At 38.8% G+C, this 51,938-nt stretch overlaps 1 protein-coding gene across 1 annotated transcript; it reads right to left on the reverse strand.

Moving 5' to 3' along the window:
• Positions 1 to 11,788: 11,788 nt before the first annotated feature.
• Positions 11,789 to 32,679, reverse strand: LOC132027637 (olfactory receptor 2T27-like). Its single transcript, XM_059416410.1, has 2 exons — positions 32,496 to 32,679; positions 11,789 to 12,714 (listed from the first exon to the last, which is right to left on the reverse strand). The coding sequence occupies exons 1-2, from the start codon at positions 32,677 to 32,679 to the stop codon at positions 11,789 to 11,791; spliced, it is 1,110 nt and encodes a 369-aa protein (XP_059272393.1).
• Positions 32,680 to 51,938: the final 19,259 nt, after the last annotated feature.

The raw sequence follows: 51,938 nt of genomic DNA on the forward strand, positions 1-51,938 counted from the left end.
TGACTTTGTATCCTGCCACGTTGCTGCATTGCTGTATGAGTTCTAGTTTTGGGGGGTGGAGTGTTTTGGGTTTTCCATATAAAGAATCATGTCATCTGCGAAGAGAGAGAGTTTGACTTCTTCATTTCCAATTTGGATAGCTTTTATTTCTCTTTGTTGTCTGATTGCTGTTGCTAGGACTTCTAATACTATGTTGAACAAGAGTGGTGAAAGTGGGCATCCTTGTCTTGTTCCTGATCTCAACAGGAAGGCTTCAAGCTTTTTCCCATTGAGGATGATATTTGCTGTGTGTCTTTCATAGATTGATTCGATGTGGTTCAGGAATGTTCCTTCTATCCCTATACTTTGAAGCGTTTTAATCAGGAACGGATGCTGGATTTTGTCAAATGCTTTTTCTGCATCTATTGAGAGGACCATGTGGTTCTTCTCCCTTCTCATATTAATTTGTTCTGTCACATTGATTGATTTGTGAATGTTGAACCATCCTTGTAGCCCAGGGATGAATCCCACCTGGTCATGGTGGATAATCTTTTTAATGTGCTGTTGGATCCTGTTTGCTAGGATCTTGTTGAGAATCGTAGCATCCATATTCATCAGGGATATTGGTCTGAAATTCTCCTTTTTGGTATGGTCTTTGCCTGGTTTGGGCATCAGGGTAATGCTGGCTTCATCGAAAGAGTCTAGAAGTTTTCCTTCTGCTTCAATATTTGAAACAGTTTCAGGGAAATAGGCGTTATTTCTTCTTTGAAAGTTTGGTAGAATTCCCCAGGAATCCATCAGGTGCTGGGCTCTTGTTTTTTGGGAGTGTTTGATCACTGCTCCAATGTCGTTACTAGATATCAGTCTATTCAGGTTGTCTATTTCTTCCTGGTTCAATTTTGGGAGTTTATAGTTTTCCAGGAATGCATCCATTTCATCTAGGTTGCTAAGCTTATTGGCATATAACTGTTGATATTAACTTCTGATGATTGTTTCTCCTTCCTTGGTGTTAGTTGTGATCTCTTCCTTTTCATTCATAATTTTATGAATCTGAGCTTTCTCTCTTTTCTTTTGGATTAGTGTGGCCAATGTTTTATCAATCTTATTGATTCTTTCAAAAAACCAGCTTCTAGTTTCATTGATACATTCTACTGTATCTCTGGTTTATACCTCATTGAGTTCAGCTCTAATCTTGATGATTTCCCTTCTTATGTGTGGAGTTGGTTTGATATGTTGTTGATTATCCAGTTCTTTAATGTGTAGAGACAGCTGGTGAATTCTGGATTTTTCAATTTTTTTGAGAGAGGCTTGGATGGCTTTGTATTTCCCCCTTAGGACCGCCTTTGCTGTATCCAAAGGTTTTGGACTGAAGTGTCTTCATTCTCATTGGTTTCCATTAATTGATTCAGTTCTTCTTTGATTTCCTGGTTGATCCAAGCATTCTTAAGCTCGGTGGCCTTTAGCTTCCAGGTGTTTGAGTCCCTTCTGAACTTCTCTTTGTGATTGAGCTCCAGTTTCAAAGCATTGTGATCTGAGAATATGCAGAAAATCATCTCTGTCTTCTGGTATCGGTTGAGTCCTGATTCGTGACCAAGTATGTCGTCTATTCTTGAGAAGTTTCTGTGTGCACTTGAGACGAATGAGTATTCTGTTGTTTTAGGGTGGAATGTTCTGTATATATCTATGAGTTCCATCTGGTCCAATGTGTCATTCAATGCTCTTGTTTCTTTATTGATTTTCTGCTTCGATGATCTATTTCTGAGAGAGGCGTTTTAAGATCTCCTACGATTAGTGTATTCATATCAATATGACTCTTTTTCTTGATTAACAGTTTTCTTAAGTAATTGGCTGCTCCTATATTGGGGGCATAGATATTTACAATTGTTAGATCATCTTGATGGATAGTTCATTTAAGGATTATGTAGTGTCCTTCTGTATCTCTGACTACATTCTTTAGTTTAAAGTTAATTTATCTGATATGAGAATCACTACCCCAGTGTTCTTTTGAGACCCACTGGCATGAAAGATGCTTCTCCATACCTTCACTTTCAGTCTGTGTGTAACTTTAGGTTCAAAATGGGTTTCTTGTAGACAACATATGGATTCGTCTTGTGCCGTTTTATGGGTGCATTTAGGCTATGCATATTGAGAGTGATTATTGATAGATACGTTTTTATTGACACCGAGTTACCTTTGAAGTCTTTCTTTCTGTAGATTTTCTCTATATTTCTGTTAAATGATATTCTTAGGATTTTTCTTCTTTTATAGAACCCCCCGTAATATTTCCTGCAGTGCCAGCTTGGTGGTTGTTTAGTCTTTTAAGCCTTGCTGGTATTGGAAACTCTTTATCTCTCCATCCATTTTGAATGTCAGTCTTGCTGGATAAAGTATTCTTGGCTGCTTGTTCTTCGCATTCAGTGCCCTGAATATATCTTGCCAGCCTCTTCTGGCTTGTCAGATCTCTGTGGACAGGTCTCACGTTATTCTGATGGGCTTCCCTCTGTAAGTAAGGAGCCTTTTCGCCCTAGCGGCTTTCAAGAGATTATACCTACAATTATAATTCCTCAATTTGACTATCAGTTGTCATGATTTTTTTAAAAGATTTTATTTATTTATTTGACAGGTAGAGATCACAAGTACGTGGAGAGGCAGGCAGAGAGAGAGGAGGAAGCAGGCTCTCTGCTGAGCAGAGAGCCCGATGCAGTGCTCCATCCTAGGACCCTGGGATCATGACCTGAGCAGAAGGCAGAGGATTTAACCCACTGAGCCACCCAGGTGCCCCTGTCGTGATGTTTTTTTCGAATACATAATCTTGGGTGGAGACCGTTCAGCCTCTAGTACATGGTTCCATTTGCGAGATTGCGAAAATTTTCATGAAGGACTTGTTCCACTATATCTTCTAGACTTCTTTCTTTCTCCTCCAATTCTGGGATTCCAATAATTCTGACGTTGTAACACTTCATGGCATCATTTATTTCTCTGATTCTGTTGTTCATGGTTTCTAAGCTCTTTGTTCCCGGCTTCCTCCTGATCCTTTCTCTCTGTTTTTCCTCCAGATCACTAATTCTATCTTCTGTCTCAGTTACCCTAGCTTTGAGAGAGTTTAGATTAGATTGGAACTCATTAAGAGCATTGTGAACCCCCTCCCTGGTAGCTTTAGGCTCTGCCCTAATATTGTGAACATCCTGTCTGGTTGCTTTCAGTTCAGCCCTAATCAATTCCTTTTGGTCAGTCATGGCTTTCTCCAACCTAGCTATTGTCTAGATCATTGTTAGCCTGAATTCTCTTTCTGACATAATGTCTATGTTGATAGCTGTTAGCTCTGTTGCAGAAGGTCCATCCTCTGTATTTTTCTTCTGTTGGGCATTCCTCCTCCTAGTCATTTTGGTGGAGATGACTGAACAGATGTAGCTGGATGTATCATCAACTGTGGTGCTGTTAAGGTGTACCCTGGAACACTTCTGAGCAATCAGGATTCCCCACCCAAACGAGAGACAAAAGAAGAGAAAAAGAAAAAATAAAAGAAAAAAAGAGAGAGAGAGAGAGACAGGAAAGAAAGAAAGATGCAAGAGACGGTTCAGCCCAGATGGGCCCCAAGGTAAGATTTATGAAGTAGACAAACAAAAAGTCTGATACAAGTATATGACAAGAGAAAAAAAATGCAAATAAAGGAAGAACCTTGTCAAAAAGAACCCCAAGTGTAAGATTTATATGCTATCAGGAGAAACACAAAAACACAGAAACACTAGTGGAAGAAGAAGATAGGAGAGTGGTTATAAATTCTCAGTGTGTGCGAGGAAGTTTGTTTTGATTCTTCCTGGATGTATCTTGATATTTTTGTTAAAGGAGTCAATTTTCCTAAGATAAAGGGGATTAAAAATTGGTTTACCTATAGGGGTAGTATTGATTGGGGAATAGGGATTACTTTGAAGTTTAACTCTATATGAATATTAGAGGATAAAAATAAAAAGGAATAAACTAGACTAAACTAAACTAAAATTTAAAAAAAGGAAATAAAAAAATAGAAATGCAAAAGAAATACATAGGTGTATGTATCAAAAAGTTCAGGTTAGAAGGGTGTTATGGAATTTGATGTACTGTACAGCTCGCTGTGATAGTAAATAGGTTTAAAAAATTACCTATGTTTAAAAAAAAAATGCACCAGAATCGTGGTAACGAGTGAAAAATAAAAGTTTTCCTATGAAGTAGTGGTTGTTCTCTTGTAGTCCTTTTCTTTTCCTCTTTTTTTTTTTTTTTTTGTTTGTTTCTTGGTTTGTTTTCTGAGGGAGGGGCCTGCCACATGTGTTGTCAGTAAATGATGTTTTCTGAGTTAAGTCCTTCCGCCCCCCTCAAGGGGGTAGGCTCTGAAAAAAAAACAAACAAACTTTTTTTTTCCCAGGCTTTTGTTCTCTGGTGGTTTTTATGTTTGTTCACTTTTTTTTTCCTCTCACCTTGACTGCTTTTGATGGTTTTTGTAGTTTTAGTGGAAAACAAACCGCACCCTGATCTCCCTCTCAGAGAGAAGCCTCAGTCTGGGTGCAGAGCCTAAATAAGTTCCCTCTTGGCCACTGGCAGAGCAGGTTCCAAGTTGCGGTCCCTGGGGACACAGGATCTTTTGCTTGTACCCACAGCCAAGGCAGTGGCGGCTGTCTGGGAGCCCCCGACCGCCAGAAAGGTTCCAAGCAGCAATCACACACTGCAATTTTCCCGCTCACCGAGGCTGGGAGTGCCTGGTCTTTTTGGGTCTAAGAGAGCCCGGCTTGTGCGCACCTCTTTCAGGGGTGACTATGGGTCGCACGTGCATCTCAGGCACTGAGAATGGGGCACAGATCTGAAAGCACCAGGCTGGGCTTTTGCACACCTCTGTCAGGGGAGAGATTGGGATGCCTGTCTTAGGCTCTGAAAGAATGGCGCTGGTCAAAGAGCGCAGGCCTGGCCTTTGTAACTCTCTCAGGGGAGTATGAGGGACATGAGCGCATATCTCAGGCTTTGTGGCAGGGCTTGTGCATTCTGCCAAGCAGCGTGCCCCTCACAGGAGCTAGAACCCATGCATTCTCGGGTGCGCTGGTGGCTTCGGGACCAAGACCTGGTTTCTCCGCTGCATTTTCTCTGCCTCAGTGCCAGGGAGGCTGTCCTAGGACCGAGGACTTAAGCCCCTGTCCCAAGCCGCCCCGATTCCCACAATTTCCCCCCATGATCCTTTGCTCTTTTTGAGTGCTTTCAACCAGTCTCCATGTTAATGCTGGTCCCCAGACGCAGGGCACTCTCGCTGATATTGGGGTATTAGTTTCCAACCGGTCACCTCTGGTGGCTCCCTCCCCCTTTTGTTTATCTTCGGATATTAGTCCAAAGCCCCCCCCCCCCCGCTTTACCTGCCCACTGGCGTCTTCTGCCCCAGAAGAGATCCAGACGTGTATAATTCTGATCTCAGTCTGATTTCATGGGTTGTCGGAGTTCTTTGGTAGGTAATCAGCTCACTTTGGGGTACAGGCTGAAAAGGCGCCTCCTCCTACTTCCCCGCCATCTTGTCCCCAAGTCCCTTGGATAATTATTTAACCTATTTAACATCACAGTGAGATGTCCACTACATCAAATACCACAATAACGTTCTAACCTGAACTTTTTGATACATATACCTGTGTTTTTCTTTTGCATTTCTATTTTTTAATTTTTTTAAAATTTTACTTTAGTTTAGCCTAGTTTATTCCTTTTTTATTTTTATTTTTTAATATTAATATAGAGTAAAACTTCAAGATAATTCCCTTTCCCCAATCAATGCTACACCTATAGGTAAACCAATTTTTAAAAATTTTTTCAATTTATTTATTTTCAGAAAAACAGTATTCATTATTTTTTCACCATACCCAGTGCTCCATGCAATCTGTGCCCTCTATGATACCCACCACCTGGTACCCCAACTTCCCACAACCCTTCCACTTCAAACCCCTCAGACTGTTTTTCAGAGTCCATAGTCTCTCGTGATTCACTTCCCCTTCCAATTTACCCCAACTACCTTCTCCTCTCTAACTCCCCATGTCCTCCATGCTATTTGTTATGCTCCACAAATAAGTGAAACCATATGATAATTGACTCTCTCTGCTTGACTTATTTCACTCAGCATAATCTCTTCCAGTCCAATCCATGTTGCTACAAAAGCTGGGTATTCATCCTTTCTGATGGAGGTATAATACTCCATAGTGTATATGGACCACATCTTCTTTATCCATTTGTCCATTGAAGGGCATCTTGGTTCTTTCCATAGTTTGAGACCGTGGCCATTGCTGCTATAAACATTGGGGTACAGATGGCCCTTCTTTTCACGACATCTGTATCTTTGAGGTAAATACCCAGGAGTGCAATGGCAGAGTCATAGGGAAGTTCTATTTTTAATTTCTTGAGGAATCTCCACACTGTTCTCCAAAGAGGCTGCACCAACTTGCATTCCCACCAACAGTGGAAGAGGGTTCCCCTTTCTCCACATCCTCTCCAACACATGTTGTTTCCTGTTTTGTTAATTTTGGCCATTCTAACTGGTGTAAGGTAATATCTCAAATTTTAATTTGAATCTCCCTGAGGGCTAATGATGATAAACATTTTTGCATGTGTCTGATAGCCATTTATATGTCTTCATTGGGGAAGGGTCTGTTCATATCTTCTGCCCATTTTTTGATATGTTTGCCTGTTTCGTGTGTGTTGCGTTTGAGGAGTTCATTATAGATCCTGGATATCAACCTTTTGTCTGTACTGTCACTTGCAAATATCTTCTCCCATTCAGTGGGTTGCCTCTTTGTTTTCGTGACTGTTTCCTTTGCTGTGCAGAAGCTTTTGATTTCAATGAAGTCCCAAAAGTTTATTTTCGCTTTAGTTTCCTTTGCCTTTGGAGACATATCTTGAAAGAAGTTGCTGTGGCTGATATCGAAGAGATTACTGCCTATGTTCTCCTCTAGGATTCTGATGGATTCCTGTCTCACATTGAGTTTATCTTTGTGTACGGTGTAAGAGAGTGGTTGAATTTCATTCTTCTACATATAGGTGCCCACTTTTCCCAGCACCATTTATTGAAGAGACTTTATTTCCACTGTATATTTTTTCCCATTTTTTTGAAGATTAATTGACCATAGAGTTGAGGGTCCATATCTGGGGTCTCTACTCTGTTCCACTGGTCTATGTGTCTGTTTTTATGCCAGTACCATGCTGTCGTGGTGATCACAGCTTTGTAATAAAGCTTGAAATCAGGTAACGTGATACTCCCAGCTTTACTTTTGTTTTTCAACATTTCCTCAGCGATTTGGGGTCTCTTCTGATTCCATAAACATTTTTGGATTCTTTGCTCCAGCTCCTTGAAGAATACTGGTGGAATTTTGATTGGAATGGCATTAAAAGTATAGATTGCTCTAGGCAGTATAGACTTTTTAACAATGATTATTCTTCTGATCCAAGTGCATGGAATGGTCCTCCATGTTTTGTGTCTTCTTCAATTTTCTGTAGTTCCTCAAGTACAGATCCTTTACCTCTTTGGTTAGGTTTATTCCCAGGTATCTTATGGTTCTTGGTGCTATAGTAAATGGAATCAATTCTCTAATTTCCCTTTCTGTATTTTCATTGTTAGTGTATAAGAAAGCAACTGATTTCTGCACATTGACTTTGTATCCTGCCACGTTGCTGAATTGCTGTATGAGTTCTAGTAGTTTGGGGGTGGAGTCTTTTGTGTTTTCCATATAAAGAATCATGTCATCTGTGAAGAGAGAGAGTTTGACTTCTTCATTAACAATTTGGATACCTTTTATTACTCTTTGTTGTCTGATTGCTGTTGTTAGTACTTCTAATACTATGGGTAAACCAATTTTTAATCCCCCTTTATCTTAGGAAAGTTGAGCCCTTAACAAAGATATCGAGATACATATAGGAAGAATGAAAACAAACTTCCTCACCCACACTGAGAATGTATAACCACTCTCCCATCTTTTTCTTCCGCCAGTGTTTCTCTGTTTTTGTGTTGTCCTGATAGTATATAAATCTTATACTTCTGATTCTTTTTGATGAGGTTCTTTCTTTATTTGCATATATCTATATCTATATATATAGATATAGATATATATATATATCGTATATATATTTTTTTCTCTTGTCATATACATTTATCAGTCTTTTTGTTTGTCTGTGTCTGTTTGTATACTTCATAAATCTTACCTTGGGGACCATTTGGGCTGAACCTTCTCTTTTATCTTCCCTTTCTTTCCCCTCTCTCTCTCTCTCGCTCTCTTTTTTCTTTTTCTTTTTTCCCTCTTTTGGGTGGGGAATCCTGATTGCTCAGAGTGTTCCACAGTTGATAAATACAGTTGATAAATACAGCTACATCTGTTCAGTCCACTCTCACCAAAATGACTAGGAGGAGAAATGCAACAACAGAAGAAAAATACAGATGATGGACCTTCTGCAAGAGAGCTAATGGTTATCAACATAGACAATATGTCAGAAAGAGAATTCAGTCTAACAATTATCCAGGCAATAGCTAGGTTGGGCAAAGCCATGGCTGACCAAATGGAATTAATTAGGGCAGAACTGAAGTGACCAGGGGTGATGTTCACAATATTAGGGCAGAACTGAAAGCAACCAGGGATGAGGTTGCTCTCAATGAGTTCCAATCTAATCTAAATTCTCTCAAACCTAGAGTAATTGAGGAAGAAGATAGAATTAGTGATCTGGAGGACAAACAGATAGAGAGAAAGGACCTGGAACAAAGAGCTTAGAAGCCACGAAAACAGAATCAGGGAAATAAGTGATGCCATAAAACGTTCCAACATCAGAATTATTGGAATCCCTGAAGGGAAGGAGAAAGAAAGAAGTCTAGAAGATATAGTGGAACAAATTCTTCACAAAAATTTTCCCAATCTCACAATTGGAACCAGTGTTCATGTATTAGAGGCAAATGGTCTCACCCGGATTGTACATTCCAAAAAAACATCAAGGCTCTTGATAGCCAAATTGAGGAATCATAATTGTAGGTATAATCTCTTGAAAGCAGCTAGGACAAAGAGGCTCCTTATTTACAGAGGAAAGTCCATCAGAATAACGTCAGACCTGATTATAGAGACCCGGCAAGTCAGAAAGGGCTGGCAAGAAATACTCAGGGCATTAAATGAGAAGAACATGCAGCCATGAATACTTTATCCAGCAATACTGATATTCAAAATGGATAGAGAGATAAAGAGTTTCCAAGACCAGCAAGGCTAAAAGACTATGCAACGACCAAGCCGACACAGCAGGAAATATTACGGGGGGATCTATAAAAAAGGAAAAATCCTAAGAATAGCATTGAACAGAAATATAGAGACAATCTACAGAAAAAAAGTCTTCAAAGGTAACACGATGTCAATAAATCGTATCTATCAATAATCACTCTCAATGTTAATGGTCTAAATGCACCCATAAAATGGCATAGGGTTGCAGATTGGATAAAATGACAGGACCCATTCATATGCTGTCTATAAGAGACCCATTTTGAGCCTAAAGATACACCCAGACTGAAAGTGAAGGGATGGAGAAGCATCTTTCATGCCAATGGGCCTCAAAAGAAGGCCGGGGTAGCGATTCCCATATCAGATAAAATAGATTATAAACTAAAGGCTGTAGTCAGAGATACAGAAGGACACTACATCATTCTTAAAGGGACTGTCCAACAAGATGATCTAACAATTGTAAATATGTATGCCCCCAATATGGGAGCAGCCAATTACATAAGAAAACTGTTAATCAAGATAAAGACTCATATTGATATGAATACATTTATAGTTGGAGATATTGACACACCTTTCTCAGAAATAGACAGATCATCAAAGCAGTAAATCAATAAAGAAACAAGAGCATTGAATGGCACATTGGACCAGATGGACCTCATAGATATATACAGAACATTCCACCCTAAAAGAACAGAATACTCATTCTTCTCAAGTGCACATGGAACTTTCTCCAGAATAGACCACATACTGGGTCACAAATCAGGACTCAACCGATACCAAAAGACATAGATGATTCCCTGCATATTCTCTGATCACAATGCTTTGAAACTGGAGCTCAATCACAAGGAAAAGTTCTGAAGGAATTCAAACACCAGGAAGGTAAAGAGCATCTTGCTTAAGAATGCTTGGATCAACCAGGAGATCAAGGAAGAACTGAAACAATTCATGGAAACTGATGAGAATGAAGATAATTCGGTCTAAAACCTGTGGGATACAGCAAAGGCATTCCTAAGGGGGAAATACATAGCCATACAAGTCTCCCTCAAAAAAATTGAAAAATCCTGAACACAGAAGCTGCATCTACACCTTAAAGAACTGGAGAATCAACAACAAATCAAACCAACTCCACACACAAGAAGGGAAATCATCAAGATTAGAGCTGAACTCAATGAGGTAGAAATCAGAGATACAGTACAACATATAAATGAAACTAGAAACTGTTTTTTTGAAAGAATCAATAAGATCGATAAACCATTGGCCACAGTTATCCAAAGAAAAGAGACAAAGTGCAAATTCATAAAATTATGAATGAAAAGGGAGAGATCAAAACTAACACCAAGGAAGTAGAAACAATCATCAGAAGTTATTATCAATAGTTATATGTCAATAAGCTAAGAAATCTATATGGAATGGATGGATTACTGGAAAACTATAAACTCCCAAAATTGAACCAGGAAGAAATCTACAACCTGAATAGACTGATATCTAGTAACGAGATTAAAGTAGTGATCAAATACCTCTCAAAAAACAAGAGCCCATGACCTGATGGATTCCCTGGGGAATTCTACCAAACTTTCAAAAAATAAATAACACCTATTCTTCTGATTTCACCCTTTATTACAAAGCTGTGATCACTAAGACATCATGGTACTGGCATAAAAACAGACACATAGACCAGTGGAACAGAGTAGACAGCTCAGGTCATGATCTCAGGGTCCTGGAATCGAGTCCCACATTGGGCTCTCTGCTCAGCAGGGAGCCTGCTTCCCCCCCCTCTCTGCCTGCCACTCTGTCTACTTGTGATCTCTCTCTGTCAAATAAAGAAATAAAATCTTAAAAAAAAAATAGAGCTTTCCTATGACCCTGCAATTGCACTCCTGGGTATTTACCCCAAGGTACAGATGTCATTTAAATAAGGGCCATCTGTACCTCAATGTTTATAGCAGCAATGGCCACAGTCACCAAACTATGGAAACAACCAAAATGCCCTTCAATGGAGGAATGGATAAGGAAGATGTGGTCCATATACACTATGGAGTATTATGCCTTCATCAGAAAGGATGAATACCCACCTTTTGTAGCAACATGGATTGGACTGGAAGAGATTATGCTGAGTGAAATAAGTCAAGCAGAGAGAGTCAATTATCATATGGTTTCACTTATTTGTGGAGCATAACAAATATCATGGAGGACAAGGGGTGTTAGAGAGGAGAAGGGAGTTGTGGTAAATTGGAAGGTGAAGTGAATCACGAGCGACTATGGACTCTGAAAAACAATCTGAGGGGTTTGAAGTGGAGGGGGAGTGGGAGGTTGGGGTACCAGGTGGTGGGTATTATAGAGGGCATGGATTGCACGGAGCACTGGGTGTGGTGAAAAAAATAATGAATACTGTTTTTCTGAAAATAAATAAATTGAAAAAATTTAAAAAAAGAACAATTATATCCCTTCAAACACATACTAATATGCCTGAGTCCTAATACTTTCTGGATTTTATAGATGTTACATTTCCAATATGTCAACCCATTGATGATGGCTACTTTTTGTGTTGAGTAGGAAACATGGCATTTTTCTCAATTGCCACATCTTTCCATGCACTTCCTCAGAGCCCCCACCACTTCTTTGCTCCTTAAGCTGTAGATGAGTGGATTGTGTATGGGGGTCATGATGGTGCCAAGCACAGCTGCATTTTGGTCTTGTTCAGGTGTGTGAGAAGAAGTGGGTGTCATATAAATAAAGAGACTCACCACTGTCAGGTGGGAGAAGCAGGTGGCCAGGGCTTTGTTACTGCCTTTCGGAGAATTCATCCTCAGATCACTAAGAAAGATAAGAGTGTAGGAGACCATACTAAGAAAAAATGGGATCAGGAGAAACACAATTGTTGATACAAATTTTACCATCTCATAGGCTGGTATGTCCACACAAGACATCCTCAGGATGGCAGGCATCTCACAAAAGTAATGATTAATTTCCCTGGAACCACAGATTGGGAAATTCATTGGGTAGATGGTGTGTACAAGGGCTGTAAGGGCTCCCCCACTCCAGGCTCCAGAAGCCATCTTCAGACAGACCTTGGGGTTCATGAGAATTTTGTATCTCAGGGTGTTACAGACAGCCACATAGTGATGATAGGCCATTAGGATCAGCAGGATGCACTCAGCAAGACCAAGGGTGAGGAAGTAAAGGAGCTGAGTGGCACAAGCAAAACAGGAAATGCTCTTCTTCCCTGTGTAATAGTTGGTAACCATTTTGGGGACTGTGCTGGAGATATAAGCCAAGTCAATGAAGGAAAGCTGACTGAGCAGGAAGTACATGGGGGTGTGGAGGTGAGAGTCCAGCCAGATGAGGAGGATTAGTATGGACTTTCCCATAAAGGCAATAATGTAGATGAAAAGAAAGAAGAGGATGAGGAGGTAGGGATACCTGAAGCAGGGGAAGAGCCACAGGAGGATAAAGTCAGTTGAACTTTCATTCTTCTGCTCCGTTTCATTTAAATGCTCTGTTTAAACTGAAAATTTATAAAAGAAAAATAATATAATGGAGGATATGGTGTTTTGTTAAAATAATTTAATCTTTCAGTCAACATTCACTTCTCTGTAATCTTATAGCTAGGTCTTTAAAACAATACATTCTCATAAAAAATTAGCTGAAAAAAATTCTATCAAAACACCTTTACTGGGCGCCTGGGTGGCTCAGTGGGTTGGGCCGCTGCCTTCGGCTCAGGACATGATCTCAGAGTCCTGGGATCGAGTCCCATATCGGGCTCTCTGATCGGCGGAGAGCCTGCTTCCCTCTCTCTCTCTGCCTGCCTCTCTATCTACCTGTGATTTCTCTCTGTCGGGTAAATGAATAAAATCTTAAAAAAAAAAAACCACCTTTACTTAGAAATTAGTAATGTCATAGTCTATAATTGGTCTGAACTGGTCAAATGAATGTTAAGCCCCTTTGACTTGTAATAAATAATGAATTGACCATAATCTTCCCCCTATATGTAATTTTTTAAATGTACTGTTAACATTCTTGTGTCTTTAATATTGTTTTCCTGAATGTACTGTTCTACCCACATCCACGCCAAAGGATCTAAGCTTCCTTTGAGGTTATCTCACAGATTTTCTAAAGAAATTTTAATTGCCAGCTAAATGAGATAGTCTGTTTATTCTATTTTACTTAACTCTCACTTTTCTTAATTTAAACTTCAGTTTTTCATTTGAATAATGTCTTTATTAAATTAACAACCTAAAAAGGAAAAAAAAAAAACCAGCAGTCATATCCTTTTGTTAATCTTTCAGTATTTGTCCATTTCCCATAGAATAACAATTTCTTCAAAATACTTTTAGGGTATTGATTATAGTCCTGCAAATAAATTTGAATATCCCATCTTTGTAAAAGTTGTGATGACATAAACGACAAGTGAAGATATGTATCCTTATTTACTCAATGAGAAATGTCTCATAAATATTCAATTTCCAGATCAATGAATTGATTTCCTTTGTGAACCCTGACCTTCAATTTTTCTTCTTTGTGACCTTCAATGTTTGTTCTTTTTAAAAGCAGTATCAATGGAAAGTTTTGCTTTTATTACCAATAATATACTTTAAATATTTTGTTATACCAAATCACACATTCTTTTGCATTTCGTTATTCAAGATAATGAAAAAAAAAACACATTGTTTATGTCCATCTGTCAATGGAAAGAGAGCAGAGTTCTCAGTGGCACTCAAGGTAGAGTTAATATAAGCTTGTGAGAGAACTTTAGTCCTGGGGTAACTTGTTTTCTTAAGTTACCAAAGACTGTGCACTTCTGAGATCCTGGGCTGCATTTTTTGGGCACTGTGCTTTTTGATACATTTCTAGCTTCTTGTCTTTTTTGACATAGATGCTTCCCCTACAGGTATTATTTCTTTGGGGAATGAAATAATGGGAGAAAATCTTTAAAAATAATGTTTCATGGCCCTCAATATCATTTATAAAATATGACATTATGTCTATCAGTATAATACATGGGGAGTTTTATTATCATAGTAGACTCAATGAATTGTAGACTAGAATAGGAAATAGACATAAACACTGTTCTAGGAATGAGAAAGCCTCATGCATTGTGCCTGGCATCTAATTGATGACTAGGTTTTTTTTTTATTTGTTTGTTTCTTTGTTTTGTTTTTGGGGAAAATAACAAATTTATTCCTAGAAATTCATAGGTGATTCAAGTTACTGACCAGTATGCCACACCACCAAATAAAAGGGTAAAAGCCATATGATTATATCAACACATGCTGAAAAAGCATTTAATAATAATTAGAAACTTTACTAAATAAAGTTAGCATAAAGTAAAAGAACTTACTAACATCAAAACCCTATATCACATATGGTCCTATGGGAAAAATACAAGATCACTTAATTTCCAGTACCATTTTAGGCAAGAATAACCAGTAGTGCCATAATTCACATTTTCTTAGGTGCTCTGGCAGACTCAGTATATAAAGAAGTCAGGTTAATTAACAATAGGTTAACAATAAGAGATTAGAGTAGCAAAAACAAAATTAATAGAATCACTAAGAAAATTGGGTAAGGCAATTGTATACAAGGAAAGATGTTCAAGAAGATGACTAGTTTTTTAAGTCTCTGTGCTTACATGGAAACTTCTTTTAAGTGTAAATTAATAATTTCCCACATTAACAAATTAGGCCTGTAGACATGATATATTATGCCATGATAATATTACATTCTCTTGGATTTAGGCATGTGAGTTCATTAGGAAAACCTTAGTTCTATCATATTTTTTGTGATTTGGAAATCAGAATACTTCTAGGATTTAGTTATTTCATATGCAGAAGAAGAGATTAACCTAGTTGAATTACACAAGCTGCTCTTGCCTTCAAAATTACAATTAGTTAGTATGTATTGATAAATTCATTGGACACACACTTTGTTACACTGAAAGATTGATTCAACAACAACAACAAAAGCAAAAACTATGCATTTAACCAGATACAGAGATTCTGACTAAATAAATGCTCAAACAGAATATTATAAAAATTCTTGCAAGATTTTTTTTTATCAAAGTGCCAGTTCTGTCTTTAAGTGGACAATATGGATTACCAGGATTTACTCAAGAAATAAAGAAAAAGAAACTTTAATTTTGTGTGACCTAGCTCAAAATAGTGGTATTCTTTTATTTTCTTCTAGGGAAAGTCACATTTCCTGTCAATTTCTCAAAGGTTGTAACTTTCTCCATGACATAAAGTTTGAAACTAAGTCATTAACAGTCAAAGAAGCACTCAGATTTTTGTGTGAATATCAAAAGACAGATCCTGTTACAAGGATACGGACAGATTGTTCCAATCTAAAACTCATCCTGTTCCTATAAATGCCCTTAAACTCTTTTTCTGAAATCAACATCCAAGAAAGGAGCATTTTCTTTGTCATTTGGGATCCAAGTAGTGCTCCTCACAGGCTTGGCTGCAGTAATCCCAAGATACACTGCAGGAGGACACAATGGCTGTATAGTGGAAAAAATACTAATACTGATGATCATTATAAGAATAGTAGTTCACACTCATGCAGGACTTACTAAATTCCAAAGCAGTTTGAATGCATTAAACTATTGACTGCTGGGTTCCTGGGTGGATCAGTTGATTGAATGTCTTCAGCTCCGGTCATGATCCTGGAGTCCCTGAATTGAGTTCTGCATGAGACTCCCTGCTCAGCAGGTGTCTGTTTCTCCCACTGACCTTCCCCCTCTCATGCTCACTCATTCTCATTCTCTCTCCCTCTTTCAAATAAATAATAAAAATTTTGAAAAACAAACAAACTATTGACTGCTTGTATGGACCCTATGTTCAATCTTGAGAAACCGAGGCAGACAAAAATGGCACAATGTGTTTTTACTCTGTCTTTCTTTAGCAACAGCTAAAGAAAATGAGACTGAGGCCTTTCCTACAGATCCTCCCTCCATCAAAACATTGCATTTTTCATTCAGATACTCACTGTGAGAAGCAGATTTCATTTTCATGTGATCCAAGTTTCTTTGCTCTTGCTTTTCAAAGGGTTCTTTGGTATGGAGGCTGGGTAGATAACCAGAGTTAACTACATGCATAGAAAGCAATTATTTTATTAATAGGTAAAAACATTCTCCTGTCCCTGCCTTCAGCCCCATAGTTACCACTGCCTCATGTACTTCCAGTAGCTGCTGTCATCGCCTTATGTTTTATGGCTCTTTTGTACTAACTTAATCAACACATGTCTTGAGAAGAATGATTTCTGAAATTTCAAATTCCCTGAGAAAGGATTAATTGCATTTCTGCTGTATATCCAGTTTATGTCTGAGATCATCATGTGAAGATACAGTATCTTCTTCCATATTTGATTAAGTCCTTCTATACCTTTCTGTAACACAAAATGGGGGAGATATGAATTGCCTCGTGGGGATTTGTCTCCAGGCTTCAATTAACTGTAAACTCAGAATAGGTTCAGGGCTCTAATAAGACTCATATGAAAGTTAATTACTGTCCGATATTCTATACTCTCTTTGCAAAACAATGCAGTTGGGTTTTGATTGTCTCTAAGGAAGTATGAACATCAAGAGATTCCATGCTGAAAATGTGATAGCAAACTATTTGGATGACTTTTAATCAGTGCAGAAGAAAAACAATTTTTTAAAAGAAAATTATATCAGAAGAAACATGATCTCTGAAACAAAATAATAGGTGAGGAAGACTGAGTATCATACATCTTATGTCTTCCATGATTCCAATTTTATCTCAATTAATGGGGATTTGAGGAGTTTATCTGATCACAGTGCACTTAAATACTGGAAAGTTAGGAAAGACAATAAATTGGGTAGCATAACTGTAATTGTTGCTTCAGTAAGAAAGTTAACAAGCAATCTATTCTAAAGAAAAAATTCAATAAGTCATCATTTGTGTGTCCTAGAAACAGTTACGATGGCTATCTTTTTATTCTTTTAAGAACCATAAGTGACTCTTAATCTCACAAAACAAACTGAGGGTTGCCGGGGGGAGGGGGTTTGGGAGAAGGGGGTGGGATTATGGACATTGGGGAGGGTATGTGATTTGGTGAGTGCTGTGAAGTGTGTAAACCTGGTGATTCACAGACCTGTACCCCTGGGGATAAAAATATATGTTTATAAAAAAAAAAAAAAAAAAAAAAAGATGCATTTTAATTACAGTTAGTTAATATAGAGTTATATTCCACTTAGTTAATATATAGTTATATATGTATATGCAGTTATATAGTTTCAGGTGTACAGTATAATAATTCAAAACTTCCATACATCAGCATGTGTTCATCACAAGTCAAGTATTAATTTTCATCATCTATTTAAACCATCTTAGAGACCCCTCCCCTCTGGTAACCATCAGATTGTTCTCTATAATTAATGTCTGTTTTGGAGTGCTTGGGTGACTCAGTCAATTAAACATTTGACTCTTGATTTTGGCTCAGGTCATGATCTCAGGATCCCTAGATTGAGCTCCATGTTAGGCTCTGCACTGAGCATGGAGCCTGTTTGAGGTTCTCTATCTCCCTCTGCACCTTCCACCTCCCTCCCCAAAACTCTCACTCTCTCATAAAAAAAGTTAAGTCTGTTTCTTGCTTTGATTATCTCATATTTTTCCCTTGCTTATTTTATTTCACATATAAATGGAATCATGGTACTTTTTCTGGTACTCTATGGTACTTATGGTACTCTTTTTTTGACTTTTCTTTTAGCATAATACTCTAGCTCCCTTCATGTCATTGTAAATGGTAAGATTTTTTTTTTTTTAATTGCTGGAGTTATATTTCATTGTGTGTGTGTGTATGTGTGTGTGTGTGTGTGTGTGTGTGTGTGTGTTTGTCTGGTGTTTGTATGCATATCCCTCATGATAAGTGATGATGAGCATCTTTTTTCATGTGCCTGTTGTCCATGTATATGTCTTCTTTGGACAATTGTCTATTTATGGCTTCTACCCATTTTTCAATTGGATTATTTGTTTTTTGGGTGTCAGGTTCTATATATTCTTGATATATATTTTGGATACTGGCCCTTTACTGGATATGTCATTTGCTTTGCAAACATCTTCTCTGATTCTGTAGGTTGCTTTTTAGTTTTGCTGATATTCCCTTAGCTATGTAGAAGATTTTTATTTTTATATAATGCCAGTAGTTTATTTTTGCTTTTGTTTCCATTGCAGCAGGAGACAAATCTAGGAAGAAGCTGTTATGGCTATCTTAGAGAAGTTAATGCTTATGTTATTCTCAAGGATTTTTATTGTTTCAGTTCTCACATTTAGGTCTTTAAATAATTTTGAATTTATTTTTATGTATGGTGTAAGTAAGTGGTCTACTTTTAATCTTCTGGATGTTGCTTTCCAGTTTTCCCACCACCATTTGTTCCAGAGACTGTCTTTTTTCAACTGGGTATTCTTTCTTGCTTTGTCAAAGATTAATTGACCATGGAATTGTGGGTTTATTTTTGGATTTTATTTTAAGCTGAAGCAAAATCTGAATTTATTTTATTTTATTTCATTTTTCATTATGTTACATTAGTCATCAAACTAGAACATCATTAGTTTTCGATGTAGTGTTCCATAATTCATTATTTGTGTATAACACACAGTGCTCATTACAATATGTGACCTCCTTAATACTTATTACCAGGCTACCCCATCCCCACAATCCCTCACCTCGGAAACCCTCATGTTGTTTCCCAGAGCCCATAGTCTCTCATTGATCATCTCCCTCTCTGATTTCTCTCCCTTCAGTTTTCCCTTCCTTCCCTTAATGTCCTCCATGCTATTCCTTATGTCCCATATATGATTTAAATCATATCATAATTGTCTTTCTCTGCTTGACTTATTTCATTTAGCATGATCTCCTCCAGTCCATCTGTGTCAATGCAAATGTTGGATATTCATCCTATCTGATGGCTAAGTAATATTGGATTGAATATATTGACCATATGTTCTTTATCCATTCATCTGTTGAAAGGCATCTTGACTTATTTCACAGTTTGGTTATTGTAGACATTGCTGCTATGAGCATTGGTGTGCATGTACCCTCTTCTTTTTTACTATGTCTGTATCTTTGGGGTAAATATCCAGTAGTCCCATTGCTGGGTTATAGGGTAGCTCTATTTTTAACTTTTTGAGGAACCTCCATACTGTTTTCCAAAGTGGCTGTACTACCTTGCATTTCCACCGATAGTGTAAGAGGGTTTCTCACATCCTTTCCAACATTTGTTGTTTCCTGCCTTGTTAATGTTTGCCATTCTAACTAGTGTAAGATGGTTATCTCTATGTGGTTTAGATTTGAATTTCCCTGATGGCTAATGATGATGAACATTTTTTCATGTGTCTGTAGCCATTCATATGTTTTCTTTGGCAAAGTGTCTGTTCATGTCTTCTCTCCATTTTTTGACTTACTTGTTTTTGGGTGTTGAGTTTGAGAAGCTCTTTAGATCTTGGAAACCAACCCTTTATCTGATATGCCATTTGCAAATATCTTCTTTGATTCTTTGGGTGGCTTCTTAGTTTTGTTGACTGTTTCTTTTGCTGTGCAAAAGATTTTTTTATCTTGATGAAGTCCCAAAAGTTCATTTTAGAATTTGTTTCCTTTGCCTTTGGAGACATGTTTTGAAAGAAGGTGCTGTGACCAATCTTGAAGAGGCTACTGCCTATGTTCTTCTCTAGGATTTTGATGGATTCCTGTTTCACATTGAGGGATTTCATCCAGTTTGAGTTTATCTTTGTGTATGGTGTAAGGAAATGGTTGAGTTTCATTCCTCTGTATATAGCTGTCCAATATTCCCAGCACCATTTATTGAAGAGACTGTCATTGAATATTTTTCCCTAATTTGCCAAAGATTATTTGACCATAGACATAAGGGTCTGTTTCTGGCCATGCTATTCTGTTCCATTGATCTATGTGTCTTTTTTTTTTTTTTTTTGCCAAAAATATTCTATCTTGGTGATCATAGAATATAACATGAAACAAAATGTACCATGAATATAATGTGAAATCAGGCAATGTGATGCCCCCAGTTTGGTTTTTCTTTTTCAACATTTCCTTAGCAATTTAGGTGTTTTCTAGTTCCATACAAATTTTATGATTGGTTGTTCCAGCACTTTGAAAAATGCCATTGGTATTATAATAGGGATAATGTTGAAAGTGTAGATTGCTCTGGGCAGCATAGACATTTTAACAATGTTTATTCTTCCAATCCATGAGCCTGGAAAAATTTTCCATCCCTTTTTCTCTTCCCCAATTTCTTTCATAAGTGTTCTGTAGTTTCTGCAGTATGGATCCTGTAACTCTTTGGTTAGATTTACCTAGGTATCTTATGGATTTTTAGTGCTATTGTAAATGGAATTGATTCCCTAATTTCTCATTCTACAGTTTCATTGTAAGTATGGAAAAGCAAATAATTTCTGTGCACTGATCTTGTATCCTGTCACATTACTGAATTGTTGTATAAGTTCTAGAGATATTGGGGGAGGAGGCTTTTGGATTTCCCACATAAAGTATCATGTCATCTGTAAAGAGAGAGAGTTTGACTTCTTCTTTCCCAATTTGAATACCTTTTATTTCTTTTTGTTGTGTGATTGTTGTTGCTAGGACTTCTAGTAGTATGTTGAACAATAGTGGCCAGAGTGGGCATCCTTGTTGTGTTCCTGATCTTAAAGGAAAGGCTGTCAGCCTTTCCCCCATTGAGAATGGTATTTGCTGTGGGCTTTTCAAAGATGGATTTTATGAAATTGAAGGATTTTTGTCCCTATCCCTACACTCTGAACAGTTTTATTCAGGAAAGGATGCTGTATTTTGTCAAATACTTTTTCTGCATCGATTAAGAGGATTATATAATTCGTGTCTTATCTTATATTAGTGTGTTTTACCACATTGATTAATTTGTGAGTATCTAGTTAAACTTGCATCCCAGGAATAAATTCTATGTGGTGGTGATGGGTTACCCTTTTAATATTCTGTTGAATCTTATTGGTTAGGATCTTGTTGAGTATTTTAGCATCCATGTTCATTAGAGATATGGGTCTGAAATTCTCCTTTTTGATGGAGTCTTTTCCTGGTTTTGGGATCTGGGTAATACTGGCCTCATATAACTAGTTTGGAACGTCTCCTTCAATTTCTATTTTTTGAAACAGCTTTAGTAGAATAGGTGTTATTTCTTCTATAAATGTTTGGTAGAATTCCCCAGGGAATCTGTCAGGACCCGAGCTCTTGTTTTTTGGGAGGTTTTTGATCATTGCTTCAATCTTGTTACTAGATATCAGTTTATTCAGGTTGTCAATTTCTTCCTGATTCAGTTTTGGTGGTTTATAATTTTCCAGGAAGGTATCTATTTCTTTCATGATGCTTAATTTATTGGCATATAGCCGTTGATAAAAATTTCTAATGATTGTTTCTATTTCTTTGATGTTATTTGTGATCTCTCCCCTTTCACTTATAATTTTATTAATTTGGGTCCTTTCACTTTTCTTTTGAATAAGTCCAGCCAGATATTTAATGATCTTATTAATTCTTTCAAGGGACCAGCTTCTCATTTTGTTGATTTGCTGTACTGTTTTCTGGGTTCTAATTAATTTACATCGGCTCTAATTCTTATTATTTCTCTTCTCCTGCTTAGTTTCCAGTCCCTTTAGTTGTAAGGTTAGCTTGTGCATTCAGGATTTTTTCTAGTTTTTTGAGTGAGGCTTGGATGGCTATGTATTTCCTCCTTAGAACTTCCTTTGCAGTATCTCATAGGTTTTTGGATACATGTATTTTCATTCTCATTGGTTTTCATGAATTAATTTCTTTGATTTTCTGGTAGACCCAAACATTCTTGAGTAGGATGGCCTTTGGCTTCCAAGTATTTGAACTCCTTCCAAATGTCTTCTTGTGGTTGAGTTCCAGTTTCCAAGCACTATTGTCTGAGAATATGCAGGGAATAATCTCAATCTTTTGGTATCAGTTGTGACCTGATTTGTGACCCAGTTTGATCTATCCTAAAGAAAGTTCCATGTGCATTTAAGAAGAGTGAGTATTCTGTTATCTTAAGGTGGAATGTTCTGTATATATCTATGAAGTCCATCTGGCCCAATGTGTCATTCAAAGCTCTTGCTTCTTTGTTGACCTTATGCTTAGATTATCTGTCTAATCAGTATGGTAATGGCACAAAAACAGACACATAGATCAATAGAACAAAATAGAGAGCCCAGAAATAGACCCTCAACTCTATGGTTAACTAATCTTTCACAAAGCAGGAAAACAGGCAGCAACCTCTTCAACCTCAGCCGCAGCAACTTCTTCCTAGGAACATCACCAAAGGCAAGGGAAGAAAGGGTAAAAATGAACTCCTGGGACTTCATCAAGATCAAAAGCTTTTGCACAGCAAAGGAAACAGTTAACAAAACCAAAAAACAGCTGACAGAATGAGAGAAGATATTTGCAAATGACATATCAGATAAAGGGCTAGTATCCAAAATCTATAGAGAGTTTAGCAAACTCAACACCCACAGAACAAATAATACAATCAAGAAATGGGCAGAGGACATGAACAGACATATCTGCAAGGAAGACATCCAGATGGCCAACAGACACATGAAAAAGTGTTCCACATCACTCGGCATTATGGAAATACAAATCAAAATCACAATGAGATACCACCTCACACGAGTCAGAATGGCTAAAATTAACAGGTGAGGAAATGACAGATGCTGGTGAGGATGCAGAGAAAGGGAACCCTCCTACACTGTTGGTGGGAATGCAAGCTGGTGAGACCACTCTGGAAAACAGCATGGAGTTTCCTCAAAAAGTTGAAAATAGACCTACCTTATGATCCAGCAATTGCACTACTGGCTATTTACCCTAAAGACACAAACGTAGTGATCCGAAGGGCACATGCACCTGAATGCTTATAGCAGGAATGTCCACAACAGCCAGACTATGGAAAGAACCTAGATGTCCATCCACAGATGAATGGATAAAGAAGAGTTGTATATATATACAATGGCATACTATGTAGCCATCAAAAGAAATAAAATCTTGCCATTTGCAACGACATGGGTGGAAATAGAGGGTATTATGCCTATTGAAATAAGTCTATCAGAGAAAGACAACTATCATATGATCTCCCTGATATGAGGAAGTGGAGATGCAATGTAGGGGTTTGAGGGGTAGGAAAAGAATAAATGAAACAAAATGGGATCGGGAGGGAGACAAACCATAAGAGACTCATAATGTCACAAAACAAACTGAAGGGGCCTGGGGGAAAGGGGGTAGAGAGAGGGTGGTGGGGTTATGGACATTGGGGAGGGTATGTGCTATGTTGAGTGCTGTGAAGTGTGTAAACCTGGCGATTCACAGACCTGTACCCCTGTGGCTAATAATATATTATACATTTATTAAAATTTTTTTAAAAAAGCAAACAAACAAACAAAAAAAGAGTATCCATCTACTGTTGAAGTATTGAGGTCTCTTACCATTAAAGTATTATTATCAATATGATTCTTGAAAGATGGGGGAGGAGTAGAGTACCATATTTTAACTGGTCCCCTGAATTGAGTTGGATATATACAAGACCATTCTGAACACGCATGAAATCAGCCTGTGATGTAAAAAGATATATCTGGATCTCTACAAATGAATATCTCAGGCGGTTGGTCTCAAGGTATGAAGTGGTGAGCTGTAATTTTGTGGGCAGATATTGGAAGATAAACAGAATGGGGAGGAAACCTCTGGGATCCTGTACTACTGGAGTGCAAAAGCCTCACTCACTCAGGACAGGGCAAAGACTCACAGATAGGTAGCATTGAGGAAAAGACTTTAGGGCAGCACCCCCCAGACTGACACACACCTGGAGCCATGTGTATGCAAACTGGGGGCATCTGGTGGCTTTAGAAACACAAAAGGCAGAGACATGCCTGGGCCTGGAAGTGAAGGCTGGAGAACTGTCATGGGGTGAACAACCCAGGATGCTGTAGTTTTTGGCAGCACAGACAGAAGTGAGAACAGTGTGGCCTGGAGAATTCATGGAGGGGTAGACTGTGATCTCCCTGTTCTGAGACAGTGATTTGGATATGGTCAGTCCTGCTCTGACTCTTGGGGGGGGGGGCTGAAAGCAGCCAGAGAAATCCAACAGAGAGCAAAGCCCCCCCCAAATCGGTTTTCACCAAGCCCATTTCCCCACAGGGATCAGAGTTGCCCAATCAGAGTTGCCAGGGTTACATTGGGCAGACCCCTCCACCAGAAGACAGGCTGGAAGAGCAAGAGGCTGACAACCTTAAGGTCCCTATAAAACTTGCTTAGATTATGGTGAATAATTTGGACTCTGTACATTCCTTCAACCACCTCTCAACAGAATGGTTAAGAGGAGGAACCCTCAACATAGGAAAAACTCAGAGACTGTGACCTCTGCCACAGAATTAATGGATATGGATATGAGCAAGATATCAGAAATAGACTTCAGGGTAACAGTTATGCAAACAATAGCTAGGATGGAGAAAACTATGTTGTCATTAATGACAACATAGATTCTCTAAGGGCATAAATGAGACCTGATCTGGCAGAACTTAAACCTGCTTCAATGAGATCCAATCTAATCTAGATACTTTAACAGCTAGGGTAAATGAGGCAGAAGAACAAATTAGTGATCTAGAAGACAAATTAATAGAAAAGAAGGAACAAGAGGAGTCCTGGAAAAAACAGCTTAAAATCCATGAAAACAAAATAGAGAAGTAAATGATACCATGAAATGTTCCAAAGTCAGAATTATTGGAATCCCTAAGGTGCTGGAGAGAGAGTACTAGAAGATATATCTGAGCAAATTGTACCCAAGAATTTCCCTAATCTGGGGAATGAAACAAACAGTTGTGTCCTAGAGGCAGAGAGGACCTTTCCCAATATCAAGAGAACAGATCAATTCCCCAACATGTAATAGTAAAACCGACATATTGTAGAAACAAGGAAGCCATCTAAGGGGAGTTGGGGGAAGGGATTCTTTATGTACAGAGGGAAGAGCATCAGAAAAATTTCAGACTTGTCCACTGAGAACTGGAAAGCCAGAAATGGCTGGCAAGACATATTGAGAGTACTAAATGAGAGGAACATGCAGCCAAGAATTCTTTTTTAAAAAAATTTATTTATTATTTTCACTATAACAGTATTCATTATTTTTGCACCACACCCAGTGCTCCATGCAATCTGTGCCCTCTATAATACCCACCACCTGGTACCCCAACCTCCCACCCCCCAGCCACATCAAATACCTCAGATTGTTTTTCAGAGTCCATAGTCTCTCTTGGTTCACCTCCCCTTCCAATTTACCCCAAATCCTTTCTCCTCTCTAGCTCCCCATGTCCTCCATGTATTTGTTATGCTCCACAAATAAGTGAAACCATATGATAACTGATTCTCTCTGCTTGACTTATTTCACTCAGCATAATCTCTTCCAGTCCAATCCATGTTGCTACAAAAGTTGGGTACCCATGCTTTCTGATGAAGGCATAATACTCCATAGTGTATATGGACCACATCTTCCTTATCCATTCATCCATTGAAGGGCATCTTGGTTCTTTCCACAGTTTGGCGACCGTGGCCATTGCTGCTATAAACACTGGGGTACAGATGGCCCTTCTTTTCACTATATCTGTATCTTTTGGGTAAAAGGAGTGCAAGGGCAGGGTCATAGGGAAGCTCTACTTTTAATTTCTTGAGGAATCTCCACACTGTTCTCCAAAGAGGCTGCACCAATTTACATTCCCACCAACAGTGGAAGAGGGTTCCCCTTTCTCCACATCCTCTCCAACACATGTTGTTTCCTGTCTTGCTAATTTTGACCATTCTAACTGGTGTAAGGTGATATCTCAATGTAGTTTTAATTTGAATCTCCCTGATGGCTAGTGATGATGAACATTTTTTTCATGTGTCTGATAGCCATTTGTATGTCTTTATTGGAGAAGTGTCTGTCCATGTCTTCTGCTCATTTTTTGATATGATTGTCTGTTTTGTGTGTGTTGAGTTTGAGGAGTTCATTATAGATCCTGGATATCAACCTTTGTCTGTACTGTCATTTGCAAATATCTTCTCCCATTCCGTGGGTTACCTCTTTGTTTTCTTGACTGTTTCCTTTGCTGTGCGGAAGCTTTTGATTTTGATGAAGTCCCAAAAGTTCATCTTCGCTTTTGTTTCCTTTGCCTTTGGAGACATATCTTGAAAGAAGTTGCTGTGGCTGATATCGAAGAGATTACCGCCTATGTTCTCCTCTAGGATTCTGATGGATTCCTGTCTCACATTGAGGTCTTTTATCCATTTTGAGTTTATCTTTGTGTATGGTGTAAGAGAATGGTCGAGTTTCATTATTCTAAATATAGCTGTCCAGTTTTCCCAGCACCATTTATTGAAGAGATTGTCTTTTATCCACTGTATATTTTTTCCTGTTTTGTCGAAGATTATTTGACCATAGAGTTGAGGGTCCATATCTGGGCTCTCTACTCTGTTCCACAGGTCTATGTGTCTGTTTTTATGCCAGTACCATGCTGTCTTGGTGATCACAGCTTTGTAATAAAGCTTGAAATCAGGTAATGTGATGCCCCCAGTTTTATTTTTGTTTTTCAACATTTCTTTAGCGATTCGGGGTCTTTTCTGGTTCCATACACATTTTTGGATTATGTGCTCCAGCTCTTTGAAGAATACCGGTGGAATTTTGATCGGAATGGCATTAAAAGTATAGATTGCTCTAGGCAGTATAGACATTTTAACAATGTTTATTCTTCCAATCCAAGAGCATGGAATGTTTACCTAACTTTTTCTGTCTTCTGCAATTTCTTTCATGAGTGTTCTGTAGTTCCTTGAGTACAGATCCTTTACCTCTTTGGTTAGGTTTATTCACAGGTATCTTATGGTTCTTGGTGCTATAGTAAATGGAATCGATTCTCTAATTTCCCTTTCTGTATTTTCATTGTTAGTGTATAAGGAAGCCACTGATTTCTGCACATTGACTTTGTATCCTGCCACGTTGCTGCATTGCTGTATGAGTTCTAGTAGTTTGGGGGTGGAGTCTTTTGGGTTTTCCATATAAAGAATCATGTCATCTGCGAAGAAAGAGAGTTTGACTTCTTCCTTGCCTATTTTTATACCTTTTATTACTCTTTGTTGTCTGATTGCTGTTGCTAGGTCTTCTAATACTATGTTGAACAAGAGTGGTGAGAGTGGGCATCGTTTTCTGGTTTATCCAAGCATTTTTAAGCAGGGTGGTCTTTAGCTTCCAGGTGTTTGAGTTCCTTCGGAAATTTTCCTTGTGATTGAGCTCCAGTTTCAAAGCATTTTGATCTGAGAATGTGCAGGGAATAATCTCAGTCTTTTGGTATCGCTTGAGTCCTGATTTGTGACCCAGTATGTGGTCTATTCTGGAGAAAGTTCCATGTGCACTTGAGAAGAATGAGTATTCTGTTGTTTTAGGGTGGAATGTTCTGTATATATCTATGAGGTCCATCTGGTCCAATGTGTCATTCAATGCTCTTGTTTCTTTATTGATTTTCTGCTTGGATGATCTGTCTATTTCTGAATGAGGCATGTTAAGATCTCCAACGATTAGTGTATTCATATCAATATGACTCTTTATCTTGATTAACTATTTTCTTATGTAATTGGCTGCTCCCATATTGGGGGCATAGATATTTACAATTGTTAAATCATCTTGTTGGACAGTCCCTTTAAGTCCCTTCTGGATCTCTGACTGAAGTCTTTAGTTTAAAATCTAATTTATGTGATATGAGGTTCACTACCCCAGCCTTTCTTTGAGGCCCCTTGTCATGAAAGATGCTTCTCGATCCCTTCCCTTTCAGTCTGGGTGTATCTTTAGGTTCAAAATGGTCCTTTTATAGACAACATATGGATGGGTCCTGTCGTTTTATCCAGTCTGCAACCCTCTGCCATTTTATGGGTGCATTTAGGCCATTCACATTGAGGGTGATTATTGATAGATACGTTTTTATTGACATCTTGTTATCTTTGAAGTCTTTCTTTCTGTAGATTTTCTCTATATTTCTGTTCAATGCTATTCCTAGGCTTTTCCCTCCTTTAAAGAAGCCCCCTTAATATTTCCTGCAGTATCAGCTTGGTGGTTGCATAGTCTTTTAAGCATTGCCAGTCCTGGAAACTCTTTATCTTTCCATCCATTTTGAATGTCAGTCTTTCTGGATAAAGTATTCTTGGCTGCATGGTCTTCTCATTTAGTCCCCTGAATATATCTTGCCAGCCCTTTCTGGCTTTCCAGGTCTCTGTGGACAGGTCTGACATTATTCTGATGGTCTTTCCTCTGTACGTAAGGATCTTCTTTGTCCTAGCTGCTTTCAAGAGGTTCTGCCTACAATTATAATTCTTCATTCTTACTATTAGGTGTCTCAAGGACTTTCAAGAATCTCTAATCTTGGGGTGAAACCTTTCGGCCTCTAGTACATGAACGCTGGTTCCATTCATGAGATTCGGAAAATTTTCATGAAGAATTTGTTCCACTATATCTTCTAGACTTCTTTCTTTCTCTTTCCCTTCAGGGATTCCAATAATTCTGATGTTAGAACGTTTCATGGCATCATTTATTTCCCTGATTCTGTTTTTGTGGCTTCTAAGCTGTTTGTTCCAGGCTTCCTCCTGTTCCTTTCTCTCTATCTGTTTGTCCTCCATATCACTAATTCTATCTTCTTTCTCAGTTACTGTTGCGTTGAGAGAATTTAGATTAGATTGGATCTCATTGAGAGCATTGTGAAGCTCATTCCTGGTAGCTTTCAGCTCTTCCCTAATATTGAAAACATGATCTCTGGTTGTTTTCAGTTTGGCCCCAATCAATTCCGTTTGGTCACCCATGGCTATCTTCAACCTAGCTATTGCTTGGATAATTTTTAGCCTGAATTCTCTTTCCAACATATTGTCTATGTTGATAGCCGTTAGCTCTGTTGCAGAAGGTCCATCCTCTGTAATTTTCTTCTGTTGGGTATTCCTCCTCCTAGTCATTTTGGTGAGAGATGGCTGAACGGGTCTAGCTGTATGTATCGACTGTGGTGCAGTCAAGGTGCACCCTGGAATGCTTCTGAGCAATCAGGGTTCCCCACCCAAATGAGAGGAAAAAGAAAAGGAAAAGAAAAAAAGACAGAGGGAGAGAGACAGGAAAGAAAAGTGAGATGAAAGAGAAGGTTCAGCCCCCATGGGCCCCAAGATAAGATTTATGAAGTATACAAACAGACACAGACAAACAAAAAGACTGATAAATGTATATGACAAGAGAAAAAAAATATATCTATGCAAATAAAGGAAGAACCTCATCAAAAAGAACCCTGAGGGTAAGATTTATATACTATCAGGACAAACACAAAAACACAGAAATACTGGTGGAAGAAAAAGATGGGAAAGTGGTTGTAAACTCTCCGTGTGGGTGAGAAAGGTTGTTTTGATTCTTTCTGGATGTATTTTGATATCTTTGTTAAAGGACTCAACTTTCCTAAAATAAGGGGGGGATTAAGAATTGGTTTACCTATAGGGGTGGCATTGATTGGGGAAAGGGGATTACTTTGAAGTTTAACTCTATATGAATATTAGAAAATAAAAATAAAAAAGGAATAAACTAAACTAAACTAAACTAAAATTTAAAAAAAAGACATTTAAAAAATAGAAATGCAAAAGGAAAACACAGGTGTATGTATCAAAAAGTTCAGGTTAGAAGGTTATTATGGAATTTGATGTACTGGACATCTCACTGTGACAGTAAATAGGTTAAAAAATTATCTATAGAATAATAAAAAATTAACTATATAAAAAAATGAGCCAGAATAGTGGGATCGAATTAATAATAAAAATTGTCCTATGAAGTAGTGGTGGTTGTTCTCTTTTCATCTTTCTTCTTTTTTTTTTTTTCCTGTTTGGTTTTCTGGGGGAGGGGCCTGCCCCTTGGGTTTTCAGTCCCTGAAGTTCTCTCAGCTAAGTCCTCCTGCCCCCCTCAAGGGGGTGGGCTCTGAGGAAACTGTGTTTTTTTTTGGCTTTTGTTCTCTGGAGGTTTTTCTATTTGTTCCCTTTTTTTTTTCTCTCTCGCCTTGACCGCTTTTGATGGTTTTTGTAGGTTTAGAGGAAAGCAAACTGCACCCTGACCTCCCTCTCAGAGATAAGCCTCAGTCTAGCTGCAGAGCCCAAATAAATCCCCCCTTGGCCACTGGCAGAGCAGGTTCCCAGTAGGGTCCCTGGGGACTCAGGGTTTTTTGCTTGTACCCAAAACCACAGCAGTGGTGGCTGTCTGGGCAGCTCCAGCCTGCCAGAGAAGTTCCAAGCAGTGATTGCACACTGAGATTTTCCCACTGGCCAGAGCTGGGAGTGCCTTTTCTTTCCGGTTTGAGAGCACCTGGCTGGCGTTTGTGTGCACCTCTCTCAGGGGAGGGCGCGGGGCACGACTCGGACTCTGATGGCATGGCAGGGCACTCGCGTTGGGACTGCAAAAAGGCTGTGCTTCTGTTGGCTGGCGAGGCTCCCAGCCCCTCACAAGAGCCGGGCACCACGCACTTTCAGGGGCACTGGTGGTTCAGGGACTGAGACCTGGTTACTCTGCTGCACTCTCTCTGGCTCTGCGCCAGGGTGGCTGTCCTGGGTCTAGGGACTTAAGCCCTGACCCTAACATCCTTCCCGCAATTTCCCCCAGTGATCCTTTGCTCTTTTTGAGTGCTTTCTACCAGACTCCCGAGTTAATGCTGGTCCCCAGGCACAGGGCACTCTCGTATTGGGATATTACTTAACAATGGGTCATCTCTGGTGGCTCCCCCCGCCTTTTGTTTTACTTCCTATGTCAGTCCCACTCTGCTTTACCTGCCCACTAGCATCTTCTGCTCCAGTAGAGATCCAGACATGTATAATTCTGATCTCTGATCTCAGGCTGATTTCGTGAGTGATTGGAGTTCTTTGGAAGGTTATCAGCTCACTTAAGGGTACAGGTTGAAAGGGCTCATTCTCCTACTTCCGGCCATCTTGTCTCCAGCCAAGAATTCTTATTTGGCAAGGCTGTCATTCAGAATGGATGGAGAGACAAGGACCTTTCAGGACTGGCAGAAACTAAAAGAATATGTGATCACTACTGCAGTTCTGCAGGAAATATTAATGGGTGTTCTAGAAAAGGAGAATGACCCAAAGAGTGATATAGAACAGAAATTTATAGAGACAATCTATAGAAACGAGGACTTTACAGGCAACATGATGACAATAAAATCATATCTTTCAGTAATCACTCTCAACATAGAATGGCCTAAATGCTTCCATGACATGGCACAGGGTTGTAGATTGGATAAAAAGACATGACCCATCCATATGCTTAGACAGCATATGAACTCATTTTGAATCCAAAGATACATCCAGACTGAAAGTGAAAGGATGGAGCACCATCTTTCAAGCCAATGGACCTCGAAAGAAGGCTGGGGTAGTAATTCTCCTAACAAACTAGATTTTAAGCTTAAGAATGTAGAATATTAGAGATTATTAGAGATTCAGAAGGACACTGTGTCATTCGCAAAGGTTTCTCCAACAAGAAGGTCTAACAATTGTAAATATTGGGAGCAGACAACTACTTAAGCAAACTGTTAACCAAAATAAAAAGACATATTGATAATAATACATTAAGTGGAGGAGATGGGCACCTGGGTGGCTCTGGGTTAAAGCCTCTGCTTTCAGCTCAGGTCATGATCCCAGGGTCCTGGGATCAAGCCCTGGGTTGGGCTTTCTGCTCAGCAGGGAGCCTGCTTTCCTTCCTCTCTCTCTGCCTGCCTCTCTGCCTACCTCTGATCTCTGTCTGTCAAATAAATTAAAAAAAGACAAAAAGAAAAAAAAAATAAAAGAGGAGGAGATTACCAGGGGAGGAAGCGAGATGGCAGAGAATTAGGAGGCACTGTTTCAACCGGTCCACTAAAGTGAGCTAATTCTCTACCAAAGATCTCTGATCACCCATGAAATCAGCCTGAGATTACAATTATACAGATCCAGATCTCTATGGAGGCAGAAGATGACAGTGGACAGGTAAAGCAGAGTAGGAACATCAGACTATTATTGGAAGATAAACAAAAGTGGGAGGGAGCCACCAGAAGTGATCCATTGGAAAATAGTACCCCAATATGAGAGTGCCCTGTGACGGGGGACCAGCATTAACCTGGAGTCTGGTTGAAACTCCTCAAAATGAGCAAAATATCTTAAGGGGAAATTGGTAGAAGAGGGTGGTTAGGTGCAGGAGCTTAAGCCCATGGGCCCAGGATGGCCACCACTGACGCTGAGCCAGAGAGAATGTGGCAAAGTAGTCAGGCATTGGTCCTTGAGTCGCCAGCATGTGTGAGAGAGTCTGGTGTGGACGCCAGCTGGCGCTTTCTAGAAACACAGCTTTTTTCACTCTGCACGTGTGCGGCACTACTGTGGTCAGAGTCTCGCTCCACATGCTCCCCTGAGAGAGATCCATGTGGGCGCTAGCTGGTGCTCTCTAGGGCCTGAAGGGTCTGAACACTCCCAATCCCTGGCCAGTGTGAAAATCCCAGTGTGCGATCTCTGGTTGGGACCTCTCTGTCGGTCTGGATCTTCCCAGACAGCTGTGGTGGAGGCAGCCACTGGAAGCCAGCTCTCTGGACTAGTACCTTTCATGGTTTTTGGTACAAGCAGGAGCTCCTGGGACCCCTGGGACCATGACTGGGGTTGTGCTCTACGGAGGGGGAGTTTATGTGCTCTGGAGAACAGACTGAGGTTTCTCTCTGAGACGGAGAAGTCTGGGTGAAGTTTGCTCTCCTCTACCTTCAAAGAACCACCAAAAGCCACCAAGTGGAGGGGAAAAAAGAAAAAAAAAAAACACAGAGAACAAAAGCCTGAAAAACCAGTTTCCTCAGAGCCCAGGCTCTTCCTTGATAGGGGGCAGGAGGACTCAAATCTAGAAGGACTGCCTGAAAAACCAGGTCACAGGCTCCTCCCCCAGAATGCCAGCCAAAAACAAAAACAAAAACAAAAAATGAGAGTCCAACCACCACTACTTCATAGATAAAACTTTTATTTTTAATTAGTTCTCACTATTCTCTTTCTTTTCAATTTTTTAATATTTTTAACCTATTTACCATCACAGTGAGATATTCAATACAACAAATACCGTAATAACCTTTTAACTTGAACTTTTTTGATACATATACTTGTGTTTTTGTTTTGCTTTTCTATTTTTTTAAATATTCATATAGAGATAAGATTCACATTAATCCTCTTTCTCAGTCAGTATTATCCCTATATATAAACCAGTTTTAATCCCCCTTTATCTCAGGAAAGTTGATCCTTTATATACACCCAGGAGGAATCAAAATAACCTTCCTCACCCACACTGACAATTTATAACCACCCTCTCATCTTTTTCTTCTGTCAGTGTTTCTGTGTATTTGTTTTTATTCTGATAAAATATAAATCTTATACTTGGGGTTCATTTTGGCTGGGGTTCATTTTTTTCCCTTCTTTTATTGTCATTTACTTTTGTTGGTCTTTTTGTTTGTCCATTTTTGTTTGTATACTTTATAAATCTTAACTTTGGGGTCCATTCAGGGTGGGTCTTCTCTTTTCTTTTTTCTTTTTCTTTTCCTGTCTCTCTCTCTCTTTTTTTCTTTTTCTTTCTTTTTGGTGAGGATTCCCAATTTCTCAGAAGCAATCCAAGTTGCACCTTGTCTGGTTACACAGCTACACATCCCCTCAACCATCTCTCGCTAAAATGATTAGGAGGAGGAATGCCCAACAGAGAAAAAATTCAGAGACTGTACCCTCTCCATCAGAGCTCTTGGATATGGACATAAACAGTATATCAGAAAGGGAATTCAGGCTAACAATTATCCAGGCGATGGCTAGGTTGGAGAAAGCCCTTAATGACAAAATGGAATTGATTAAGGCAGAAGTGAAATCCACCAGGGAAGAGACTAACAGTGCTCTCAATGAGTTCCAATCTAATCTAAATTCTCTAAAAGCTAGGGTAACTGAGGCCAAAGATAGGATTAGTGATCTGGAAGACAAACTGAGCAAAAAAGGATCAGGAGGAGGCCTGGAACAAACAGCTTAGAAGACATGAAGGCAAAATTAAGAAAATAAATGAAGCCATGAAAACTCCAACGTCAGAATTATTGGAATCCCTGGTGGGAGGGGGGGGGACAAAGAAAGAAGACTAGAGGATATTGTTGATCAAATTCTCCATGAAAATTTTCCCAATTTGACAAATGGAAGCAGCGTTCATGTCCTAGAGGCAGAAAGGTCTGCCCCCAAGATCATAGACTCTAGAAAGACCTCAACACCTGATTTTGAAAATGATGAATCATACTTTTAAACAGGAGCTCTTGAAAGAAGCTAGGAAGAAGAGATTCCTTATGTACAGAGGAAGACCCATCAGAATAATTTCAGACGTGTCAACAGAAACCTGGAAATACAAAAAGGGCCTGGCAAGATGTATTCAGGGCTCTAAATAGGAGGAACATGCAGCCAAGAATACTTTATCCAGCAAGACTGACAATCAAAATGGAAGGAGAGATAAAGATATTCTAAGACCAGCAAGGTTCAAAAGTGTAAGTGACCACCAAGCTGACACTACAAGAAATATTAAAGATGGTTCTATAAAAAAGAGGAACATCATTGAACAGAAATTAATGGAGACAGTCTATAGAAACAAAGACTTCACAGGTAACACCATGTCAATCAAAAGGTATATCTCAATAATCACTTTCAATGTGAATGACCTAAATGTGCCCATGAAACAGCACAGGGTTACAAATTGGATAAAACGAAAGTACCCATCCATATGTTGTCTACAGAAGACCCATTTTGAAACTAAGGATACCTCCAGACTGAAAGGGAAGTGATGGAGAAGCATCTTTCATACCAATTGGCCTCAAAAGAAGGCTGGGGTAGCGATTCTCATTTCAGACAAATTAGATTTTAAACCAAAGACTGTAGTCAGAGGTAAGGAAGAATACTACATCATTCTTAAAAGGTCTATCTACCAAGAAGATCTAAAAATTGTAAGTATTTATGCCCCAACATGGAAGCAGACCATCTGTTAATCAAAATAAAGAGTCATATTGATATGAATACATTAATAGGAGATCTTAACACACCATTCTCAGCAATAGACAGATCATCCAAGTAGAAAATCAATAAAGAAACAAGAGCATTGAATGATACATTGGACCAGATGGACCTCATAGATATATACAGAATATTCCAACCTAATACAAAAGAATACTCATTCACTCAAGTGCACATGGAACCTTCTCCAGAGGAGCTCATATACAGGGTCACATATCAGGGATGAAACAATACCAAAAGATTGAGATCTGCATATTATCAGATCACAATGCTTTGAAACTGGAGCTCAACCACAAGGAAAAGTTTGGAAGGAATTCAAACACCTAGAAGCTAAAGACCACCTTGCTTAAGAATGCTTGAATCAACCAGAAAATCAAAGTGGAACTTAAAAAATTCTTGGAAACCAGTGATAATGAAGACACTTCAATCCAAAACCTATGACACAAAGATGGTCCTAAAGGGGAAATGCAGAGCCATCCAAGCCTCCCTCAAAAAACTGAAATATCCAGGATACACTAGTGTCTTTATACCTCAAAGAACTAGAGAATCAACAACAAATTAAGCCAACTCCACACACAAGAAAGGAAATAATCAAGATTAGAACAGAGATCAACGAGATAGAAACTAGAGATACAGTAGAATGCATCAATGAAACTAGAAGCTGGTTTTTTTTTTTTTTTGAAAGAATCAATAAGATCGATAGACCATTGGCCAAACTAATACAAAAGAAAAGAGAGAAGGCCCAAATTAATAAAATTATGAATGAGAAGGGAGAGATCACAACAAGGAAATAGAAATAATCATCAGAAATTATTATCAACAGTTATATGCCAGTAAGTTAAGCAACCTAGATGAAATGGATGAATTCCTGGAAAACTATAAACTTCCAAAATTGAACCAGGAAGACATTGACAACTTGAAGAGACAGACATCTAGTAACGAGATTGAACGTGATCAAAAACCTCCCAAAAAACAAGAGCCAGGACCTGATTGATTCCCTGGGGAATTCTACCAAACTTTCAAAGAAGAAATAATACTTATTCTCCTGAAGCTGTTTCAAAAAATTGAAGCAGAAGGAAAACTTACAGACTCTTTTCATGAAGCCAGCATTACCCTGATCCTCAAACCAGGCAAAGACCCCACCCAAATGAGAATTTCGGACAATATCCCTGATGAATATGGATGCCAAGATTCTCAACAAGATTCTAGCTAATAGGACCCAACAGTACATTAAAAAGATTATCCACCATGACCAGTTGGGATACATCCCTGGATTGCAAGTGTGGTCCAACATTCTCAAATCAATCAGTGTGACAGAAGAGAAGAACCACATGGTCCTCCCAATTGATGCAGAAAAAGCATTTGATAAAATCCAGCATCTGTTCCTGATTAAAACACTTCAAAGTATAGGGATAGAGGGAACATTCCTGAACTTTATAAAATCTATCTATGAAAAACCCACAGCAAATATCATCCTCAATGAGAATGAGCCTCAATCAGGAACACAACAAGGATGCCCACTCTCACCATTCTTGTTCAACATAGTATTAGAAGTCCTAGCATCAGCAATCAGACAACAAAGAGAAATAAAAGGTATCCAAATTGGCAATGAAGAAGTCAAACTCTCTCTCTTTGCAGTTGACATGACACTTTATATGGAAAACCCAAAAGACTCCACCCCCAAACTACTAGAACTCATATAGCAATTCAGTACTCTGGAAGGATAGAAAATCAATGTACAGAGATCAGTTGCTTTCTTATACATTAACAATGAAATTACAGAAAGGGTAATTAGAGAATCGATTCCATTTACTATAGCACCAAGAATGATAAGGTACCTGAGAATAAGCCTAATCAAAGAGGTAAATGATCTGTACTCGAAGAACTACAGAACACTCATGAAAGAAATTGAAGAAGACACACACAAAAAATGGAAGACCATTCCATGCTCTTGGATTGGAAGAATAAATATTGTTAAAATGTTTATACTGCCTAGAATAATCTATACTTTCAATGCCATTCCAATCAGAATTCCACTGGTATTTTTCAAAGAGATGGATCAAATAATCCTAAAATCTGTATGGAATCAAAAGAGACCCCAAATTGCTAAGGAAATGTTAAGAAAGAAAAACAAAACTGGCGGTATCACGTTGCCTGATTTCAAGGTTTACTACAAAGCTGTGGTCATCAAGAGAGCATGGTAATGACATAAAAACAGACACATAGACCAAAGGAACAAAGTAGAAAGCCCACCTATGGACCTGCAACTGTACAGTCAAATAATCTTGGGCAAAGCAGGAGAAAATATACAGTGGAAAAAAAAAAGACAGTCTCTTTAATAAATGGTGCTGGGAAAATTGGACAGCTATAAGTAGAAGAATGAAACTCGACCATTCTCTTACACTGTACACAAAGATGAACTCAGAATGGATAAAAGACCTCAATGTGAGACAGGAATACATCATAATCTTAGAGAAGAACATAGGCACATATCAGCCACAGCAACTTCTTTCAAGATATGTGAGACAGGAATACATCATAATCTTAGAGAAGAACATAGGCACATAGGAACATAGGCACATATCAGCCACAGCAACTTCTTTCAAGATATGTGTCCAAAGGCAAAGGAAGCCAAAGGGAAAATGAATTTTTGGGACTTCATCAAGATCAAAAGCTTCTGCACAGCAAAGGAAATAGTCCACAAAACAACAAGGCAACCCACAGAGTGGGAGAAGATATTCGCAAATGACAATACAAAGAGCTGATATTTAGGATCTACAAGGAACTCAAACTGTGGGCACAAAAAAACAGATAATCACGTCAAAAAATGGGCAGAAGACATGAACAGACACTTCTACAATGAAGATATACAAATAGCTAACAGACACGTGAAAAAATGGTCATCATCACGAGCCATCAGAGAGATTCAAATTAAAACCACATTGAGATACCACCTTACACCAGTTAGAATGGCCAAAATTAACAAGACAGTAAACAATGTGTGTTGGAGAGGATGTGGAGAAAAGGGAATCCTCTTACACTGTTGGTGAAAATGCAAGTTGGTGCAGCCACTTTGGAGAACAGTGTGGATATTCTCTAAGAAATTAAAAGTAGAGCTTCCCTATGACCCTGCAATTGCACTACTTGGTGTTTACCCCAATGATACAGATGTAATGTAATGATGGGTTATCTGTACCCCAATGTTCATAGTCGCAATGGCCACAGTCACCAAACGGTGGAAAGAACCAAGATGCCCTCCAATGGACAAATGGATAAGGAAGATATATTACATATATAGTATGGAGTATGATGCCTCCATCAGAAAGGCTGAATACCCAACTTTTATATCAATGTGGATGGGACAGGAAGAGATAATGCTGAGTGAAATAATTAAAGCAGAAAAGAGTCAATTATCATACAGTTTTGCTTATTTGTGGAGCATAAGGAATAACATGGAGGTCATTGGGAGATGGAGAGTAGAAGGGAGTTGGGGGAAATTGGAGGTGGAGATGAACCATGAGAGACTATGGACTCTGCAAACAATGTGGGGGTTTTGAAGGGGTGGAATGGTGGAAGGTTGGGAGAGCTAGGTGGTGGGTATTAAGGAGGGCACATATTGCATGTATGACTGAGTGTGGTGCATAAACAATGAATTCTGGAACACTGAAAGGAAATCTTAAAAATCAGTAAAATAAATAAATAAATAAATAAATAAATAAATAAATAAAATTAAATAGATTAGAAAAAATTAAAAAATAAATATAGTAATCAGCAACACACACAAAAGAATAGGAGGAGCTCTCAACACTATGCTAAGCAATTGACAGTTCATCTAAGCAGAAAATCAACAAAGAACCAAGAGCTTTGAATGACACTCTGGACCAGATGGACCTGAAAGATACATACAGAACATTCTACCCTAAAACAACATAATGCTCATTTTTCTCAAGCACACATGGAACTTTCTCTGGAATAGATCACATACTGGGTCACAATTCTGTTTTCAAACAATTCCAAAATACTGAGATTATTCCTTATGTATTATCAGACCACAACACTTGGAAACAAACTCAGATCAAAAAGTTTGGAAGTAATTCAAACACTTGGAAGCTGAAGACCATCCCACTCAAGAATGTTTGGACCAACCAGGAAATCAAAGAACCTAAACAATTCAAGAAAATCAGTAAGAATGAAAGCACATCAGTCCAAAACGTATGTGATACAGCAAGGCAAACCTAAGAGGGAAATACATAGCCATTCGAGCCTTACTCAAAAAACTAGAAAATTTTCCAAATACACAAACTCTCTTTACACTTTAAAGAACTGGATAATCAACAACAAAGCAGACCACCCACGCATGAGAAGGAGGTTATTAAGATTAAAGCAGAGATGAATGAATTAGAAATCAGAAATACAGTAGAACACATCAACGAAACTAGAAGCTGGCTTTTTGTAAGAATTAATAAGATCGATAAATCACTGGCCAGACTTATCCAGAAGAAAAGTGAAAGGATCCAAATTAAAATTATGAATGAAAAGGGAGAGATCACAACTAACATCAGAGAAATAGAAACAATCATTAGAAATTATTATCAACAGCTATATGCCAATAAATTAAGAAACATGGAAGAAATAGATACCTTCCTAGAAACTTATAAACCACTAAGACTGAAAATGGAAGAAATTGACAACCCAAATAGAATGAAATTGTAGTAGTGATCAAAAACCTCCCAAAAAAGAAGAGCCCCTGACCTGACGGATTCCCTGGGGAATTCTACCAAATGTTCAAAGAAGAAATAGCATCTATTCTCTTAAAGCTGTTTCAAAAAATAGAAATGGAAGGAAAACTTCCAAACTGGTTCTATGAGGCCAGTATTACCTGGATCCCAAAACCAGGAAAAGACTCCATCAAAAAGGAGAATTTCAGATCCATATCCCTAATGAACATGGATGCTAAAATACTCAACAAGATCCTAACCAATAAGATTCAACAGAATATTAAAAGGTAACCCATCACCACCACATAGAATTTATTCCTGGGATGCAAGTTAAACTAGATACTCACAAATTAATCAATGCAGTAGAGTACACTAATAAAAGATAAGACAAGAATTATATAATCCTCTTAATCGATGCAGAAAAAGTATTTGACAAAATACAGCATCCTTTCCTGAATAAAACTGTTCAGAGTGTAGGGATAGAGACAAAAATCCCTCAATTTCATAAAATCCATCTTTGAAAAGCCCACAGTGAATATCATTCTCAATGGGGGAAAAGCTGACAGCCTTTCCTCTAAGATCAGGAACACAACAAGGATGCCCACTCTGGCCACTATTGTTCAACATACTACTAGAAGTCCTAGCAACAGCAATCAGACAACAAAAAGAAATAAAAGGTATTCAAATTGGCAGAGAAGAAGTCAAACTCTCTCTCTTCACAGATGACATGATACTTTATGTGGGAAATCCAAAAGCCTCTTCCCCCAATATCTCTAGAACACATAAAACAATTCAGTAACGTGGCAGGATACATGATCAATGCACAGATATAAGTTGATTTCTTATACACTAACAATGTAACTGTAGAGAGGGAAATTAGAGAATTGATCTGATTAACAATAGCACCAAAACCCATAAGACACTTTGGAATAAACCTAACCAAAAAGGTACAGGATCCATACTGTAGAAACTACAGAATACTTACGAAAGAAATTGCAGAAGACACAAATAGTTAGGTAAACATTTTATGCACATGGATTGGAAGAATAAACATTGTTAAAATGTCTATACTGCCTTAAGCAATTTATACTTTCAACACCAACCCCATCAAAGTACCATCTGCATTTTTCAAAGTGCTGGAACAAACAGTCCTAAAATTTGTATGGAACTAGAAAAGACCTGAAGTCACCAAGGAAATGTTCAAAAATAAAACCAAAGCAAGGGGTATCTGATTTCAAGCTATATTAAATAGCTGTGATCACCAAGACAGAATGATACTGGCACAAAAACAGACACACAGATCAATAGAACAGAATAGATATCCTAGATATGGTCAAGTAATCTTCCACAAAAAGGAAAAAATATTCAATGGTAAAAGGGCAGTCTCTTCAATAAATGGTGCTGGGAAAATTGGACAGCTCTTTATAGTGGAATGAAACTTGACCATTCCCTTACACCATACACAAAGATAAACTCAAACTGCATGACAAACCTCATGGAGACACAAGTCCATTGAAATCCTAGAGAACATTGGCAGTAAGCTCTTCAACATTAGTCACAGCGGCTTCTTTCAAGACACGTCTCCAAAGGCAGGGGAATCAAATGTAAAAATGAACTTCTGGGACTTCATCAAGATTAAAAATTTTTGCATAACAAATGAGACAGTGAAAAAGAGGCAACACATGGAATGGGAGAATATATTTGTAAATGACATTACAGATAAAGGTCTGGTACCCAAGATCTGTAACGGACTTCTCAAACTCATCACCCAAAAAACAAATAAGTCAAAAAATGAACAGAAGACATGAAAGGACACTTCTACAAAGAAGACATACAAATGACTAGTGGATACTTGAAAAAAATGTTCAAAACAAGGGAAATTAAAATCAAAACTACATTGAGATACCACATTTCACCAGTTAGAATGGCAAAAACTGACAAGGCAAGAAACAACAAATGTTGGAGAGGTTGTGGAGAAAGGGAAACTCTCTTACACTGTTGGTGGGATTGCAAGGTAGTATAGCCACTTTTGAAAACAGTATGGAGGTTCCTCAGAAAATTAAAAATAGGGCCATCCTATGACCCAGGAATTGCAATGCTGATTATTTACCCCAATGACACAGATGTAGTGATAAGAAGGCCATATGCTCCCCAATGTTCATAGCAGCAGTATCCAAACTGTGGAAAGATCTGAGATATACCTCAATAGATTAATGGATAAAGATGTTTTCCATATATACAATGAAATATTACTTAGCCATCAGAAAGGATGAATACCCTACTTTTACATCAACATGGATGGGACTAGAGGATATTATCTAAGTGAAATAAGTCAAGCAGTGAAAGTCAACTTTCATATGGTTTCATTTATTTATGAAATACAAGGAACAGCATGGAGGAGATTAGAAGGTAGGAGAAAATGTATGGGGGGGGGATCAGATGGGGAGATGAACCATGAGCAACTATGGACTCTGAGGAAGAAACTGAGAGTTTTAGAGAGGTGGGGGTTGAGGGGATGGGTTAGCCCGATAATGTATAATAAAGAGGACACATATTACATGGAGCACTGTGTGTTACATGCAATCAATGAATTATAGAACACTACATCAAAAACCAATGATGAGGCCTCCTAACTGTCTCAGTGGGTTAAAGCCTCTGCCTTTGGCTCAGGTCGTCATCCCAGAATCCTGGGATCGAGCCCTGCATTGGGCTCTCTGCTCAGCAGGGAGCCTGCTCCCCTTCCTCTCTCTTTGCCTGCCTCTCTGCCTACTTGTGATTTCTGTCAAATAAATAAATAATTTTTTTTAAAAAACCCGAAAACAATGATATACTATATGGTGACTAATATAACAGAATAAAAAATATGAATATTTTGGTTAATATAGTTGGTTTATATAGTTTGCTGCTCCCATGTTGGGACATGAATATTTATAATTGTTAGATCTTCTTATTGGATAAACACTTTAAGTGTGATATAGTGTACCTCTGCATCTCTTGCTGGAATCTTTAACTTAAATTCTTCATTAGTTTAAGAATTAATTTAACAATTCTGATATAAGAATTTAAGAATTCTTGACCATAGCTTTCTTTTGAGGTCCATTGGCATGAAAAATCATTCTCTATCCCCTGACTTACAGTCTGGATGTATCTTTAGGTTCAAAATGAATCTCTTGTAGACAGCATACAGATGGATCATGTCCTTTTATCTAATCTGTAACTCTGTGCTATTTCGTGGGGGGGGGGCATTTAGGCCATATACATTGAGAATGACTATTGAAAGATATGATTTTAGTGCCATAATGTCGTCTGTAAGACTCTATTTTGATAGATTGTCTCTATAAATTTCTGTTCTATATTACCTTAGGGTTTTTCTACTTTTATAGAATCCCCTTTAATATTTCTTGCAGGACAGCTTGGTTGTCACAGATTCTTTTAGTTTCTGTCAGTCCTGGAAGCTCCTTGTCTCTCCATCTTTTCTAAATGGCATCCTTGCTGCATGTATCCTTGGCTGCATGTTCTTCTCATCTGGTACCCTGAATATGTCTTGCCAGACCTTTCTGGCTTGCCATGTCTCTGTGGACAGGTCTTACATTATTCTGATGTTCCTCCCTCTGTATATAAGAAATCTCTTCCCCCTAGCTGCTTTCAGGATTTCTTCCTCATTTGTATGATTTGAAAGTTTTATTACATGTCGGGGCATAGATGTGTTCCCACGGATTTTGGGAAGGGTCCTCCCTGCCTATAGGACATGAAATGCTTGTTTCCTTCTCCATATTAGGAAAGTTCTCAGAAATGATTTGCTCAAAAACATCTTCTAGATCCTCTCTCTCTCTCTCTCCACCCCCTCAGGGATCCCAATAATTCTGACATTGGAACACTTCATGATGTCATTAATCTCTCTCAGTCTGATCTCTTGGGATTTTAGGTATTTATTCCAGGCCTCCTCAGCTTTCTTCTTTTGTATAATCTTATCCTCTTGCTCACTAAAATTAGTGAGAATTCTTTGTCATTTACTCTAGCCATCAGGGTATCCAGTTTAGACCACATCTCATCCATACCATTTTTTTTTCCTACTTGGTAATTTCTTTTTTCTTTCTTTTTTTAAATTAACATATAATTTGTTATTTGACTCTCTCTGCTTGACTTACTTGACTCAGCATAATCTCTTCCAGTCCCGTCCATGTTGCTACAAAAGTTGGGTATTCATCCTTTCTGATGGAGGCATAATACTCCATAGTGTCTATGGACCACATCTTCCTTATCCATTCATCTGTTGAAGAGCATCTTCGTTCTTTCCACAGTTTGGCGACCGTGGCCATTGCTGCTATAAACATTGGGGGTACAGATGGCCCTTATTTTCACTACATCTGTATCTTTGAGGTAAATACCCAGTAGTGCAATTGCAGGGATATAGGGAAGCCCTATTTTTAATTTCTTGAGGAATCTGCACACTGTTCTCCAAAGTGGTTGCACCATTAGCATGGAGGACAAGGGGAGATGGAGAGGAGAACGAAGTTAAGGGAAATTGGAAGAGTAGGTGAACCATGAGAGACTATGGACTCTGAAAAACAATCTGAGGGTTTTGAAGGGATGGGGGGTGGGAGTTTTGGGGAACCAGGTGGTGATTGCATAGAGCACTGGGTGTGGTGCAAAAACAATGAATACTGTTACACTGAAAATAAATTTAAAATATTAAAAAATTATTTGTTTAAGGGGTACAGATCTGTAATTCATCACTCTTACGCAATTCACAGCACTCCCCATAGCACATTCTTTCCCCAACGTCCATCATAGCAATTTTATGTTTCGCATGATTAGATCTCATTTCTGCCATTAGAGATTCCCTATTGTCTCTAATAGTGTTCTTGAGTCTAGATATTGACTTCAGAATTGCTACTTTGGAGTCTCTCTTTGACATCTTGCTCATATCCATATCCATCAGGTCTATGGCAGAGGCCACATTCTCTAAATATTTTTTTTTTTTTTTTTTGGTTGGAGGTTCTCCCTCTTAGTAATTCTGTTGAGGAGTGGTTGAGGGGCTGTATAATGTCCAAAGTATTAACCACTACCCAAGCAAGATGCACCTGTTTTATAGGGGCTCTAATGTTTTTGTTCTCTTGTTCTTCCAACCTGTGTTTTGGATGAGGGGCCTGCTGTGGTATTACTCAGGCAACCCCTGCTTGGGCAGAGTTGCCCTGACCTCTGTTGAGAGGGTGGGTTCGGTGGAAACTGGTATTTTCAGCTTTTGTTCTCGGTGTATTTCTGCATCTCTTTGTCTCTTTGGAGAATCAGAGAAGAACTAATTACACCCAAATCTCTGGCTCAGAGCAGAGAAATCATAGTCTGCTATTTACTGAGCTCTTCAGGACACACAGTCTCTGTTTCTGTCTGCACTGCTAAAAATTGTAGCCTCCCCAGTGGACTGGGCCTGATAGCAACTCTCTCAGCGGTTGTCCAAGTAGCCCAGGCTTGGCCTTGCCCTTTGTGATTCTAAAACAATGAGCTGCCCACATGTAGCACACCTGTACCCTCAGCTCCTGGTCCTCTCTCCACTGCTACTGGTCTGTGAGTCTGTGCCTGATCCCCAGCATGGACTGCTTTTGCACTCCAGTGTTATATCACCTACCTGGTGCCAGCTTTTGGAGGCTCCTTCCTCCTTCTGTTTATCTTCCAATATCAACCCACAGAATCATGACTCTGCCCTTCATACCTCACAACTACTGGAGATTTTCTGCTTGTAGAAATCCAGATATATATTTCTGCATCTCAGGCTGATTTCACGGGTGTTCAGAATGGTTTGGTACATATCCAGCTAAATTCAGGGGACTTGTTAAAATAGGGTCCCCTACTCCTCTGCCATCTTCCCAGCTTTCCCCTGTCATTTTTCTATTGGACATACTTAACTGTTTTGTTGAAGATTAGTTGACCATGGTGTTGTGGGTCCATTTTTGGATTCCCTATTCTGTTCCCTTGTTCTATGTGTCTGCTTTTGAGTGAGTACCATACTGTCTTAACGATTACAGCTTTATAATACAGTTTGAGGTACTGTGATGCCTCCAGCATTACTTTGACTGTTCGGGGTCTCTTATGGTTGAATAGAAATTTTAGAATTGTTTGTTCTTATTCTGTGAAAAATGCTGGTATTGTTCTGATAAGAATTGCATTGAATATGTAGACTGCTTTGGGTGGTATAGACATTTTTTTTTAAAGATTTTATTTATTTATTTGATAGAGAGAGAGATCACGAGTAGGCAGAGTAAGGCGGGGTGGGGGGAGCAGGCTCCCCGCTGAGCAGAGAGCCTGATGGGGGGCTCAATCCCAGGACCCTGAGATCATGACCTGAGCCGAAGGCAGTGGCTTAATCCACTGAGCCACCCAGGCACCCAGGTGGTATAGACATTTTAACAGGATTTGTTTTTCCAATTCATTAGTTTTTCCTTTTTGTGTGTGTGCCTTCTTCAATTTCTTTCATAAGTGTTTTATAGTTTTCGGAGTACAAATCTTTACCTTCTTGGTTAGGTTTATTCCTAGGTATGTTATAGTGTTTGGTGCAATAATAAATGGGTTTGATTCCTTATTTCTTTCTTCTGCTTCATTATTGGTATTTAGAAATGCAACAGGGTTGCCTGGGGGTTCAGATGGTTAAGCATCTGTCTTCAGTTCAGGTCATGATTCCAGGTTCCTGGGATTGAGCCCCATGTCATGCTCCCTGCTCAGTGGGAGCCTCCTTCTCCCTGTCCTTCTTCCCCTCCCCCCTGCTCATCTTAAATAGATAGTTAAAAAAAAGAAAGGCAACAGATTTCTATATGCTGATTTTATATCCTGTGACTTTGCTGGATTCATGTATCAGTTCTAGCAATTTTATTGGTGGAGTCTTTGGGTTATTCTACATGGAATGTCATGTCATCTGCAAATAGTAAAATTTTGACTCCTTCCTTGCTGATTTGGATGCCTTTTATTTCTTTTTGTTGTCTGATTGCTGACTAGGTATTCCACTATTGTGCTGAGCAACAGTTGTGAGGGTGCACATCCCTGTTGTGTTTATGACCTTAGGGGTAAAGGTCTCAGTTTTTCCCCTTTTATTAGCTGTGGGTCTTTTGTATATGGCCTATATGATGTTGAGGGATGTTCATTCTATTACTACTTTCATGAGTTTTTTTTTTTTTTTAAATCATGAATGTATATTGCGTTTTGTCAAATGCTTTTTCTGTATCTATTGAAAGGATCATATGGTACTTATCCTTTTATTAATGACAGATTGGTGAATATTGAATCAATCTTGCAACCCAGGTATAATTCCCAGTTCATCATGGTAAATGTTTTTCTTAAAGTGTACTATAGTCAGTTTACTAGTATTTTTTTTTAATTTTAATAAACATATAATGTATTATTAGTTCCAGGGGTACAATCGCCAGGTTGATACACTTCACAGCACTCACCATAGCACATATTCTCCCCATTGTCCATAACCCCACCACCCTCTCCCTAACCCCCTCTCCCCGGCCCCACTTTGGTTTGTTTTGTGACATTAAGAGTCTCTTATGGTTTGCCTCCCTACTGATTCCATCTTGTTTAATTTATTCTTTTCCTACCCCTCAAACTCTCCACGTTGCTTCTCCACTTCTTCCTCATATAAGGGAGATCATGATAGTTGTCGTTCTCCGATTGACTTATTTCACTAAGCATAATACCCTCTAGTTCCATCCATGTCATTGAAAATGACAAGATTTCATTCCTTTTGATGGCTGCATTGTATGCCATTGTATATATATACCACTCTCCTTTATCCATTCATCTGTGGATGGACATCTAGGTTCTTTCCATAGTTTGGCGATTGTGGACATTGCTGCTATAAACATTCGGGTGCATGTGCCCCTTCAGATCACTACGTTTGTATCTTTAGGGTAAATACCCAGTAATGCAAATGCTGGATCATAAGGTAGGTCTATTTTCAACTTTTTGAGGAAACTCCATGCTGTTTTCCAGAGTGGTCTCACCAGCTTGCATTCCCACCAACAGTGTAGGAGGGTTCCCCTTTCTCCACATCTTCATCAGCATCTGTCATTTCCTAACTTGTTAATTTTAGCCATTCTGACTGGTATGAGGTGGTATCTTATTGTAGTTTTGATTTGTATTTCCTGGATGCCGAGTGATGTGGAACACTTTTTCATGTGTCTGTTGGCCACCTGGATGTCTTCTTTGCAGAAATGTCTGTTCATGTCCTATGCCCATTTTTTTTTTCTTTTCAGCAAAATAGAATTCATTGTTTATGCACCACACCCAGTGATCCATGCAATCCGAGCCCTCTATAATACCCACCACCTAGCTCCACAACCTCCCACCCCCCACCCCTTCAAAACCCTCAGGTTGTTTTTCAGAGTACAGTGTCACTCATGTTTTATCTCCCCTTCAAATTTCCCCCAACTCCTTTCTCCTCTCCATCTCCCTATGTCCTCCACGTTATTTGTAATGCTCCACAAAAAGTGAAACCACATGATAATTAGCTCTCTCTGCTTGACTTATTTTACTACCATAATCTTTTCCAGTCCTGTCGATGTTGATACAAAGGTTGGGTATTCATCTTTTCTGATGGAAGCATAATACTCCATAGTGTATATGGACCACATCTTCCTTATCCATTCGTCCGTTGAAGGGCATCTTGGTTCTTTCCACAGTTTGACGACCGTGGTCATTGCTGCTGTAAACATTGGGGTACAGATGGCCCTTCTTTTCACGACATCTGTATGTTTGGGGTAAATACCCAGTAGTGCAATTGCAGGGTCATAGGGAAGTTCTACCTTTAATTGCTTGAAGAATCTCCACACTGTTCTCCAAAGTGGCTGCACCAACTTGCATTCCTTACAGTGGAAGAGGGTTTCCCTTTCTCCACATCCTCTCCAACACACGCTGTTTCCTGTCTTTCTAATTTTGGCCATTTTAACTGGTGTAAGGTGATATATCAATGGGGTTTTAATTTGAATCTCCCTAAGGGCTAGTGATGATGAACATTTTTTCATGTGTCTCATGGCCATTTGTATGTCTTCATTGGAGAAGTGTCTGTCCATATCTTCTGCCCATTTTTTGATATGATTGTCTGTTTTGTGTGTGCTGAGTTTGGGGAGTTCTTTATAGATCCTGGATATCAATCTTTTGTCTGTACTGTCATTTTCTTCTGCCCATTTTTTGACATGCTTATTTGTTTTGTGTGTGTTGAGTTTGAGAAGTTCTTTATAGATCCTGGATATCAGCCTTTTGTCTGTACTGTCATTCGCAAATATCTTTTCCCATACTGTGGGTTGTCTCTTTGTTTTTTTGGCTGTTTATATTGCTGTGCAGAAGCTTTAGATCATGATGAAGTCCCAAAAGTTCATTTTCACTTTTGTTTCCCTTGCCTTTGGAGACATATCTTGAAAGAAGTTGCTGTGGCTGATATCGAAGAGATTACTGCCTATGTTCTCCTCTAGGTTTCTGATGAATTCCTGTCTCATGTTGAGGTCTTTTATCCATTTCGAGTTTATCTTTGTGTATGGTGTAATATGTAAAGTTTCATTTTTCTCCATATATATAGCTGTCCAATTTTCCCAACACCATTTATTAAGGAGACTTTTTCCTACTGTATATTTTTCCTGCTTTTTTGGAGATTATTTGACCATAGAGTTGAGGGTCCATATCTGGGCTCTCTACTCTGTTCCACTGGTCTAGGTGTCTGTTTTTATGCCAGCACCATGCTGTCTTGGTGATCCAGCTTTGTAGTAAAGCTTAAAATCAGGTAACGTGATGCCCCCAGTTTTATTTTTGTTTTTCAACATTTTCTTAACAATTCGGGGTCTCTTCTGATTCCATACAAATTTTTGGATTATTTGCTCCAGCTCTTTGAAGAATACTGATTGGAATGGCATTAAAAGTATAGGTTGCTCTAGGCAGTATAGACATTTTAACAATGTTTATTCTTCCAATCCAAGAGCATGGAATGGTCTTCCATCTTTTTGAGTCTTCTTCAATTTCATTCACAAGGATTCTGTAGTTCTTCAACTACAGATCCTTTATCTCTTTGGTTAGGTTTATTCCTAGGTACCTTATCATTCTTGGTGTTATAGTAAATGGAATCGATTCTCTAATTTCCATTTCTGTGTTTTCATTGTTAGTGTATAAGAAAGCAACTGATTTCTGTACATTGACTTTGTATCTTGCTACAATAATGAATTGCTGTATGAGTCCTAGTAGTTTGGGGGTGGAGTCTTTTTGGTTTTCCATATAAAGCATCATGTCATCTGTGAGGAGTGAAAGGTTGACTTCTTCATTGCCAATTTGGATACGTCTTATTTCTCTTTGTTGTCTGATTGCTGTTGCTAGGACTTCTAATACAATGTTGAAGAAGAGTGATGGGAGTGGGCATCCTTGTCGTGTCCTGATCTCAAGGGGAAGGCTGTGAGCTTTTCCCCATTGAGGATGATATTTTCTGTGTGTTTTTCATAGCTAGATTTGATGAAGTTCAGGAATGTTCCCTCTATCCCTATACTTTGAAGCATTTTAATCAGGAATGGATGCTGGATTTTGTCAAATGCTTTTTCCGCATCAATTGAGAGGACCATGTGGTTCTTCTCTCTTCTCTTTTTGATTTGCTATGTCACACTGATTGATTTGCGAATGTTGAACCACCCTTGCAATCCAGGGATTGGTCATGGTGGATAATCTTTTTAATGAGCTGTTGGATCCTATTTGCTAGGATCTTGTTGAGAATCTTAGCCTCCATATTCATCAGTGATGTAGGTGTAAAATTATCCTTTTTGGTGTGGTTTTAACTGGTTTAAGGATCAGGGTAATGCTGGCTTCATAAAAAGAGTCTGTAACTTTTCCTTCTGCTTCAATTTTTTGAGACAGTTTCAGGAGAATAGGCATTATTTCTTCTTTGTAAGTTTGGTAGAATTCCTCAAGGAATCTGGTAGGTCCTGAGCTCTTGTTTTTTGGGAAGTTTTTTTTTTAATTTATTTTTTATATATTTTCAGCATAACAGTATTCATTATTTTTGCACCATACCCAGTGCTCCATGCAATCCATGCTCTCTATAATACCCACAACCTTGTTACCCCAACCTCCCACCCCCCTACTACTTCAAACCCCTCAGATTGTTTTTCAGAGTCCATAGTCTCTCATGGTTCACCTCCCCTTCCAATTTCCCCCAATTCCCTTCTCCTCTCTAACTCCCCATGTCCTCCATGCTATTTGTTAAACTCCACAAATAAGTGAAACCATATGATAATTGACTCTTGCTGCTTGACTTATTTATCTCAGCATAATTTCTTCCAGTCCTGTCTATCTTGAAACAAAGGTTGGCTCTTCATCCTTTCTTATGGAGGCGTAATACTCCATATTGTATATGGACCACATCTTCCTTATCCATAAGTCCATTGAAGGGCATCTTGGATCTTTCCACATTTGGCGACCGAGGCCATTGCTGCTATAAACATTGGGGGTACAGATGGCCCTTCTTTTCACTACATCTGTATCTTTTGGGTAAATACCCAGGAGTGCAATTGCAGGGTCATAGGGAAGTTCTATTTTTAATTTCTTGAGGCATCTCCACACTGTTCTCCAAAGAGGCTGCACCAACTTGCATTCCCACCAACAGTGGGAATTGTGGCATTCTACTTGCATTAAACTTGCTTTATAACACAACAGTGGAAGAGGGTTCCCCTTTCTCCACATCCCCTCCAACACATGTTGTTTCCTGTCTTGCTAATTTTGGCCATTCTAACTGGTGTAAGGTGATATCTCAAAGTGTTTTAATTTTTATCTCCCTGATGGCTAGTGATGATGAACATTTTTTCATGTGTCTGATAGCCATTTGTAAGTCTTCATTGGATAAATGTCTGTTCATGTCTTCTGCCCATTTTTTGATATGATTATCTGT

This window comes from Mustela nigripes, chromosome 12 (genome assembly GCF_022355385.1).
Source record: "Mustela nigripes isolate SB6536 chromosome 12, MUSNIG.SB6536, whole genome shotgun sequence".
NCBI classification, from domain to species: Eukaryota; Metazoa; Chordata; class Mammalia; order Carnivora; family Mustelidae; genus Mustela; species Mustela nigripes.

Bases quoted from the DNA above. Each gene is read 5' to 3' on its own strand.
- LOC132027637 (XM_059416410.1), bottom strand. From the start codon at position 32,679: ATGGATCTCTCTCAGGGGAGCATGTGGAGCGAGACTCTGACCACAGTA. The intron at 12,715-32,495 runs GTCAGTGGTGGC...CAGTTTAAACAG, and splicing joins CACATTCTCTCTGGCTCAGC to AGCATTTAAATGAAACGGAG.